Here is a 72,089-nt window from a genome sequence, read left to right on the forward strand (position 1 = left end):
CAAGGTACCTGCTGTTTTATTACGCTGACAAGCATAATAAAAATTGTTGTAGATGAAGACAACAAAAGGCATTGTGCACTTTTTAATTACTGCAAAAATGATTATTACTGCTGTGCACAGAACATACGATTCATACGATTTCACTGATTCATCGCGTGTGACAACTAAACTTATATTTCAACAAAAGCGCAGGAAAGTAATTTTTTTTTACCTGGCATTGAAGTGCTGTCAGTTGAAGAGTCTTCAGTAGCTATGCATTTTCAGTGGTTACCAGGACCGTTCCACTCTACAAAATGGTTCAAATGGCTCTGAGCGCTATCGGACTTAGCATCTGAGGTCATCAGTCCCCTAGAACTTAGAGCCACTTAAACCTAACTAACCTAAGGACATCACACACATCCATGCCCGAGGCAGGATTCGAATCTACGACCGTAGCGGTCGCGCGGTTCCAGACTGAAGCGCCTAGAACCGCTCGGCCACAACGTCTGGCTCTACTCAACATTTCAGTGCTGTATTACAAAAACTCTCTCAAATTTAATATAGATTTATTCTGTACTAATGAAAGTAACTTTTGCTGCGGCAAGGAAAGTAATACATGTGTATTTTCCATATTGTCCATATGAAGTGTATGTCGCTATTTAAGAGTAGTTATGACTTATAGTGTATGCCCTCCTCCAACTTGTTTGCTTGTCAAGTTACTATACCGGTTCCAATTATTCAAAATTAAAGATTGTGTTATAAGAGCACAGCTCTGCAGTGCTTAGAGCTATTAGTGAAATCAACACTGAGGTCTTACTGCATGCGTGTGTCCGCCCATTATGAGTCCGATCACCAACCACGCTCATTTATAGCCACAAACTGATCCATAGAAGGATTGAACTGGGTGGGGCTTCGTACTGTGAAAAATTATGACAGGATTGACACGTATGTGGAGTAAATCCTCTGCTTAGTTGTCAATAAACGGAAAAAAAACATGACTTTAGTGTCTAGAGAAAAGTCTCGGTGGGCATTAGGTTAGGACTGAGCGTCCAATGTAAACCTAATTGAATGGTAGTATGCATGCGTATTGTCCAGCAGGTCTTATAACGCTTTGGCTACTTCTAAAATGGTTGTCAGCTCCGATATATCCTTGTAAACAGCGATTATTTCACTCTGGGTCGAGTTCTGAAGTTCTTCATATTGTTATACAAACTCAGTAGCGACACTTCGTATTTGTCTGGTAACGGCCAAAGCGTTATCTACAATGTGCGTGAGTCGTATTTTCAAGCGTACAATGGTCCCATGATTTAGAGCAGCAATGGTCGGTACCCGATTGGGGGCTACTTTCCATTGATAGGCGTCGGTCTGATTGGAGTACTAAACATCGTTTCTCGTACAGTTCCGCCCGCGCTGAACGGTGCTCGCCTGACGTGATGGAGCTGCACTGCATTCGAAATACTTTGCAATTGTTCCTGGGTGATGACCAGCACCAGATTTACGTCCTGTACGGAACGGAGCGTTCTGCTCTGACCATATCTCTTTAATAAGGGTTTCCCTTGTTATTAGGCGGATGGTGATCAGCTAGGAAGCTCTCTTCTTTTAGAGCAGTTATGTCCGTGTCAGCTATTATTACTATTCAATGGGGGATGCACAATGCTAAGGCGCTGCAGTCATGGACTGTGCGGCTGGTCCCGGCGGAGGTTCGAGTCCTACCTCGGGCATGGGTGTGTGAGTTTCTCCTCAGGATAATTTAGGTTAAGTAGTGTGTAAGCTTAGGAACTGATGACTTTAGCAGTTAAGTCCCATAAGATTTCAAATACATTTGAACACTTGAACATTTGATGCACAACGAATTATCTAACTTTCGAACATTGTACCCTACAACAACGGGTGGTGCTGGCAGTGTGGAGCACCTGTCACTCCAAAAGGCAAAGCAAACACAATACAGCACGTCAGCATAAACACAGGTGATGGAAGGTGAAGTTAAAAATAGCTCATGGCGTCTCTGCAAATGTAATTTTCACCAATTCACAATGTTCTAGTGGTGGCGTTGGCTAGCGCAAGTTTGATTACTTAAAAATTAATAAAGTACTCCGTCTTCAGGTCACGAGTGGCCTACCGGGACCATCCGACCGCCATGTCATCCTCAGTGGAGGATGCGGATAAGAGGGGCGTGGGGTCAGTACACCGCTCTCCCAGCAGTTATGATGGTATTCTTGACCGGAGCCGCTACTATTTCGTCGAGTAGCTTCTCAATTGGCATCACGAGGCTGAGTGCACCCCGAAAAATGGCAACAGCGCATGACGGCCTGGATGGTCATCCATCCAATTACCGGCCACGCCCGACATTGCTTAACTTCGCTGATCTCACGAGAACCGGTGTATCCACTGCGGGAAGGCCGTTGCCACCTGAAAATTAATAGCATAACATGTTTCAATGATACAGACAAATCCTATCACCTCTTCCATGCTCAATGGTTAATAGAATGTGGTGAATGTACGTTCCACACTAGAAAACTGGCATCGAAAATTAGTGTGACGTGGAAAGGACGGAGGCAGCGCCTTTGTGTTCGCGAGTTGTATCACGTTCATGGGTATAGCGATCGTAAGCTGTGTCAGTCCGAAAATAATAGGGGCAGGAGACGCTGTATCGCCACAAATACTTGCTGGAATACACGTGGACACGTCATAACATAGCGTCAGCGTTAGAAGCGATATGTTTGACAATCGAGGTGCCGGCCGGGGTGGCCGTGCGGTTCTAGGCGCTACAGTCTGGAACCGCGTGACCGCTACGGTCGCAGGTTCGAATCCTGTCTCGGGCATGGATGTGTGTGATGTCCTTAGGTTAGTTAGGTTTAAGTAGTTCTAAGTTCTAGGGGACTGATGAACTTAGAAATTAAGTCCCATAGTGCTCAGAGCCATTTGAACCATTTGAACCATCGAGGTCATCAGTCCGCGAAATCGAGCGGAAATTAATCAAGCACAAATCGAAAAAACATGTGTGTGTTTTGATATTGTGGCGTATCTTTATCCAAGCCAGCATCGAATAATAGCATCGTAAGTCTCACGGGGCAAAATGGTGGAACGTGCAGTAATAAAAAGCATCTTCTCAGGCAATCGTCAAACTGCCTCATAATGTCAGAGAACAAAGAAAATAATCAGAAATGCAAATATATGTGTGAGGGTTAGAGTAAGGTACGCTACATTATATCGTGTAAATAATTACTTTCAGGCTATTAATGTTCTATAACGTAGGACCTTACTTTTGTTACAGTATACATAGTTGGTGAAACTTTGATGTAATGCGGTCACATTTCCTGATGGTGACATGGTATTGTTCTGGGTGTCCAGTAAGCATTCATAGAGTATTTTTTTACGATTAATGTGTATTTTCGTCAGAAATGATGACACAGTGTTCTGCACATTACCCAGTCTCGTTCTAACATTACGTCACAGCATTGAACTTTTTTAAAGGTATGTATGTCATGACACAGTTAGGGAACATTTCACGTTAACCAATTCGAGTTCTTTCGAAAGAATGCATTAAACGTACTTCAGAATTCCACAAATCGAAGTGATAGATTTTGTAAGTGAATATCAGAAAGTGGAGCGCTTCAGTTGATTGGAGTAGGTTCAGTGAAAGGGGATCGAGAACTCAATGATACGAGGCTAGAGGAACGTGCTGTAGTCCTCGTTACTAGGGTGTGCTGAATCTGACAATCGCTACGTAATAGGAAGGGGTCGTAAAGTTGCGTTATTTGAGAGGAATCTGACGAAAACGTGGCTACACTTTTGTGACATTCCTAGTATGTTTTCGTAATAGTGAGTGATGCATGAATACGTGACGTAGATGGGCAGCTGAGTGATGCTCCGCGCATTCTTGCTCTGATACGGAACGCGGTGCGCTGTGGCTCCTGCGCTAGTACACTACTCGTCTGCTTCATTCTTGCTTCTACAAAGAGCAAATTAACAGACTGACACGCTGAAAAGATACGCTACTGAAGGGATGATTAACCACTTAGGACTTACGATTTTTAAACATAGCAGTGATAGAAATGGCATGCATGATGACAGAATCACACGATAATCAAATAACATAGGAGATGTACAGTGGTATTCCGGTGCGTGGAAGAAATCGTGGTTATCTAGAATGAATTTTCAAGATCATCATCTTGGGCTCGCAACGCTTTAAGCAAACCGTAACGTTGCTGAGCTCGTTGACTGACGTGCTATGCGGCACATCAGATTGAGGGGCTCACAACTACGCATAATGTATAAAGAGCAGCTGGTAGGGCACGAAAGTATAGTCAGTTCGGCAATTATAAAACGATGTCGTTATACAATGCACGTGTATTGTAATTAGCGGAGAAGGTAACCGAAGCGTTAGAGGCAAACAAGGCATTAACCTCCAGAAACCTGGGATGCAAGCAGAAAAACTTAACGTAGCATGTCCAGGACTTCGGGCTCGACTTATGATCGCTCGTTAACAAGTCATTATATTGCTGTCATGGTAAACCGAACAGAGTTTCCACAGTTATATCCAACCTTCATTCAAAAGACTGCTCGACCGGATATGGGTAATGGCAACTACTGCCAGTTATGGGAACAGAGTGTTTCTAACATTTCCTATTCACATGACTGTCCTACGGTCGCAATTATTGTTAAGAGAGTAGTGGGCCATTTACGTGGTACAGTGTAGGTATCTTTCGGGACCAGCGTTACACCAGATCGCAAAGTAAACCACTTTGTCATGCATTAGGTGCACTTCATGAAAGTGGGGGATTAGTTATCACTAAATTATTCGCAGGAATTGAAGTACACCCAATCAGGACGAACATGATGTACTATACAGAAGTGGAAAGACATGTGAATATAACTGAATCACATCTCGTCCACTGGATTGCAGTTATAAACTGGGTTCCGTCATTAACTACCCTCATGTGTTGTTGCCTTTTGAACATGTCTCCGTTCACGTTCAGCATCTTAACATGAAATTTGGGCCACCCAGGTATTCCGGTGTCGGGGGAGCAATCTTCCTACGTGACAGGGACGTTAGCTGACAATCGCCTGGTGTCTGTCCCTCTCACAAGAATAAGCTTCTAGTAATTTTCACCGCTATAGCTGCGTGGTTTGGGGCTTGCCGATACAAACAACAGTTGGCCCTATATAAGGGAAGAGTGTCGAATGGTGTAACGGAAGCCGTAACGGACTTCATGCTGAATGATGTATTGATTTGTTAAAGCCATTATGGATTCACGAATTTTTTCGTCAAAACAGGGCACAATGTAAATTGCTACCTAGGTGTAGGCATATCAGAGAGAAATGTGACAACGATCATCCACTAAACTGTGCAAAGCAGCGTTAATGACTAACGTTTTAAGTCCGTTATGTGCTGACTCTGCAGCATTGCTTAGTTTAGAGCCCGTGGTCCAGGCGTCGTGATGTGCAGTTTCTTCAGAGCTACGTAACGTGCTCGTGAAAGCTGGCTACAGTGGCAACTCGTTTGTGCTCCTTTTCTGGACCATAAGAATAACTATGATTCATACGGGTTCACTTAAATACACGAGAATAGAGCAATGAACCCTGCAGCACAATTGTGCATAACGGTATTAAATCAGAATTCAATAAATTATAAAAATAATAACTAATGGTAGTTGTAGCATCATCAATGTGGTATACAGAGTTTTTCGTCCTGTTGTTCAGTGCTCATTGTGGTCATCAGGATCTTGAATGTGGGAATCACAGACCTTCAACAGTTAAATAGGAATTACCGAATGATATCCAATAACAAATGAAGTAAATATTGACTAAATTTGGATGTTATCATATCTGTTTATTAAGAAATTTAGGGAGCGTCGACAATTTCACGCAAGGTCCGTAAATTTGTTTTCCTTCCCACTTAACAGGTCAGGCAACGGAAATGCATACAGTAGCGGTGCCTTGCGGACATATGCACCTCGGTTATACAATGAAGAGCCAAAGAAACTGGTATACCTGCCTAATATCGTACAGGTCAGCGGCGAGCATGCAGACGTACACCAATACGACGTGGCATGGACTCGACTAATGTCTGAAGTACTGCTGCAAGGAACTGAAACCATGAATCCTGCAAGGCTGTCCATGAATCCGTTGGAATACAAGGGGGTGGAGATCTCGTCTGAACAGCCGGTTGTATGACATCCAAGACAGACTCAATAACATTCATATCTGGGGAGTTTGGTGGCCACCAGAAGCGTTTAAGTTCAGAAGTGTGTTTCTAGAGCCACTCTGTAACCATTCTGGACGTGTGAGGTGTCGCATTGTCCTGCTGGAATTGCCCAAGTACGTCGGAAAGCACAATGGACATGAATGGTTGTAAGTGATCAGACAGTATGCTTACTTACCTGTCACCTGTCGGAATCGTATCTAGACCTATTACGGGTCCTATATCACTCCAACTGCATACGCCCCACACCAATACAGAGCTTCCACCAGCTTGATATGTTCCCTGCTGACATGCAGGGTCCATGGTTTCATGAGGTTTTCTCCACACCCTTACACGTCCATCTTCTCGATGCAATTTAAAACGAGACTCTTCCGACCAGGCAACCTGTTTCCAGTTATCAACAGTCTAATGTCGGCTTAACGATCTCAGGCGAGGCGTAAAGCTTTGTTTCGTGCAGCCGTCGAGGGTACACGAGTGGGCCTTCGGCTCCGGAAGCCCTAATCGATGATTTTTCGTTGAATGATTCGCACTCTGACACTTGTTAATGGCTCAGCATAGAAATCTGCAGCAATTTGCGGAAGGGTTGCACTTCTATCACGTCGATCGATTCTCCTCAGTCTTCGTTGGTCACGTTCTTGCAGGATCTTTTTCTGGCCGCAGCGATGTCGGAGATTTGATGTTTTGCTGGATTCCTGATATTCCCGGTACACTCGTGAAACGATCGCACGGGAAAATCCCCACTTCATCGCTACATCGTAGATGCTGTGTCCCTTGCTCGAGCGCTGACTATAAAACCACGTTCGAACTCACTTAAATCTTGATAACCTGCCATTGTAGCAGCAGTAAGCGATCTAACAACTGCGACAGACACTTACTGTCTTATATAGGCGTTTTCGACTGCATTCTGCCTGTTTACATATCTCTGTATTTCAATACGCATGCCTATACGAGTTTCTTTGACGCTTCAGTGTATATTCCTATTATGAGTGATCAAGGAGGCAACAAAGTGTCCTAGGACCCTGATGAATTTGTCAGTGTTGCCACAAGAGTGTACAGGACCATACGCCATATAATCCAAAGTAAGAGAGCGGAACTGTAGCTAATCATTGACTGAGGTTGTATCTTATACCTATTCGAAATTATACTACTGCCAGAGTGTTACAGTGTAAATTATTCATTACACGTAGAATTATGGGGTGGTTGTGTTGATTCTTTGCAACTCATGTTTCATACTTTACTTCCTAATTAGTTCAAATAAATGGTATCGTTGTGTGCATGGTTTGGTCTCCGCAACGGAACAGCAAGTAATTGTTTTACTATTCTCTGGCTGCCTCCAATAAATGTGTTTACTCACCAATGAAACAAACAGCCCACTTAGTATGGTTTTATCTCTTCAACATCATAGTCTCATTGTGAGATATCTACAGTTAACCAGATATGAGCTTTCAGTAAGCGAATACTAAGCTTGTTTAACATTGCTTCCATTACGTGAACAATATGAAAATTTACTCTTCGATTACTCTGAGGCAACTGTGTATTCAACCCGTAATTCATAGTAGCTTTCCTCCTTGGTTATGAAATTGGAAAAAAAATTAACTTTGGTCAAGTCTTTCACAAGAGTACGTGTGTATGTTTACGCAAAAACTGCGAAGAACTTGTCTATCTCAAAATTACTTTCTGTATCGCTCAGTGGTCAACCAATAATTAAACTCAGTTGGTATTAAGGCAAATGGGTCTCTGTAAACCAATCTTCCACGATATACAAACTTTTCTCAGTACAAGTCGGCTTATTCATATTCGTTCCTGGTGCTCATTATACCAAAACTAGCAAAATATCACAGTTATACTTGCTGGCTTGTGTAAATACAGTCTGGTGGTACCTTGATGCCTGTCCTTAATCGAATAATATCAGTGTAATGTAACTAAAACAACTTCTAATCGTCCACAGTTTCCTCACTTAAACAGTTTCCATTACTCCACATCTAAAACAATACATTGTCAGTTACCACTGCTCTAGTTACTAATTCTTAAAGTTACAACTTACAGTATAGCATGGCTCACTTACAAACAATGGGACAGTGCAAGCAGCTTTCCTGACCTCATAGCCGAAAAATAATGAGCATCACTAATGACTTAGTCCACCTGCTACAGCCTCTTTTCATCCATAAAATACTAAATACAAAGTGCCGGCTGAAATACAGTTTGGTAACTTACACACTTCTACCTACGCATCGTGTCTAGAACTGAGACATTTCCAGAATCTTTACAGCTTTGTCAAAGTAAATGTCTTCCGTATGCCTAACGAAATCATTCTCTATATCTGAGGATATATGGGTGCCTATTTCTTAAGGCATACCGTGGACATGCTGGCGATGGCTCGACTTTCATCTTTTCTACTTTCTTTACAGTAACAACCATTATTTGCACTGGAACAATGGAAGGCGAACTTGGTTTCACAGCAACAGATGGCACAGCTGAAGCATGGTACAGTTTTAACCGATCAAAGTTTACTGATACAGTGCGTTCGGACAGTGGAATCTCTGCATTCACAGGAGAAGTCACCCGTAAGATAAGGTAGGGGTCCTCATATGGAGGTGTGAATTTCTTAGTTATCCTTTTCCGAATGAAGGGTTCCTAAGCAAAACAAGATCTCTAGGCCTGTACTGGTGAAGTGCAGTCACCTTGTTGCAATGCTGCAACTATTTGTGAGTGCCTTTAGCATTCTTCCCTTTTACTTGCTTCCATATTGCTTTAATGTTGTTGGCTACCCGTTTTACTTCACTTACATAAACACCGGAATGCAACTTGTCGAGTTCAGATGGAGAATTCGTGGGTCTTCCATAAACCCATAGGGTGCGTACCAAGTTGATTTTTGTACACGACTGTTGTACGTGGAATCTACACAAGTAGCGTATCTATCTCAATCTAAATGTGATTTGCTGATGTAGTATGACAGCATCTGAACAACTGTTTTATGGGCACGTTCGAGGCGACCATTAGCTTGGATGTGAAAAAGGGTTGTATGCAATTTTTTTATTTGCAGTAACTTCCACTCATATGTGAATAGGGTAGACGTAAAATTGCGAATTACAAAGGTTCGAGCAACAATTTCGAGGACATGACCATATGTGGTGCTAGGAGTAGGTACCTAGAATAGTGATCGATAGTGGATAAGATGTACTCATTATTCTTGGTACTTAGTGGAAAGGAGCCAACAAAATGTAAGGCGACATTTTGATAAGATTTTCTAGCTTCTGGGAGAATTCGTAAAGGAATAAAGGTTCTCGCTGGAGTCACCCTACACAAGAGAGAAAATTCTGCACATACTTCCAAAACGCAGTCTGCCTGCATCTCCACAACAATAGGGAGGCTATACTGCAATTGCCGGCCGGAGTGGCCGAGCGGTTCTAGGTGCTATAGTATGGAACCGCGCGACCTCTACCGCCGCAGCTTCGAATCCTGCCTCGGGCGTAGATGTATGTGATGTCCTTAGGCTAGTTAGGTTTAAGTAGTTCTAAGTTCTACGGGACTGATGACCTCAGAAGTTACATCCCATAGTGCTCAGAGCCATTTATTTATCCTACCATTTGCGGCTCATCGCCCTTAATACTAGGCATGCAAACTGACATGACATTACACCTTAATCCACTGCTGCAGTTCTTCATTGCACAGTGTTTTTTACGGTAAACGATACCTTCTTCTGTAGTAAAATCCGGGTAGGAGGCTTACCAGTGGTATTCTACATCTCTTTTCTGTGGTTCTTTTAGTTCCTCTATTGAAACATCATCTGTCTGAACAACCACGACTTCGTGGATTTCTCCATCAGCATTCTGATGAAGACGACTTTTTTTGTGGCATACATCATTATCGCAAAACGGTGATTCCAATGCCCACCAGATTAAACGACTACTGGGGTCCTTTAGGCACAGCATCCTCACAAGGGCAGCATGATCGATAGTCACAGTGAATTTTCGTCCATACAAATATCTGTACAGGATGGGCAGTTGGGCGTTATGGAATGAATAGGATAACATTTAGTAAAATGCCATATTATTGGCGAAAGCGTATTAAAAAGGGGTCACATAGCCTATGGAGGTGAGGGTGAGCCAGAGCATAGAGTTCGTCGAAACATAGTTTGCGAAGCTAACGAAAGTTGTTGTCTGCCTAAACTAGGTCCACAGTGCCGCAGCACCGGAGAAGCGAGAAGATCTACAATGTTACAGGGCGCGCGTCTGACTCGAGGGTGAGCAAGAATACAAGAGTACAAGAGAGCGGGCCCAGTGATGGGCGGCCGGATGTATTCGACGCACCACGTAGCTTCCTCCGCCCAGATTGGTCGGGACCGAGAAACCCGCGCGGGTGGCATGGAATTTTCCAGAGCTTCGCCTGCTAAGCGACGCCTGGGGCAACGTTATCTCGTCAGCACATGAGGGAGGCGCGTGAACAAGGTGCCCTTCCTCGGTGCTGACTTCCTGTTGCTAAACCGTGGGACGAAAGAATTTACAGGCAGCCGACACTGCCGGCTGTGGCTTGGCCGCAATGGAAAAATGAAGTTACCGTTTGGAAGCTCATATAATAAAGTAAAATCCCCTACTGTCTGGCTCATCCTTTACATACCATTCAAAATAATTTACTCTTAAAAAAAGGCTAACAACTCTTTCTCACTAGTGCTGTAATTAATCTCTGCTGAGTTAATTTCCTAGAGGTACAGCCTGTAGGTAGTGACAGTATGGGTTGTTTGAGAAAGTGCATGTGGTGTGCACGACGAAATAAAATACAGTCCCTCTCATCAGCTCGCCAAAAGTCAAAGTTCTAAACTGTTTACAAGTTATATCAGCTCTGAGCCCTCACATGGTAATGCGTGAAAAGGTTTATTCGCACATTATGCAGCACAAACACCTCAATGGTTCCCTGTAAATGTGGTTGGAGTTACATGTTTGACTATGTTCCATCTACGGGGCGCCAACTCACATTGGTCGCAATGCACCTGATGTCCCACAGAATTATTTTGTGTAAATGCAGACAGAATTTGCTAAGCAAAAATCCCGTACGCACTCACGTATTGTCTAAAGTTTCATAAATTCGAGTTTATTTCCAATAAGAACACAGAAAAAAACCAAAGTCCCACTTCACAATAAACTGATTTCAGAGCCTGACCGATTTCCTTAGGATCTTGGAGGCCGCTGAAAAAACCACAATTAAATGAGTTAAAATTCCACACTATATCAAACTATAAATTCCACAATGGCTACACACTGAAACCATATAAGAGCGGCTTGTATCACACGCTACCCGAAAAGTAACAAGTTTATCAGATGTCGAAAATATCTATTTCCGGAAATAGGTACTCTAAATAATTCACACACGTGAACAAGCGGCTATTTCATCGCTCCTCATATAAAACTTTCGCCTAACACAGTCTGGCCGCTTCCAACGGCGTCCTAAAAGACTCCACTCCAAATTGCCGCTGTTCATCCAGGAAACATCGGTCAAGCACCACTAAAGTCAGTTAAACTACTGAACACGAAAATTGAGGAAGTTCTTAATTTTAACCTTTTATACACACATGATACACCAAATCACACGCACGTTCCCCGAAAAATATTGTTCTATTATCAGTTTTCTTTTATCTGCCATAGTTTATTTATAAAAAAAATGTTTATTGTTTTCCTACGTTCTTGGATTTATAAGTGTAAATATTTACAAACTATTTAATTCGTACGTTAAATAATTTCCTATATATCTAAATTTTACAGTACTGCCGTTACGTTTATTGTTTCTGTATTTATATGGTAAGAAAAGCTGTTTTTAGTTGCGCGAATTCCACCTTTCGGCTTCGCGTTTAAATATGTGAGTAATTTCAGTAAATCAACTATCACAGTCCATACAGTACTATGAGTTGTATCCGTAGACACCTCGTTTGTTGCAATCACATAATGCGTGCTGACTTTTACAGTTCATAAATTATTTATCACATTTAACTAATGGGTTTATCGAAGGCGCATCCGTCCTTTCCACCTCAAATGAGCGTACTGGCTCTTCAGCGACACATACGGTTCAATATTTATTAATTTTGGGAAAAGTATAATTTTGCACTGGACTCGAAAAGCGGCCATGAGAAACGAGCAGCTATTGTGCTGCCCAGCGGAAGATTTTTCCCGGTCACTCTGTCAACTTAGCGGCCGGTGGAAGTCCAGAAATTGGAAATCTGTGGTAAGGCCTTATGGGATCAAACTGCTGAGGTCATCGGTCCCTAAGCTTACACACTACTTAATCTAACTTAAACTAAGTTATGAAGGACGACATACATACCCATGCCCGAAGGAGGACTCCAACCCCCGAGGCCGGAAGCCGCACGGACTGTGAAAAACTCCCTGGACCGCGCGGCTACCCCGCGCGCCGGGAGTCCAAAGAAAACCCCGTATATGGAGCATTTAGTGAAACTTGCCCTCCACTTGCTCCTGTCAAGCTGATTTCAGCTGTTAAAACAAATAAGACCTCATATCAATATCAGCCGCCTCCTGTGCTTCCACAGGCTCGTGTCTGTGATCGAATGAAGTGACTCCCCTCCAGACTGAAGCGGCTAGAACCGCTCGGCCAATCCGGCAGGCTCTCCCCTTTACAATAGGCTGTCGTGTTACAAGGTCTTTTCTCACCAGTGATTTCCCACTAGGTACAGCTCCAATATCATAATCTGAATTTTCTGTTGATTGAACAAAAGGGTTTTCGAAGCCTAGGTAAACCACAAAATGTAAAATTGCCATATAACAACATTCTTCAGCAATTTTGTCAGTCGTTTATCTACCGTGGCATTATCTTTCACGAGCTGTCAGTAATAATTTACTAAACCAAAAAACGTCTGCAACTTGGTAACATTTCTAGGAATTGGAAAGTTGTCAACTGCTTCCGTTAGTTTAGAATCTCTATTGACCCCATCTGCATCGATCATTTGTTCCGGGTACTAAACCTGTGACTTTGAAAAGAACACTTCTCCACCTTCAAACAAAAACTTGCGCTTTGCAACCTCAGCAATACACTTCTTAATCTCACTGCATGCACTTCATTTGTTCTTTAAACGACTACGATATCATCTAAATATACGAAACATGGAGTAGGTGTCAAACATCTCAACGTTTAGCCATCGAAGTATGGAAAGCTCGAGGCTCTTTCTTTAGACCAATGGGCATCCGAAGAAACCCACACAATCCGGATGAACCTACAAAAGTGGTCTTTGGCAAATATTGTCACGCAACTGGAACTTGGTGGTGTCCAGAGCGCATGTGAAGGATAGTAAAATCCTTACAACTCCCTAATATATACAATATTTCGTTTATACAGGTTAAATGTTAAGTGTTAGCTGTCGTGACTTGACTTATCACTCTCATTCTGACACATCGACGATAGGTTTCTTCAGCATATATGGATGTCTTAGGGACCATGACGATCGGAAACGATCAGAGGCTAACAGAGGGTTGAATTATCCCTGCAGAGAGGTGCCATTGAATACTTTCCTCAGCCGGCCGTTGTGGCCTAGCGGTTCTCGGCGCTTCAGTCTCGGGCATGGATGTGTGTGTGATGTCCTTAGGTTAGTTAGGTTTAAGTAGTTCTAAGTTTAGGGGACGGATGACCTCAGATGTTAAGTCCCATAGTGCTCAGAGCCATTTGAACCATTTGAATACTTTCTTCAACAACATATTTTAAGTGAAATGGTAGTCTCCCACTGAAGTTTCGTTCTGAACGAGGTACGATGCTGGCAAATATTGTCGTTCCTCAAATAACAAAGCATATATTTCCAAACCCGGTTACAAAAGGTTCTATTCTGACTCAGACAAATGTGTCAACCCCTCCCATAACTGATGCCTTAACAAACGCGCAGTTTGGCAAACCTTCCTCAACGGCAGCCGCTTCTTTCCCTTATGTATCAACTGTTTCTCGCATTGAACTTCTATTTGCATTACTTCCTTACTCTTCGCCAATATAGTTCCCTGTGGAATCTCTATAATCCTCTGGTCAAAATTATCAGCATATGCTGGTACTCGAAACTTCTTTCTGAATACCTCTAGTTTACATAAGCATGGTCAGACATGAATCAGCAACCGGTCGAAAATGTCGTTCTGGCTGAGTTGATCAACCAGAAAGGTCGATCTCGGCGGTATATAAGCTTTGACTTCACTCCGGAGAACTTTTCCCGTTCCTCCTTTGATGTTGGCAGGGATTGTAGCTTGTAATGCTCACGTCCGTGGTTTTGTCAGAGGCCTCACACTATAAGGTCCTCGTGACTGCGACATATGATTACCCTTGTTATATCCTGCCTACTCGTGAAATATGAGATGCCTAGGAAACCTGCTTTCTGAGCTCGGTAGACAATGATTGAAACAAATCGCATTAATGAATTCTATTACGAAAGAAAATGATTACAATACTCAACTTTCTGTTGAACAGATGTGTCGCGAGCGAAGGGCGACAGAAAATGAAATAAATCTCTTTAGTATAGAAAATGCTATATAGTAGAAGCGAAATAGCTGGTCTTGATGATATTCTTTATATCACTGCTGTAGAAGTGGCAAGAGGGTTAGCAAAACTGCGCCTTTGTTAAAGAATCAGTTAAGGGAGGAGCTGACACATTTGTCTGAGTCAGAACACAATCTTTTGTACCCAGGTTTGGAAGAATCCTAAGGAAATGCAATCCGAAAACAAAGGTAGTAGGTTGCAGTACGCTTGTTCGCCCACTGCTTGAATGCTGCTCGGCAATGTGGGATCCGTACCAGACTGGGTTCATAGAAGAGATAGAGAAGATCCAACGGAGAGCAGAGCTCTTCGTAACAGCGTCATTTAGTAATCGCGAAAGCGTTACGGAGATGATGGATAAACTCCAGTGGAAGACTCTGCAGGAGAGACGCTCAGTAGCTCGGTACGGGCTTTTGTTGAAGTTTCGAGAATATACCTCGACCGAGGAGTCAAGCAGTATATTGCTCCCTCCTATGAATATCTCGCGAGTAAACCATGAGGATAAAATCAAAGAGATTAGAGCCCACACAGAGGCATACCGACAATCCTTCTTTCCACGAACAATACGAGACTGGAATAGCAGGGAGAACCGATAGAGGTACTCAAGGTACCCTCCGCCACACACCGTCAGGTGGCTTGCAGAGTATGGATGTAGATGTAGGCTGGCCAGTCTTCAACTGGGCCGCGGTCCGGCGGCACGGCGCCTATGTTCTCTTCGTGTCGAGGGCGCTGCCATCGGGTTGTCGGCCTAGAGAGGCGTCGGCCCTCGTGCAATTGGATGATGTCTTCTTCACTGCCCTCTCTGTCCTTTTGTGAAACAAATGAAATACTACTCTGAGCTTCTGTATCTACGAATATTTTAACAGTTCTTCCTCTGAGAATGCTTCCTAAATCTAAGTTCGCCTCCTCACTAATTTCTCCCTTTTTTACTATATTTATTGTCCTGGTTGTGGGCGAGGGCGGCGGCAGGGGCAGCCCCACGCTCGTTTCCCCAGGGTGCATTTTCCCGTTGGGTCCACTTATTTATCCTGTTATCCTGCGAACCGTTCCTACGTAGAAAGTTTGCCCTCTGACAAGGGGAAGCCACGACGTTTGGAACGCGGATTTACTGCAAACTTCGTACAATCGTAGTACCCCATGAGGACAACGAAATGTGTAAGCAGTAGCGCGTACTTCTAAAGCGTTATTGAGAAAATCGCAAGATAATTTCGGTCGTCGAATATATATGGCCACGCGCATATATATATTATATATATATATTATATATATATATTATATATATATATATATATGCGCGTGACCATTTTAACCATGTAGCGGCTGCAGCCGAGTGGTGCCGGCATGGTAGATTAGAGCGTTAGTTACCCTTTACAATAAAAAAAAACTGAGGGAACAGATAATCGACAAACTGAACGTTTGCCATTGGACGTCCGCCATTGATCAAATTCAACGAACAATATAGAAGAATTTTTTTTTTTTAGTGTTTGGCGTTCAAGCCGCTGGATCAAGTTGCGTTCGTCAGTTTTTTTTTTCATTTTCAACAGTAATTTTCTCTATTATTTATATTACAACTGATATAATGGGGAAAGCACGTGTAATCGGATGAAATTTTATTAAATTTACAATATTATTTGGTAGTCTACTAATTTTTACTATCACAAATAATGTAATATTCATAACTATCGACTAGTAAACGACCAAATGCATAAAGTAATACTGAAAATGTATGCTTGTCCGTGATTTGCGAAGTCCCTTATACCTGGAAGGAGCCCGAAACGACTTGTTACCTCCACGTTTTGACCGGCACAGACTGCTTTCGAAAGATGTACAATTAATCGTCGCTTTTGACATTACAAGTTGCAGGATGGTATTTTTCGTAGAAACATGGAAAACACAAAATTTAAACGGCACCAGCTCCACTGAATAAATGCTATGTTTCCGTATACGCAAGGTCTTTTGACGTTTTCTGTGGAAAAACAAACTATGTTAGCATTTATCAAAAACCTTTCTTTCAGACGTTAGTTTGGAAGCAAACCATCATAATGCAGTATTTCCTTAAAAATCGGAAGTATCGAGTGCGTTTTAATAGCGTCTTAAAAAAAATTATATTACATTGTTCGTTGAAGTTGTTCAGGGCGGACGTCCAATGACACCCGTTCAGTTTGTTCGTTCATCTGTTGGCTCAGTTTTTATTATTATTATTATTATTATTATTAGAAAGGGAAACTCACGCTCTGACCGAACACGCTGAGCTACCGTGCCGTCACCACTCGACTGCACTCGCTCCATGGTTAAAATGGCCACACACAGATATACAGGGTGTTACAAAAACGTACGGCCAATCTTTCAGGAAACATTCCTTAGCCACAAATAAAGAAATGTGTTACGTGGACATGTGTCCGGTAACGTTTAATTTCCATGTTAGAGCTCATTTAAGTTTCGTCAGTATGTACTGTACTTCCTCGATTAACCGCCAGTTGGCCCAACTGACGGAAGGTAATGTTGATTTCGGTGCTTGTGTTGACATGCGACTCATTGCTCTACAGTACTGGGATCAAGCACATCAGTACGTAGCATCAAAAGGTTAGTGTTCATCACGAACGTGGTTTTGCAGTCAGTGCATTGTTTACAATTGCGCAGTTGGCAGATGCCCATTAGGGAACACGGAACATTCCAGCCTATGACTCGCGACTGGGGAAGACCTAGAACGACGAGGACACCTGCAATGGACGAGGCAATTCTTCGTGCAGTTGACGATAACCCTAATGTCAGCGTCAGAGAAGTTGCTGCTGTACAAGGTAACGTTGACCACGTCACTGTATGGAGAGTGCTACGGGAGAACCTGTTGTTTTCGTACCATGTGCAGTGTGTGCAGGTACTATCAGCAGCTGATTAGCCTCCACGGGTACACTTCTGCGAATGGTTCATCCAACAATGTGTCAGTCTTCATATCAGTGCAATTTTTCTCTTTACGGATGAGGCTTCATTCCAACGTGTTCAAATTGTAAATTTTCACAAACAACATGTGTGGGCTGACGAGAATCCGCACGCAATTGTGCAGTCACGTCATCAACACAGATTTTCTGTGAACTTTTGGGCAGGGATTGTTGGTGACGTCTTGATTGGGCCCCATGTTCCTCCACCTACGCTCAATGGAGCACGTTATGATTTCATACGGGATATTCTACCCGTGCTGTTAGAATATGTGCCTTTACAAGTACGACACAACATGTGGGCCTGCGGCCGTGGTCTCGCGGTTCTAGGCGCGCAGTCCGGAACCGTGCGACTCCTACGGTAGCAGGTTCGAATCCTGCCTCGGGCATGGATGTGTGTGATGTCCTTAGGTTAGTTAGGTTTAAGTAGTTCCAATTTTTAAGGGACTAATGACCACAGCAGTTGAGTCCCATAGTGCTCAGAGCCATTTGAACCATTTTTGAACCACAACATGTGGTTCATGGACGATGGAGCTCCTGCACATTTCAGTCGAAGTGTTCGTACGCTTCTTAACAACAGATTCGGTGACCGATGGATTGGTAGAGGCGGACCAATCCCATGGCCTCCACACTCTCCTGAACTTAACCCTCTTGACTTTCATTAATGGCGGCATTTGAAAGCTCTTGTCTACGCAACCCCGGTACCAAATGTAGAGACTCTTCGTGCTCGTATTGTGGACGGCTGTGATACAATACGCCATTCTCCAGGGCTGCATCAGCGCATCAGGGATTTCATGCGACGGAGGGTGGATACATATATCCTCGCCAACGGAGGACCTTTTGAACATTTCCTGTAACAAAGTGTTTGAAGTCACGCTGGTACGTTCTGTTGCTGTGTGTTTCCATTCCATGATTAATGTGATTAGAAGATAAGTAATAAAATGAGCTCTAACATGGAAAGTAAGCGTTCCGGACACATGTCCACATAACATATTTTCTTTCTTTACGTGTGAGGTATGTTTCCAGAAAGTTTGGCCGTACCTTTTTGTAACACCCAGTATATTCGACGACCGAAATTATCTCGCGATTTTCTCAGTAACGCTTCAGAAGTACGCGCTATTGCTTACACATTTTGTTGTCCTCATGGAATACTACGAGTGTACGAAGTTTACAGTAAATCCGTGTTCCAAACGTCGTGGCCTTTGTGTGTCCTATTGTGTGGCATTTCGTACCACAAGGAGCATGACAGCATTCGGCCGTGTGGTTCGCTTTCCTACACCTCTGATAATAACTGTAATTCATGAAAAGTCGTCACGGCTCATTGTTGCGCTCAGGGACTGATACAAACCGTCGTGCTTCTACAAGCACCAGGGCAAGTCTTAACTGCCTCATGGAAGGAGGCGGTGGAGGCTACTTCAACTTCACTTCCGATCCGAGGGTTGATCTTACCTATGACTACATCAGTCTCCCATGCCTCAGGTACCTCATTTCCGATATTATCTCTTCCCAGGTTGTAAGTGCGATAGGATGCTGTAACACGTATGTCACAGAGCGAGGTGGCGCAGTGATTAGACACTGGACTCACATTCGGGAGGACGACAGTTCAATCCCGCGTCCGGCCATCCTGATTTGGTTTTCCGTGATTTCCCAAATCGCTCCGGGGCATTGCCGGGATGGTTCCTTTCAAAGAGCACGGCCGACTTCTTTCCCTAATCCGATGAGACCGACGACCTCGCTGTCTGGTCTCCTTTCCCAAACAACCCAACACTTATATCGATTAGAAGTTGGTTCATATTATGTTACTGTGTAGCTGCTATTTATGAGGTGTGTATTCTGTGTTGTTTAAACTCCTTGACCTATGGCAAAATCATTAGCGTTTTGTAATGAATACATGAAAAAAACAAAAGTATATTTTGAAATGGTAAATTATTATAATATGAATATGTTTATAAAAAGAAAATGTTTGTAACGCTGGTTCATGCTTAGGGCACTTGGATTTGTGAAATGTAAACGTTGTAGCGAAGTCCCTCCTCAACGAAAGTGGCATGGCCCGATATAAAGGTGGGTTTGGCGGTCGAACTGAGCGGCTCTTTTGTGTGAACGACACGCAGTATGTGGTTAGCCTTAGCACGGTACACTTTGACCTTGCTAAGAGAGGCAAATTGGAAGCTGCATTATAAGGGACTTGCCTCGGAGGTGGGTCTGTGTACTGTTTGGTATTCACGGCATAATGGAATGGCTCGAATGTGTTGAAAATCCGACGTCAAGAACAGATTTTATGGAGCATTCGTACATCAAGAGCCTTGAGTACAGTTAGCCGCCATGTCACCTGCCACCAGTCTTCGCCAGTGCTTCACAAACTTCATACATTCAGTTAAGTAATGTATATGGGTACGGACCAGTTAATTTGTGTATTGTTTCTATTATACTCATATAAAACATAAATTCGTGTCCGGGATCATACCTTCAATCCTGATCATGAACCTACGAGGGTCCTCACGGAAGTGCTACTTAAACCGAGTATCCTGATGAAATGAACAACTCTTGCATTCACGAGTTTAAAAGCGATTTTTTGTCTAAAGCAAAAGAAGTAGCAGATGTTAAAGCTAACACCACAAAAGTGAAGTTGGATAAGCTTTTGCAAAAGTACCCTTAGTTTATTATAGAATATAGTTTTGTAGGATTACAGTGGAAGATTGTGTAAATATTATTGCAAAGAATACCTACTTTCAGGTAATTAAAATTCAAGTAGATATAAACGTTTAATGAACACATTTACGATAGTATTGTTAGAAGAAAAACCACGCAAAATTTTAAAGAAGGTGTGTTTTTGTTACCCATCATGAAAGGTTCCTCTTTTGAAGTTAATTGAGCCCAGTGTTGCATTTTATTTGTCTTCCATAGTAGTTTATGAATTACTCCAAGTGACGTGAAGTGAATGAATGGCTTCTAGAGTTAGTCTTTACTGTTGTAATAATCAAAGAGCTCTGACTAGTGCAACTGTACTACTTCATGCAATGACATTTCAGTATTTGATTAATTAACACCCTTAAGTGTGACTGTCATTAGCATGAGCTTGGTGCAAAGTTGCTCCCCATAATTTATTGGTGTGTGTGTTATTGGTAACTGTGGCTACACACAGGACAGAGTGCACTGTGTCAGTTTGTATCGTGTTTGCTGTTCAGACGGAAATCTCAAGAAAATCAACTTCAATAACTAATATTCAATTTTTTTAGATATACATTACCAAATTAATGTGCATAACTGGGCTGGCGACCGTTTAATTTTTCCATTAATTTATGATTTTAGCACTTTCGTTAACTCCCAAGGTTAAAAACCCATCTGGATTTTCGCTTAATTTCACAAAATTCGAAATTATAGCCAGATACCCTTCTTCATTAGACGCACGTGCGGTCAAACTTCGAAATCCTCTCGGAGGGTACCAGTAGCATGTTTCACGGCCCGTTAGTCTCTCATGTGGTATTTGCAAAAACTTGGAAATCTTCCCAATTTTTGTGGAATAGAGCCAACAACTGATCACGGTTATAAATGACTCCCTACTTACTGGAGACGCGATCTGCTAAGCCCTTTGTCTAAATGACAAATGTAGTAGCATGACATAGCACATCTATGATTTCTACGTACGTGCAGCCTCCAGAGAGTTTAAATACGATCACATTTGATAGGAAACTGCCTGCCTATGAACACGCACATCCAATGTCTCTGACAGCTTGCAAGAATATAGTTACTTTGTCACCTGGTTTTTCGGGGAAAATAGGCTAAAAAGAGCCAGTCGGTATGATCCCTGAAACATCTGGCATGTATTTACCATATGTACTGCGACAGCCCTCGAAGTGCTTGCAGCTGTCTGACTGAACGCATGTCTAATGGCGCGATCACGTTCACGCATAACAGTACTGAACTGTCAAAAAATGGTTCAAATGGCTCTGAGCACTATGGGACTTAACAGCTATGGTCACCAGTCCCCTAGAACTTAGAACTACTTAAACCTAACTAACCTAAGGACATCACACAACACCCAGTCATCACGAGGCAGAGAAAATCCCTGACACCGCCGGGAATCGAACCCGGGAACCCGGGCACGGGAAGCAGAGAACGCTACCGCACGACCACGATCTGCGGACGCTAAACTGTCCATGTAACTCTGGTTTCTCTAGAAATAGTGTATTACTTTATTTTTTGCAGTAGAGCTGGACTGTCTGACTTAACGTTTTCAGTAGCAGCAGCGTCAGGCGCCGTTTCCGACCGTTCTGGTACCGAACGAGAACGCAAATCAGGCATGCGTAGAACTTTAGAACCACAAGTTGCAGAGATAAATGACTTTAGAGAGGACAGGTGGTGTGACTAATGCATAGAAAACACTAGAAACATCCGCGATAGATTCCCGCGGCGGTAGCTCGCGGAAAGGAAGAATATGACGACTTATATTTGTTGCCAGCATCTCTTGAAGCGGGGCGACGGTGGTGATGACGAATCACCGACGTGGGATGGAGCGTCTCCATTACGATAGTGGTGGCGTTGAGGGTGGTGGAGTAGACGGCGGCAGAGGCGACAGCATGGAGCATCAGCGGCATGAGCGGCAGCATGTGCAAAAAATGTTCAAATGTGTGTGAAATCTTATAGGACTTAACTACTAAGGCCATCAGTCCCTAAGCTTACACACTACTGAACCTAAATTATCCTAAGGGCAAACACACACACCCATGCCAGAGGGAGGACTCGAAGCTCCGCCGGGACCAGCCGCACACAGCATATGCGCAGACTGGCACGCGCTCAGCTTGCAGGCAGCTCAGCAGCGTGGCGGTCAAGGGAGGGCACCCACGCTTCTACGGGGCCGTCCGTGGCCTAACTCGGCAACGATAGACCTGCGCGCTTTTGCGCGTGGCGAAATGTGCGGCGAGCGCATCCGAGGGCAAAGAGGAAAATTGTGTTTTCATGTAGCACAGCCCACTGTAATTAAACTGCGGGCTTACAGCGAACTACCAGCTCTCACTCAACAGGATACGTGCTACGACTATCTGCAAAACAAAGTCATACCTGTTACCAGATCCAAAATTAATTCTTATTGGCTTCAAACCTATATTCTATGGGGCACACATGTGTTGCATTCTGCGGCGACAGCGTATGTATTCCCCAAAAGAAGGATCCGGGAAACACGTCCGGTCAGGAGGAGCGGTGGCAGGAAAGAGGCCTTCCCAGTCGTGCAGTAGGCTCTCGTCAGCCCGCTCCGCGTCCCCACGTGGCCTTTTCCAGCCTTCGTATTCGTAACTGCGAATGTGGACAACCATCACCTATATAATGGAATGTCGACAGTGAAAATTGGTGTCTGGCCCTGACTCGAACCCAGATTTCTTGCTTATCGCAAGCACTCACCTTACCATTCGACCTAGCACGACACGACATGACACGCATGCATGTGCAAAGGAACATTGTATCATAATTTTTATTAACAGAGGAACTGCAATATCATATTGTTCTGCGACACTGGGCAAGCAACTTTCAGGTAAAATTTCCTCCCTGTACGGAAATAAACAAACGGATGTGCGAGTATCGGTTGTTTACACATGGCTGACCACATATATAAGTTTGAGTCCGACTGAAAGTCATGTTCAGATAGCTTATTGGTATGGCTATGGATCGCGGTAAGTGGGAGATCTGCATTCGAGTACCGAGCCGACACAAATTTTCATTGTCGTCATTCAGTTATACAGTTGATCGCTGACCATATTCGCAACTGCGAAAACATTTCATGTATTTCATAACTGCTGTAGTCGCCATAGTGCCTGTTCCTTTTGAAACCATTCATATCCTAAGCAACTTTGCACCATAATTCGGAGTACCATAGGGACTGCAATGTCGTACTTCCATTGGCTGGTCGAGTGGCAATAAGCATGTCACTCGGTCAACAATGCCTTTGGAACAACTTTCTCTCTCAGCAGTACCCGCTGTCAGAACGCTACTCACGGGAACTGAGCGTGGGTAGGTGCGCATCGAGTTGCATACGTACTGCACCAGCCTAGAACCAGCCACTGTCTCATCACAAGATCAAGTTCTAGTTAGTGAAATATAACAAAAGAATTTATCCCTCGATCCTTCCATTAACCCTCAGTCTAATTGCCCACCAACCACACAATACATGCAACACTAACGGATACACTCGGGTTTATGAGGGCAATTAATTGAGAAGTTGCATCCTGTTGAATCCTGCCTAGTCGTCGAATATGAGGTGACTAGGGAACCTGCTTTCTCGGATCGCTAGACAACAATTCAAGGAAATCGTATCAATGAGTTTCTTTTTACAAAAGGAAAAAATATAATACTTAGCTTCGTGTTAAACAGATGTGTCGCAAGCAAAGAACGACAAACAAGTTTGAGCTACATAGAACGTACGAGCAAAGTAATGGGCTTTGGCGCTTTTATGCAGGTCGCTGGTCTTGAAGCTTCTCAATGAACTGGGCCGCGGCCAGTCGGGCGACGTGCTTATGTTCTCTTCGCATGGAGGCTCTGCAGTCTCCTGGAACTTAGAACTACTTAAACCTAACTAACCTAAGGACACCACACAAATCCATGCCCGAGGTAGGATTGGAACCTGCGACTGTAGTGGTCTCTCGGTTCCAGACTGTAGCACCTAGAACCGCTCGGCCAATCCGGCCGGCTTCGCATAGAGGCCACTGCTGTCGCGTTGTCATCTTGAAAAGGGGTCGGTCAGCATGCAACTGGCTGACGCCTTCCTCACAGCCTTCTCTCCTCTGTAGTTACCGACTGGCGTGCCTGCGCTTGACCTTACGCCGTAAGACATCCCATCACCGTTGGAAGTCTCGAAGTAGGTACCCTAGACCCAACCGACATCGACAATGGTCTGCGCGTATCACCAGCAGCCATATATCCCACTCTATTGTGGATAACAGCCTCATTGGACTACTTTGTGGTTGTTGGTGCTTTCGAGGACAGGATCTTACAAGCACGCATCCACGACATTAGGCTAGGCGCAAATTGAGAAGCGTATAGCACGTGCGACGTGACACGACACTACAGCGCGACACGCACGTGCTGCACGGGTCGCGCGGGTGCAGCGCATATTGCGACGCGTACCCCATACTTCGCACGCGCCGACTGGCGACGCTCTGCGCTGACTGAACCGAAGCGCGCGCAACCTCTTATCTTTCTCAAACGATTTTACAGAAACTGTTCTCTGAAAATATATAATTTTTGCCTTACTTGTAGCGTTATATGTCAGCTTCGTGCCCATCACCTCGCTAATGACCATTCTTCTTGTGATGTACACATTTTAGTAAGACACGACGCAAAACTCAAAAAGTTTGCTACGAAAATTAGGGGGCGCTATGATATTGCGTTTGGTGCGTAGTACACCGTATGTTGCTGCGTATGAAATTTAGCTAGCATGCTGAATTTTTGTTTAGACTTGGGAGGAGATCTCTACCTCCGATCTCGAGAAAATGGATCCCATGTAGCGCACTCACTTCGATCTCACGCCCGCGAGAATGAAATACTCGCAACATCTCTCGTATCTCCTAAACCGCTCGAGACATCGAAAAGAAAGTTTGGCGAATTATAGCACACAAGGAGGAGAGTGTTTTGCCAATTATTAAACACACGTAACTTTCTTCTCTATGGCGATATATCACTACTTATACTTCTTTCTTTATTTATTTCACTTCAGTGACTGTAATTTTTTAAGAGTTATCGACAGCTAGCGAAACAAGAGCCTCCTAGTATGAAAATAAACATGAAATTTCTTCTTTTATGTTACTGCAAACCGATACTATGAGGTTTATCGTAAGCTATTCAACTCTGTGATTTCCAATTACTTGTTTAATGAAGCCCTCCGTTTCGGAATTGTCTCAATAGCTTCTGTGAGATGAGTTGGGCAAATTACATTGTGACAAAGGAAGTACAATTAAACCAGTCACCAAGAGAAATGGGGCCTTTACTCATAAACGCTTTACTCATAATGCTTCTTCGAATGAGAAAAGGTTAACAACTCACACAAAAACAGATCGGCAATTCTGTTGGAATTTTGGTGGAATCCCCGTAACCCATCGTATTTTTAACACTGAGCGACTGGAATGGAAATTTACCAAATGATTTTAGTCCCTCTCTTGATCTGAGCAGTATTAAAATAATGACGATCGTTCCTTCAGGCGGAATGATAGGCACATGGCAGATACTGTTTACTCACCTAGGGCTTTCCAAACTGACAATGCGTGATCGCGAATAAAATAGTTGTTATTGAGAAAAACAATTGGTCTGTCGCACGACACTATGGTCAGTCTATTGTCAGCAAGATAATGCACGTGACCGGAATGCACAAACTAGCCATGTGTGCCTTGTGAAATGGAGTTCTAAAAACATTGTCATGAAAGTAGATCTGCCTTTGTGAGCAGCACATTTCAACAAATTAAATATATCTAATCATAACACTCTTTTACGATATTCCTACTTTCGTAATAATACCGACCATTTTCATTTGTGTAGCCTGTTGTTGTATAAGTAATTTATTAATGCTGATAATGTCCATGCAACAATTGAAATGCTTTTTCTCATCAAGACAAACCAATTAAAACATCGTTATTTGTGACTGCTTTTCGACTGTTTCTAGCTTGCAGTGGAAATATGTTGTTCACATGCATGTAGTACAGTGTGTCGTATTACATTATTACATCCATATCAGATTAATCACAGTGAAACTTCTATACCACAAGCACAAAGGGATCACACCTCTGGAGATTATCCCTTTCTAAGATTTTGTAACAGATCGTACAGATACGCTAGCTTACTAGGCAGCAGGAACATAACCTTGCCTTACTTCCCTGCCTTGATTCTTAACCACATGATTTTATAACATTCCTTGCTTCCTTATTAACTACCCTCTGTCCGTTCTTGCGATCTGAAAACATCGCGGAGACATATGGTGCAATTCCAGCGGCCAATGGCGCATCTGTTACTGAAGTATACATTTTTCTTGAAAGAAGAAAAACAAAACAAAACTATGCAGATATAAATAACAGAAAAGTATAACGTGCTAACGAAGAAAGCTGGAGCGTTTAAATGGCGAATAACGAATCACTACCCAAAGGCAATAAAATTCAGTACACAGTAAGGCAAAATTGATCGTATTGGCAATACTAGCACTCCTGATATGGCCGTTCCGATGTGAGCATATGGCCGGGCTACTTTTCCGCTCCCCGCCTCAAATTTCCCACGGTGCTAGCGAGGCAAGCGCGACGTGCGGCGCGAGAAACTGTGCCTCAACCACAACGCCGCGCGACCTGGCGTGGGCGCGTGTCGCGTCCCAGTCGCGTCGCGTCGCGTCGCGTCGCGTCGCGTCGCGTCGCAACTTGCGCGGTCCCATTTGAACCTGTGATGTTACAAAAACACGCGCTGCGCTGCGTCACGCCACACGCGCTATACGCGTCTCAGTTTGCGCCTAACCTTAAGACGGGCTACCAAGGTCCTGCCTACTTCCCCGATACCTGTGAAACCGTTTTGGAAATGGAGCTCCCTGAAACCGTCAACGACTCGCAATACTCCTCCCTCCCCCCCCCCTCCCCCCCCCGATAAAATAAGGCAGTGATGAGGAAAACAGCATTGTGGGGAAAGTAGCATGATATCGCAGGACGAATTATTTGCGGAGTGGTTCGGAACATCTAACAAGAGTGTCATGCTGACTCATTTTTCCGAAATGCAGATGAAAGGGTCTGGTAACGCATTCAGCTCTGTACTCCACCTCCATGCATTCTCACATATTTTTGCCCCAGTAAACTGCATTAACTGCAGGTAGAGTTTACTCACACTTCGAGAAGGAATTGCTGCAAAAAGCATGTATTGATGCCAGAAACTTGTCGCAGGGTATGAATATCGTTTGCACGGTCGCATCTGGCTTGCAATAGAAATTACCCGAAACATATGTATTGCACAGATACATATGGGACACCTAAGTTCGGCAGAAATTATAACCTTGATAATCTCATTCTCCTAAAACTCAAGGCTGTACCAAAATTTGAGAGGCAGCACCATGGTTATTCAATACATGTAGGTGGTCTGGAGGTAGATAACAGGAAGCCAGAAGAAGAATATGACGAAGAGCACACTGGGCGGAAAGAAGTAATGCACGAAGCAGTTGAACCCATCTGCTTTTCCACAGGAACCAGTCAGTGCCCCAAACACATTGATTTGTTGCTTTTCTCCAAGAGCGAGAGGCACTGCTATTTTGGAATCAGAAGTATGTGACACCTATATTACATTCAGTTATCAAGACAGCATAGCACATGACGCTTCCATCGTAGATGACGTATCTCTCTTACTAAGACTAAGTATTTAGAAAGGCATGTCACTGATTGCTCGAGCAAGAAACTGGTGTGTGTGAAACTGCCTACCGAGAATAAAAATGTCTGAAACTTTAAGAAGGCCCAGCAGTAGGAGCGCTGAACATTTGTCACATATGCTGACTTCGACTGCTACCGAGCTCCTGTGGTGTATTGTGAACGTGATCCCATTGCCTTCATACCACTATGGCACTTACCACGTGTGGAAGTGCTCATATAGCTCCAATGAAAATCTATTTTAATCATACCTTGGGAATACCCCTTCAAATTGGTTGCTCTGTGATCTGCAAAAACTAGCATGGCATACTGATAACATTTATAACAAAAAATTCCAATGACCAGATCACAGGAGAATGATAGCTTTTATGAGCAGGACGTTGACGGTCATATTTGTGAGCCGCTGTTGGACAAGAAAAGGGAAACTCCATCTAGAGACTACTGTCATCTAACAGGGAAGTTCCGTGTTGCTACTTACCACACATGAAACTTGAAATACCTGTCACGGCTTATACCCGTTTTATTTTATAAATTGAGCAGGTATGATGCTCTTTTTGTTGTTGAGCACTTGGAAGGTATCGGCCTGAAAGATTATAAAGTCGGTGTAAAACCTGACAATTTAGAAAAATATATTTAATTTTCCAAGTGAATCATGTCGAGAATAATGTTCTGCTTCCTGGATTCATTAAGTTTCATCAAAGTACCTCTTTCTGAAACAATGCGTCAAGACGATACTCAAATCACAACAGCTGCATATTCCAATGATCCAAAGTTTCAGCTTGAGTTGAAGATGTCATTCTTTATAAACACCTGGATCCGAAGGAGACACTCAACGAAACCACATCGCCCAACATAACAGCATTGACCAGTAAACTCACACGCACTGCTGCAACGGATGGGAACTATGACCATTCAGTGAAGATTTAACAGGAGTTTACTATCTGTGATGTAGAGGAATATGCTAGATTGTACATGGACACTGGCATACGCCTGCTCGCTCACAGTTTCAAGAGTTTATGCTTTGAAACATATATTATGGATCCTGCCTTCTGTTACACTCGGAGGGTTCCATACAAACGTAATACTCTATATGGACAGTTCATCCATACCGGGAATCGAGAACCTCAACGTTTTTAGGCTGTTATCTACATGATACCGGCTAGATATCGCCCCTGGAAATTCGAAAGTTTTCGAGATTGTTTTAAGTTTGAAATAAGATAACAAAATAAAATTCAAATTTTTCTGTGAGACTTTATTACAAATTAACAGTTTTCCGATTTTTTGCTTTACTTGTGATGTCAAACCTTGCTTCCTGCCAAGTTTCATAATTCTAGGTCAACGAGAACTACACTATAGGCTGTGACGAGTGGGTATGCATGTATCAAAATATGTGGCATAAATGCTCCTATCTTTTCATTTCATTGAGTTAGAAGTTCAACGTTTTTGCATCACTAAGGATCTATAGATCTTAGTATGTGATGAAATTTCACTTTTATAGCTCTCCCATTCCTGTAATAAGTCGTCTGAACAGACCTACCGACAGACAGACAGTCAGACAAGAAATGGCAGAAGAAATATTTGTTCGTTTCATCTAGACCTTTTCGGTTTATTTCCCTTACTTTCGCTGTTAAACCTTGCTCAACGCCAAATTTCATGATTCTGGTCATCGGAAAGTACCCTACTGGGTGTAATGAGTGAGTTTTCGATTATCAAAATCTGTGACATAAGATGCCGTATCTATTGATTGCACTGACTTAGAAGCTTAGAGTTTTTACACTACCAGGGGACCATATACCTTAATATGTGACATAAACTTCAACTTGATGCGTCTAACCGTTCGTGAGAAAAACGGGTCTTAACTGATTGTCGGACCACAAACGACAAAAAATATTTAGTGTGATAGAATTACAAATTAACGGTATTCGAATTTTTTCCTTTACTTTTACTGTGGAACCTAGCTGCTTGGCTAATTTAAAAATTCTACATTAATGGGAAGTACTCCATAGATTTGGATGAGTGAGCTATCGAGTATCAAAATCTGTCACATAAATGGCTGTATCTTTCGATTGCATTTACTTAGATGCTTCAATGTTTTTACGTCACCAAGGGACCGTAGACTTTAGTACGTGGCATAAATTGCAGTTTGTTACGTCTACCCGTTCCTGAGGAAAACGGGTCTTAACATACGGTAGAACAGACAGACACTCGGATAACAAACAGTAAAGAAATTTTAGAGTATGATACAATTCTAGGTCAACGGGAAATACCATGCAGATTTCGAAGAGTGAGTTTTCGAGTATCAAAATCTGTGACATAAATGGATGTAACTTTTGATTCCGTTGGCCTAAAGGCTTCAACTTTTTTACTCCACCAATGGAACTAGATCTTATTATGTGGCACAGATTTCCGCTTGTTACTTCTACCTGTTCCTAACAAGAAGTGGTTTGAACAGTCAGACAGACAGGCAGTCGGACAACGAAGTGATTCTATAAAGGTTCCGTTTTTACCGACTGAGGTATGAAACCATAAAAATACAGATGTCAACAATGAACTGATGGCCAATGTTGACATGATGCTCTTTTGCCAACGCGAAATTCCCGGGTGACTAGGCCAGTAGTTACACACGGATAGACCGAGTCAAATAACCCGTGAATGGGTGAGGAGAAGTACAGGACATCTCACGATTTGAGTTACATCCTTTACTTGGATGTACTGCAAAAACTTCTATATGCGTTCCATGTAGCAGTCTATGCCATTTGGGTTTTCTGATGGCTGTCTATAAAGGAAATCGTCACTTTTCACAAAATGAACCAACATGTGACTGCAGCCTCCTGTCAAGGATAAGTCTTGGTGACAGACTTTGCATATCCTATGCAATTGCATGTAATGCACAGGAACTTGCCACTGTGTTCGGAGCCCCTGGTCGTGTACAAATGGTTCCATCTCACTCTGATGACTAAGCTGGGAAATAAGCGGAGTTTCATTATGCACCACTGAAACCTCAGCAATGTCTTAGTCTTGGGATGGAACTTACTAGAATAACCCACATCTCCTTCAAGCAGCGTCCAGACTTGTACATTAACGTAAATACCGAAAAGAGGGCTCTCGCAACATCTGATTTTGAAAAGCATTTTTAAAAATCAGTGAATAATCCTATTTATGGCAAAACTTTGGGGAACATTAGGAACCACCGAGAAATTCATTTAGTTTATTTGGGAGACACATTATGGCCAAAACGATTACATCGACAAGTCAAATTTAAGGTGGGGCACAATATTTAATGAAGGACTGGTGGCCGTGGAGATGACTAAGGTTCGGGGCACTTGACAAAGCCTGTCTATGTCAGTATGTGTATTCCGACCTGGCCCAGTACCACATGTATCAATTTTGCTATGAGTTTATGCAGCCGAACATCGCTGATCCGAAGTTACGTTTAATGTACACAGGCAGTTACATCTACTGGGAGAAAGGCTGCAATCTGTATGCATTCGAGATCTCTGGATTAGCAGCCGATAATAGTTACAGTGAAGCATCTCAGAACAACAAGGTTATCGGCCTGATAAAAGACGAGACAAATGCATCGCAGATTGCGGTGTTTGTAGGGCTCAGAACTGTGTACTGTATAGATGCAGCTGCACCCAAAGGCGGGCTAAGCATGTTCATCGTGCAGCCTCACAGGCTATGACGATCGATGATTATAAGAAATGTCTGATCGACGGCGTTGGCAGCGCTCTGCGTAAGGTTCCCCAAGTGGTTTTGCGATCACTACGCCATGAAGTACATACTGCATTGTAACTGAAAGTCGGTCAGACACTTCTTGATGACAAATGGTTCATCTGTGCAGAAAGGATTCGAACCTTCCGCTTTCCACACGATTTACGTAACTGATTGAGTGGCTGGATGCGTAATATCCGTAAATAGCAGTTGTGAGCATCACTTTATGTGGAATGGGTATATGAACCATTTGTCACGTCTATGTGTTTGCATATGTGTGAATGATAGCACACTGTGTGTACATACAATGGTGTACTATATACATGACTGTAAATTATGTGTGCATGTATACATGTACGAGCATGTGGTTTTCCGTTACCTGCTGCTGCTGCTACGACTAGCAATTTGCCATGCATTTAAATATTACATACAAACTTCATATTTCGAAGCGAAGAAATTTGAATTGTATAATGATTCATTGTGAAAAATAGTGTAAATGGAATCTTCACTAGTCTTAGTGTAAGTTGTGACTCTGTAACTGAAAGTATTACTTTAAAAATAAATATGTATTTTCATCTCTTTTTGCTGTCACAAAAAGGATTCTCTTTCTCTCATCTTTTGAAGTACAAAAAAGGGATTGCTGAAAAATATTGTTAAATATCAACGAGGCTTGCCCAGGAAGTACTGCACCGCATTTTTTTTCTTCAATTCTTTATTGAACATAATGAGAATTTCACACACGAAAGACTTGTGTAATCTCCATCCCGTCCTATGGCCTTCCTCCAGCGTGAAAACAGAGCTTGTATGCCCTATGGGAATCAGCCCTTATCCTGCTGGCGGAGCCAGTGCTTCACTGTGTGGATCACCTCCTCATCGTCCTCAAAATGTTTTCCACGAATGGCATTTTTTAATGGCCCAGACTAATGGAAGTCTGAGGTGGCTAGTTCAGGGTTGGAGAGTGGATGGAGTATCTTTGTCAAACCCTGTTTTGCGATGTGTTCAGTAGTCCACAGACTTATGTGGGGCCGAATGCTATTGCGTTGCTGTGGCGCGGAACTCGTTGGAAGCGCGTCTTGAGTTTTGTTAATGTGTTGACATAGGCTTCTGAATTAATGGTATCGTGTCTTGGCATCACATCAGTGAGAATCACACATTCACAGTCCCAGAACATGGTGATAATGACCTTACCGGCGGAAGCAGGTGCTTTGAATATTTTTTCTGTGGGAGTGGGAATGGCGCCATTCCATTGACTGTCGCTTTGTTTCGGGCTCAAAATGGTGAACCGACGTTTCACCACCTGTCACAATCCAGGAAAAGAGGGTCTCCCCTCAGCTTCAAAACGTTGCAACAAATCAAGACAAGCTTTTTTACTGTTTAATTTGTGATCCACCGTTAGACACCGAGGAACCCATCTTGCACATACTTTTGAATATCCAGGAGTGCGGATAACTGCATCCACATTTCCTTTGCTGATTGACAGATGCAGCGCCAACTGCCGAGTCGTAAAGCGTCTGTCCTCTCGAATGACAACATCAGCTCGCTGCAACATGTTAGGTGTGAAATCGGTGGATTGTCTCCCTTACCGGTGCAAATCGTGGAGCTCCGCCGAACCATCTACTGATGGCTTCACCCTCCGTGCCCAGCGACTAACTGTACTTCTGTTGACAGCAGGTGCTCCGTAGACTTTCAAGCGTTTGTTAATATTCTCCACAGTTTCTTTATCTGCAGTAAGAAATTCGATTATGGCACGTTGCTTGTAACCTACATCACTTACAGACGCCATTTTGGAACTGTCCTGCTGCTACGCTATCTGTTAGAAGTAACGGAAACTCTGCACGCTCACTCAGGAGACTTCAAATAATACATTCGTAAAGTTTCGCATTCGTAACATTGTTTACGCCTGAGAAAAAAGATAAGGTGCATTACCTTCTGGGTAACACTTATATATATATATATATATATATATATATATATATATATATATATATATGTGTGTGTGTGTGTGTGTGTGTGTGTGTGTGTGTGTGTGTGTAAGACGTGTTTTAAAATAGAAAGAAAAACGTTGAGAATGATTCCTCATAACATACTTTATTGTTAATAAGTCATTAGTATTCCCGGCGGGGTTAGGGATTTTCTCTGCCTCATGATGACTGGGTGTTGTGTGATGTCCTTAGGTTAGTTAGGTTTAAGTAGTTCTAAGTTCTAGGGGACTGATGACGATAGATGTTAAGTTCCATAGTGCTCAGAGCCATTTGAACCAAACCATTAGTTATTTTCTTACATCATTGTCACCATTGCCAAAAGAACCTGATCCCTTCATTACAGAGTACAAATGATTAGACTCATGCAATAACTCAAAATGAAGAAGCTGCAATTAATTTATTATGAGAAATTGTAAGTGTAGAAAAAATGAAACCTACAATAGATATTTGGAAGCTAATTATTTTCAATTTGCAGTTACATCTGCGTTGCATTAGTCTCTTTCTACACGAATGGATGCATTTACATAGTATTCAGATGCTCATCGGAATAAAGTGCTTCAGACGCCATGCTAAGTGCGTGCGACGACCGTGTGAAGTGCGTGCAACGTACATGTGGCATGAGATGCTGATCTATAATCCATTCGCTACATCATCATCTTCTATAATAATGGACACATTTACACATTAGGCAGGCAAATTTTCATTTTGACCTATCCTATCGATTTAATGTTCAATTCCGTTCAACTGCTCTTCCAAGTCCATTGCAGTCTCTGACAGAATTACAATGTCATCGGCGAACCTCAAAGTTTTTACTTCGTCTCCATGAATTTTAATACCTACTCCAAATTTAGCATTGGAGGGCAGCGTGGAGGGTAAAAATCGTAGAGGGAGACCGAGAGATGAGTACACTAAGCAGATTCAGAAGGATGTAGGTTGCAGTAGGTACTGGGAGATGAAGCAGCTTGCACAGGATAGAGTAGCATGGAGAGCTGCATCAAACCAGTCTCAGGACTGAAGACAACAACCACAACAACAACATCAACAACAACGATTTAAGTGTTCTACCAATTTTTATGACCAATACACTAAATTTATTATCGTCCTCTGACTACAGAGGACAGAGCTAGAGTGGAGAGCAAATTGTCTGGAAGTAGTGCAGTAGCCCGGCGATTGGCTGAGATCATGATGGTGTTGACGGAGAGGGGAGGAGAGTGGAGGGGAGAGGAAAAGAGAGGTGGTCAGTGACCTCTGATATCACATAAACGACTGCCTGGGCATAACAGACGTGCAGTTCCTGGAATCCTGAAACTTGAATGTGCTTATATTAGTGCAATTCCTGCAACGATGACACCAAAAAGCGTTGAAATCGTCTATTTATGCAAGAATGCCCATTCTTTTACTACTTACTTTAATACAGACGTCAGAAAATTATTCAAGGAATCCCAGAGCTATCACTCTGCCAACCTAGTCCCAGTTCTTGACATGGTTTGTTGCTCTCTAGTCTGGAAAAAGAGGCTGATTGCAAGACTATTTGTGGATTATTTAGTGTCGCTTCAGTACAGTAAGACTATCATTAAATATAATTTTGATGTCGTGGATGTTTTCACCTAGTTTGTGAGGCTTGTCTCACAGTGGAATATGACTAGGCGTATGATAAGTCAGCATTCTTGTAAAATATCTTCTTACTTTGGTCCCTCCAAGTTATTACTCAGTGATTTAGCGACTGTTTTCACTTCTAAAAAATTTAGGAAATTCTGTTTCTGTAGCGCCATATCACATATCACCACCGTCGCATTGTATCCTTAACCATAATTTGCTGAGCGCTTTATTCGGAACCTTAGGTCAGCGTTAGTTATTTATCACACCTTGTCTCAGAATAACTAGGATGAATCTAACAATTGGCCTAATTTTGATTTCGATTCGGCTTTGTATGAGGCGCATAAGTCCACCGCTGCAAAATTAATTTTTGTGTATCCGTTTAACTCCCCGGCATCCAACCTTTCTTCCATCAATGACATCCTCCCCGAGGAATCTTATTTTGACGCAATTAAAATAAATGGGAGCAAGGCGATAAATATCATGCACACAGGCAGGAGACCCGGATGTATAACGACTTTAGGTGACCTACATCGTTAAGGATTGGTAATCTCGTTTTCGTTGAAATACCTTGGGACTCGAACAAGGGGCCACAGAAAGTTTATACGATGCTATTGACACATTTTGTTGGATCGTGACAGATATTAAAGTAGGTTTCATATACACTCCTGGAAATGGAAAAAAGAACACATTGACACCGGTGTGTCAGACCCACCATACTTGCTCCGGACACTGCGAGAGGGCTGTACAAGCAATGATCACACGCACGGCACAGCGGACACACCAGGAACCGCGATGTTGGCCGTCGAATGGCGCTAGCTGCGCAGCATTTGTGCACCGCCGCCGTCAGTGTCAGCCAGTTTGCCGTGGCATACGGAGCTCCATCGCAGTCTTTAACACTGGTAGCATGCCGCGACAGCGTGGACGTGAACCGTATGTGCAGTTGACGGACTTTGAGCGAGGGCGTACAGTGGGCATGCGGGAGGCCGGGTGGACGTACCGCCGAATTGCTCAACACGTGGGGCGTGAGGTCTCCACAGTACATCGATGTTGTCGCCAGTGGTCGGCGGAAGGTGCACGTGCCCGTCGACCTGGGACCGGACCGCAGCGACGCACGGATGCACGCCAAGACCGTAGGATCCTACGCAGTGCCGTAGGGGTCCGCACCGCCACTTCCCAGCAAATTAGCGACACTGTTGCTCCTGGGGTATCGGCAAGGACCATTCGCAACCGTCTCCATGAAGCTGGGCTACGGTCCCGCACACCGTTAGGCCGTCTTCCGCTCACGCCCCAACATCGTGCAGCCCGCCTCCAGTGGTGTCGCGACAGGCATGAATGGAGGGACGAATGGAGACGTGTCGTCTTCAGCGATGAGAGTCGCTTCTGCCTTGGTGCCAATGATGGTCGTATGCGTGTTTGGCGCCGTGCAGGTGAGCGCCACAATCAGGACTGCATACGACCGAGGCACACAGGGCCAACACCTGGCATCATGGTGTGGGGAGCGATCTCCTGCACTGGCCGTACACCTCTGGTGATCGTCGAGGGGACACTGAATAGTGCACGGTACATCCAAACCGTCCTCGAACCCATCGTTCTACCATTCCATACCGGCAAGGGAACTTGCTGTTCCAACAGGACAATGCACGTCCGCATGTATCCCGTGCCACCCAACGTGCTCTAGAAGGTGTAAGTCAACTACCCTGGCCAGCAAGATCTCCGGATCTGTCCCCCATTGAGCATGTTTGGGACTGGATGAAGCGTTGTCTCACGCGGTCTGCACGTCCAGCACGAACGCTGCTCCAACTGAGGCGGCAGGTGGAAATGGCATGGCAAGCCGTTCCACAGGACTACATCCAGCATCTCTACGATCGTCTCCATGGGATAATAGCAGCCTGCATTGCTGCGAAAGGTGGATATACACTGTACTAGTGCCGACATTGTGCTTGCTCTGTTGCCTGTGTGTATGTGCCTGTGGTTCTGTCAGTGTGATCATGGGATGTATCTGACCCCAGGAATGTGTCAATAAAGTCTCCCCTTCCTGGGACAATGAATTCACGGTGTTCTTATTTCAATTTGCAGGAGTGTAGTTATCTTAGTCAGGTCAAGGATTCTGAGATTATGCAGCTGGCAAAGCTTAGTTACAGAAGAGGGGGGGGGGGGAGAGGGAGGAAAGCTCATAGGGTGATTATTCCCCCATCTTACCCAAGTTTGACTTTTAGCGGAGGAAGCTTGACCGTGCAGTGCTCCGATATGAACTCCAAAGCAGGGTATGGTTTCGTTGTCTGTGTAGTTAAGCAACTGCTTAATTCGCGTCCTGCCATAGGGTATGCGCACTCTAAACGTGTCCTCTGTGGTATGTTAATGGCATTGCGTATGAGCTCTCTGTGGGTCCTTTACCACAGGTAATGGCAGAATAGCCATTCAAGGGGAAGTGCTAACAGCTGTGTGGCACATGCAGATTATGAGCATTTGCGGAAGTTGACTATGACTTTTGCAAGGTGTATGATTCTTTATTCTACTAACTTAACGCTCGTAAGCCACACCGATTGCATTTGGTGAAGACAGTCTTGTAAATGTGTTTGCTATTTGTGAATACAGAATTCACGGGGAAAGTGAGATTAGTGACCCGTAGCCAACATCGTTTGTTCGACTTGCTTTTGGAGCACATTGTTGTGTAGACCGATGAATAGTTATGCAGACAATTACGTTGTAGAGTTCTTTAAAGTGTTATATTGTATTAGGCTTGAATAAATCCCAATTATATTTAACGGATTTTCTGGTTTAAGATTGACTAGCTTACATTGCCAAAATTGATTACGTCGCAGAAATTCAGAGCAATTATTCCACTTTCTGTCTATCGGCATTGAACCCTACTGCTTTAGTTTAAGCCGTGTGGGATCTGTGGTTCCAATTTTATTTACAAGCTGTTTTATAGAAACAGCCTGAGTTATCATTACTTAGATCCCTGCTATAAACGTTGTTAAACCTCTTTTGGTTGGCTTTGTTTGGCATTTTGTTATCCATCTCTAACAATTTAAGGAGGCAACCACTACCTATTCACGAGGGTTCAAATTGATTTTATTGTTGCTCATTGACTTGTGATGCTGTGTGTTTATAGGATTTTCTATGCCTCGTGATGACTGGGTGTTGTATGACGTCCTTAGGTTAGTTAAATTTTAATAGTTCTAATTTATAGGGGACTGATGACCATAGATGTTAAGGCCCATAGTGCTCAGAGCCATTTGAACAATTTGTGTTTATAGGTGTTAACTGACGCATTAATAAAATGTATATTCATGATTCACGTATTATTCAGGAACACTTGATAATGAAATGTTTCTGCGTCTGTTCTAATAGTACCTTAATTCATACTGTGCTTTGTTGAATTCATTTTCAGGTAGAGCTACCTGAGTCAAATGGAGCTCTACGAAAGGCAACGATCTGAAACCTCATACTAACATTCGTCAGATATGAAACACCAATTTTTTATTATTGTAAATTATTCCATTCATCTGAGTTTGTCAAATTCCTTCGTATTAAAAATTTGTAACAACAGTTTGCAGACTTCCGTAAGTAAAATTCATTTATTTATTCTGGCCGACGTGTTATATTCTTTGATGGCCTCGCACCTTACTACCGCCAGCTCCTCCCTTGTTAACTTCTTCAAACCTGTTGTGTATTATTCAAGATAACTGTGGTACCAGTTACTGGCTTGTTAACGTCTTCAAACTTCTTGACTATAATTCGCGGTAACTAAGGTGATAATAAGCTCTAGGTTTCACTGTGAACGCTAGTGACGTTTCATGCTGTCGAACTTTTAATATGTTGTTTGGTGGTTCCTTGTGACTTAATGCGCAACTTCATGCACGTATTCCGCACTCGTTACAGTTTTTTTACGTCGTTATCAACTTCATGCCAATCTGGCCTCCGATAAATGGTACTTTCCTTCGGCGTATTGTGAGATCCAAGAACTGTAATGGTGTATTAGAATCGTTCGCAGATGTTCTCAATAGAAAATGAACTTAGAGCATACGATGTGTAATAAATCTGCAAATTAACAGAAAAATTGAGGAACTATAAGAACTATGATGTTTTCAAACGAAATGTAACTAAAATAATACGTAAATTTAGGTTGTTTGTCACACCAGAGACATTCCAGCTTGCACGAACAAGTCAGTTATCGACTTGGTTTATGCAATAGATTTACAATTCATAAATAGCAGAAGAAAAATGCAATTATAGCACAGTATCTATAAGAAACCTTGCCTGATGTGGTGTGTATCTGCTTTTGGCGAGTACTGTTCACATCGTTTTTATCTGTGACGATTGTTGCCTTCTCTCTTGTGCATTGCCGCCGAAGACTATGTCTTTGATGTTCTTAGGATTGTCGGAATTCGGAAATGGTTGCATGCTTCGGCCGTACACACACACACACACACACACACACACACACACACACACACACACACACACACAAAATTAAGGTCGGAACACATCTAGCAGATATCAGCGCACTATGAACTGCATGCTAATTAATCCCTAAAGGAGAATCGAGAGTGACCTAGTCTTCACTTGGATACCGCAAATGATAACACATGTTCATGAGAAGTAACTAAGGATCGTTTTAAGAAAACTCAACAAACGCCAATTTTTCAAAATGCCTTTTTTGAACAGTTTTTGGCACTTTAATGTAAACCTCACACAATGGCTAAAAGAAAATAAGACAAAACTGAACATTTACTATTATAAAAGTCCCCGAATATAGTAAATTTTCTCAGAACTCTACATCTCCATTTTCCAAGATTCCACAGAACCCATCAAACCCTTCTTTTATACGGCGTGGTTGAAACATGGAACGTAAAATTTTGAAGTTAGTTTAGAAGCGTGTGTACTTACATGTGTTTAGTGTTGAGCAATCAAACAACATACTACAAGATAAACTAAAAGTTTTCCGAGCGTAATTCTCTTTCACGTCCAGCCACCGTTTCACTATAATATTAGTAGCTGCTATAGAACGTTCCTGTCGTTACAGCATTATTAAGATGTAAGGAGATTCAGAATAACATGAAACAGTCCAGGAGGTGAAAAGTGGAAGGCAAAGTCAAAAGAGTGAAAAGTGTACAGTTGTGCCCTCAGATGAAGATATGGATACAGACTGTAACATTATTAAAACAAGAAAGTAAACGACATCGAAAGCAGAATTTTTTTGTTGCAATGATATTATTCATGTTTGAGATAGCCTGCATATGAATAACACAAAATTTGAACAGGATTATTTCTAACTACGATTCATGTGAGTGATCTTGCCTAAAAGTCTCAGAGGGAAGGAAGATACTAAAGTTATACGAAGATCCATGTCAGTCTCATACTGTATACGAGAAGAACAAGGCCAAGAGGTTGCCGTATGTGTCTCAGCATACATTCATAAAAGTGCCAGGTAAGTCTGATTTTACTTATAACGTAAAGACAAAGTTTGTAGAATGAAAATAACTGTCTGAGCAGGCTATATTTAATCCATATGATTTTTTCCAGAAGTCTGGAGGCAGACTGTAGTGTATTCCCAGAAGACATAAGCAGGAGGGTGTGCTACCTAAGGAGAATCGGGGTGGAAAAGCTCGCAGGCTGGAGGAAAGGGACAAAGAGCAGTTGCAGATCATTAATAAAGATGTTGTTGTTGTTGTCTTCAGTCCTGAGACTGGTTTGATGCAGCTCTCCATGCTACTCTATCCTGTGCAAGCTGCTTCATCTCCCAGTACCTACTGCAACCTACATCCTTCTGAATCTGCTTAGTGTACTCATCTCTCGGTCTCCCTCTACGATTTTTACCCTCCACGCTGCCCTCCAATGCTAAATTTGTGATCCCTTGATGCCTCAAAACATGTCCTACCAACCGATCCCTTCTTCTAGTCAAGTTGTGCCACAAACTTCTCTTCTCCCCAATCCTATTCAATACCTCCTCATTAGTTACGTGATCTATCCACCTTATCTTCAGTATTCTTCTGTAGCACCACATTTCGAAAGCTTCTATTCTCTTCTTGTCCAAACTAGTTATCGTCCATGTTTCACTTCCATACATGGCTACACTCCAAACAAATACTTTCAGAAACGACTTCCTGATACATAAATCTATATTCGATGTTAACAAATTTCTCTTCTTCAGAAACGCTTTCCTTGCCATTGCCAGTCTACATTTTATATCCTCTCTACTTCGACCATCATCAGTTATTTTACTTCCTAAATAGCAAAACTCCTTTACTACTTTAAGTGTCTCATTTCCTAATCTAATTCCCTCAGCATCACCCGATTTAATTTGACTACATTCCATTATCCTCGTTTTGCTTTTGTTAATGTTCATCTTATATCCTCCTTTCAAGACACTGTCCATTCCGTTCAACTGCTCTTCCAAGTCCTTTGCCGTCTCTGACAGAATTACAATGTCATCGGCGAACCTCAAAGTTTTTACTTCGTCTCCATGAATTTTAATACCTACTCCAAATTTTTCTTTTGTTTCCTTTACTGCTTGCTCAATATACAGATTGAATAACATCGGGGAGAGGCTACAACCCTGTCTCACTCCTTTCCCAACCACTGCTTCCCTTTCATGCCCCTCGACTCTTATTACTGCCATCTGGTTTCTGTACAAATTATAAATAGCCTTTCGCTCCCTGTATTTTACCCCTGCCACCTTTAGAATTTGAAAAAGAGTATTCCAGTCAACATTGTCAAAAGCTTTCTCTAAGTCTACAAATGCTAGAAACGTAGGTTTGCCTTTTCTTAATCTTTCTTCTAAGATAAGTCGTAAGGTCAGTATTGCCTCACGTGTTCCAACATTTCGACGGAATCCAAACTGATCCTCCCCGAGGTCTGCATCTACCAGTTTTTCCATTCGTCTGTAAAGAATTCGCGTTAGTATTTTGCAGCCGTGGCTTATTAAACTGATAGTTCGGTAATTTTCACATCTGTCAGCACCTGCTTTCTTTGGGATTGGAATTATTATATTCTTCTTGAAGTCTGAGGGTATTTCGCCTGTCTCATACATCTTGCTCACCAGCTGGTAGAGTTTTGTCATGACTGGCTCTCCCAAGGCCGTCAGTAGTTCTAATGGAATGTTGTCTACTCCGGGGGCCTTGTTTCGACTCAGGTCTTTCAGTGCTCTGTCAAACTCTTCACGCAGTATCGTATCTCCCATTTCGTCTTCATCTACATCCTCTTCTATTTCCATAATATTGTCCTCAAGTACATCGCCCTTGTATAAGCCTTCTATATACTCCTTCCACCTTTCTGCCTTCCCTTCTTTGCTTAGAACTGGGCTGCCATCTGAGCTCTTGATATTCATACACGTGGTTCTCTTCTCTCCAAAGGTCTCTTTAATTTTCCTGTAGGCAGTATCTATCTTACCCCTAGTGAGATAAGCTTCTACATCCTTACATTTGTCCTCTAGCCATCCCTGTTTAGCCATTTTGCTCTTCCTGTCGATCTCATTTTTGAGACGTTTGTATTCCTTTTTGCCTGCTTCATTTACTGCATTTTTATATTTTCTCCTTTCATCAATTAAATTCAATATTTCTTCTGTTACCCAAGGATTTCTAGCAGCCCTCGTCTTTGTACCTACTTTATCCTCTGCTGCCTTCACTACTACATCCCTCAGAGCTACCCATTCTTCTTCTACTGTATTTCTTTCCCCTATTCCTGTCAATTGTTCCCTTATGCTCTCTCTGAAACTCTGTACAACCTCTGGTTCTTTCAGTTTATCCAGGTCCCATCTCCTTAATTTCTCACATTTTTGCAGTTTCTTCAGTTTTAATCTACAGGTCATAACCAATAGATTGTGGTCAGAGTCCACATCTGCCCCTGGAAATGTCTTACAACTTAAAACCTGGTTCCTAAATCTCTGTCTTACCATTATATAATCTATCTGATACCTTTTAGTATCTCCAGGGTTCTTCCACGTATACAACCTTCTTTCATGATTCTTAAACCAAGTGTTAGCTATGATTAAGTTGTGCTTAATAAAGATATGCTTAATTATAAATACGAATCTACTCATTTTTCTAGAAATAAAGTTAAGCGGTCATATATTCCACCAGAGTTAAACCTTTAAAAACTGCATGACTGTTACAATCCTTCTAGAGTCAGGCAAGAATTGTTGGAACGCTTAGAAAGTATAAAACGGTGATCTACAAATTTTTCAAGCTGGGCTTTGGAAATCCTTATACTGATAGTTGCTCAACTTATGCGCACTTTGTTGCAGAGTTAAAGTCAGCTCAATATTCGGAATTACAAAATAATATACAATAGATTATAGACTGCACAAAATAAGGGCAAACAGATCTTTCACTATTTTAAAGAAAGTAAAAAAAAAACAGTACCGTGACAGATTGTTTTCATTACCGGCAGAATCAACCCTTACCCTTACTATCTACTGGGGAAGCATTTTACTCGAAACAGGTCTTGTTGAGCAACTACATGATCTTAAAATATTCATAAAAGAAAGCACACTATGTATTTAACTACACATATCTGATTTGGTTCAAATGGTTCAAATGGCTCTGAGCACTATGGGACTCAACTGCTGTGGTTATCAGTCCCCTAGAACTTAGAACTACTTAAACCTAACTAACCTAAGGACATCACACACATCCATGCCCGAGGCAGGATTTGAACCTGCGACCGTAGCAGTCGCACGGTTCCGCACTGCGCGCCTAGAACCGCGAGACCACCGCGGCCAGCATATCTGATTTGGGAACGGGAGCAAATGACATTGCATCTACTGTGAGAAACTATTTAAATTTTTAGAGCAAGATCTAATGGAAGAAGTTGCATAAAATTTTGGTCTCAAATTATTTTCTGTTTCTTGTGGCTTCCAAAACAATATTTACGCAATGGTGGCAATGCTTGTGAGTAATACTAAGTGCTCAAAGGTATTTAAAGGAACTCAATATTATTTCTCAGTACGTGGGTTTTTGGTTCGCTTTCTGATTCCTAACAGGGCTTTTCGCATTACTGTAAAACAACTAAGAAAACAAGAAACAATCACTATCCTCAAAATATTATAATATGTTGGGAAAGTCTGGGGTACAGACTGATATAATTACAATGTCACATCAGTCTCCAAAATTGTAATGAAAACCAAATTGCCTTTTATGATATCCGAGGAAGGATTACTGCATTACATAAGACGACCTAAAAACATGGAATCACCAAAAGACGTTGAAGTGGTGAAAACTGAAAAGAGAAGTGCTTCAGTAATGTTTGGAGCACCTCATCTCCCATCAGTGAACCACGTAAACAAAAATGAAGCTGATGATGTGAAGAATTTGATGTCTTGTTTTGAACACGAGTCACAGGAAAGTAAACAGTTTTATTGAAAACTTGTAGAAGGGAATGTTAAAGCGACAGAAGACAAGCGCTAATAGAAAGCACAGAAGCTGATATCGTTATAGGTACAGAAAGCTGGGTAAAGCCTGAAATAAGTTCTGCAGAAATTTTTACGAAGTCTCAGACGGTGTTCGGGAAAGATAGATTAGGCAGAATTGGTGGTGGAGTGTTGGTGTCTGTCAGTAGTGGTTTATCTTGTAGTGAAGTCGAAGTAGATACTCCGTGCGAATTGGTGTGGGTGGAGGTTATACTTAACAGCCGAATTAAGTTAATAATTGGCTCCTTCTACCGACCCCCAGACTCCGATGATACAGTTGCGGAACAGTTCAGAGAAAGTTTGAGTCTCGTAACAAATAAATACCCCACTCATACGGTTATAGTTGGTGGGGACTTCAACCTACCCTCGGTATGTTGGCAAAAATACTTGTTCAAAACCGGTGGTAGGCAGAAAACGTCTTCCGAGATTGTCCTAAATGCATTCTCCGAAAATTATTTCGAGCAGTTAGTCCACGAACCCACGCGAATTGTAAATGGTTGCGAAAACACACTTGACCTCTTGGCCACAAACAATCCAGAGCTGATAGAGAGCATCATGACTGATACAGGGATTAGTGATCACAAGGTCATTGTAGCTAGGCTCAATACCATTTCTTCCAAATCCATCAGAAACAAACGCAAAATAATTTTATTTAAAAAAGCGGATAAAGTGCCACTAGAAGCCTTCCTAAAAGACAATTTCCATTCCTTCCGAACTGACTATGCGAATGTAGACGAGATGTGGCTCAAATTCAAAGGTATAGTAGCAACAGCAATTGAGATATTCAAACCTCATAAATTGGTAAGAGATGGAACGGATCCCCCGTGGTACACGAAAAAGGTCCGAACGCTGTTGCAGAGGCAACGGAAAAAGCATGCGAAGTTCAGAAGAATGCGAAATCCTGAAGATGGGCTAAAATTTACAGACGCGCGAAATTTGGCACGTACTTCGATGCGAGATGCCTTTAATAGGTTCCACAACGAAACATTGTCTCGAAATTTGGTAGAAAATCCGAAGAAATTCTGGTCGTATGTAAAGTACACAAGCGGCAAGACGCAGTCAATACCTACGCTGCGCAGTGCCGATGGTACTGTTATCGACTACTGTGCCGCTAAAGCGGAGTTATTGAACGCAGTTTTCCGAAATTCCTTCACCAGGGAAGACGAATGGAATATTCCAGAATTTGAAACACGAACATCTGCTAGCATGAGTTTCTTAGAAGTAGATACCTTAGGGGTTGCGAAGCAACTCAAATCGCTTAATATGGGCAAGTCTTCAGGTCCAGATTGTATACCGATTAGGTTCCTTTCAGATTACGCTGATACTATAGCTCCCTACTTAGCACTCATATACAACCGCTCGCTCACCGATAGATCTGTACCTACAGATTGGAAAATTGCGCAGGTCGCACCAGTGTTCAAGAAGGGTAGTAGGAGTAATCCATTTAACTACAGACCTATATCATTGACGTCGGTTTGCAGTAGGGTTTTGGAGCATATATTGTATTCAAACATTATGAATCACCTCGAAGAGAACGATCTATTGACACGTAATCAGCATCGCTTCAGAAAACATCGCTCTTGTGCAACGCAGCTAGCTCTTTATTCGCACGAAGTAATGGCCGCTATCGACAGGGGATCTCAAGTTGATTCCGTATTTCTAGATTTCCGGAAAGCTTTTGACACCGTTCCTCACAAGTTACTTCTAATCAAGCTGCGGAGCTATGGGGTATCGTCTCAGTTGTGCGACTGGATTCGTGATTTCCTGTCAGGAAGGTCGCAGTTCGTAGTAATAGACGGCAAATCATCGAGTAAAACTGAAGTGATATCAGGTGTTCCCCAGGGAAGCGTCCTGGGACCTCTACTGTTCCTGATCTATATAAATGACCTGGGTGACAATCTGAGCAGTTCTCTTAGGTTGTTCGCAGATGATGCTGTAATTTACCGTCTAGTAAGGTCATCCGAAGACCAGTATCAGCTGCAAAGCGATTTATAAAAGATTGCTGTATGGTGTGTCAGGTGGCAGTTGACGCTAAATAACGAAAAGTGTGAGATGATCCACATGAGTTCCAAAAGAACTCCGTTGGAATTCGATTACTCGATAAATAGTACAATTCTCAAGGCTGTCAATTCAACTAAGTACCTGGGTGTTAAAATTACGAACAACTTCAGTTGGAAGGACCACATAGATAATATTGTCGGGAAGGCGAGCCAAAGGTTGCGTTTCATTGGCAGGACACTTAGAAGATGCAACAAGTCCACTAAAGAGACAGCTTACACTACACTCGTTCGTCCTCTGTTACAATATTGCTGCGCGGTGTGGGATCCTTACCAGGTGGGATTGACGGAGGACATCGAGAGGGTGCAAAGAAGGGCAGCTCGTTTTGTATTATCGCGTTATAGAGGAGAGAGTGTGGCAGATATGATACACGAGTTGGGATGGAAGTCATTACAGCATAGACGTTTTTCGTCGCGGCGAGAGCTTTTTACGAAATTTCAGTCACCAACTTTCTCTTCCGAATGCGAAAATATTTTGTTGAGCCCAACCTACATAGGTAGGAATGATCATCAAAATAAAATAAGAGAAATCAGAGCTCGAACAGAAAGGTTTAGGTGTTCGTTTTTCCCGCTCGCTGTTCGGGAGTGGAATAGTAGAGAGATAGTATGATTGTGGTTCGATGAACCCTCTGCCAAGCACTTAAATGTGAATTGCAGAGTAGTCATGTAGATGTAGATGTAGAAGACAAACTTCTGTATTATGAAGAACCTTGCACTTCACACAGCATTAAATTTAAACATTGTATTGAAATATGTACTACTGATTTACGTGTTCTTTAAATGTATCACTGTGAGTTTCATTACTGGTTTAGAACATGAGAAACAGATTTTATTAGTATGGAAACTTCTGTTCATGTGTTAACTTACAAGCCAAATGTAAATTTACTAAGCGGTGTTAACGTCTTATTCTGATATTATCTACAAATGCAAGAGCCCATAGAATTTAAGTGCTTAGAGTATATATTTTCAACTTCTATGTTAATAGTGATTTCCCTTTATGAACGACATACTGATTTCTGTTTGCTAACAAGTCTTCATTCGTGCAGCCGATTGGACATTCGGTAGGTAGGAATTCTGTTTTGTAGGTGACACTAACAGCCTCAGCCTTTCTATCTGTTATTTTCTAAATCTCCGAACGAATGGAGTCAGTTGCGTGGCATAATAGATGCTTGAGGAAACAACCCATATTCCTCAAGTGTAATTATTAGGACTCCAGAAATAGCTTTACATGCGAGTCAATGTACGATCTTTACAATTCACGATTGCATGTTATACAATGACTAATTGGAAAAGTGAGCACAGAACATGGTCAACAATAAATACGCATTATTTTATATTAGTACAAGCCAGAAACACATTTACATCCAGACCGAAATCTCCCAAAATCGCTAAACACCCTTGTGCAGCAGAAAAAGTAGCATTATTAAATTTTTTTCGAAATTAGAGATTCCTACGTACAGACTGTAAATCCGTGAAAACGATTTGATGTCACTGGTAACACTCTTTTTGCGTTTTTAGAGCACCCGACTTATCTTAGACTGCACTTGCTTGACCGAACATAAACTCCAGTTTGACATGTGCCAAATAATATTGCAGCGGTTGTTTTATAACATCTTTGGCGATCTACCAGCATCCTAATTCCATGTCTCATTGTCTGTTCTTCTTGTATGGGCTATAAAGTTTTTGCAGTCCAGTTTATCCTGATTCTATCCGATTTCCATCTTCCCAGAGGGTCCCATGGCCAAACTTTCTGAGGTACTTTGTAAATGACTATACCATTCTAGTAGCTTCTTGATTATGCACTGTGCCAATGTCGTATCTGTTATTAACATTGGCTTGATATGTTCATTCTTCAGTCTCTATATTATTGTGGTTCTGAAACACGTTGTTTACCACACCACATCCAGTGTGTTTCGTCTTTTGATTTTTTTTTTTGCCACCTTCTGCACTTTTACCACAAACGAAAGAGTGCTTCCCACGGAACACTTGAGCACTCATTTCATATACTTGAGTTACTCTCATTCATTAACATTGTATTTACATAATATACACTATATAAATACTCCACAAGCCACGGTACGGTGCATGGTGGAGGGCACCTTTTATCCCTACAGGTCATTTATTTTTCTGTTGTACCAGCACATAGAGCGAGAGAAATGACTATCTATATGCCTCTGTACGAGCCCTAACTTCCGTTACATGATCTCCGTTGATCTTACGGGAATGTATATAGGCGACAGTAGCATTGTTCTGCGGTCAGCTTCAAATTTCAGTTCTCAAAAAATTTTTCAGTCAACGGCCTTGCCGCAGTGGTAACACCAGTTCCCGTTAGATCACCGAATTTAAGCGCTGTCGGACTGGGCTAGCTCTTGGATGGGTGACCATCCGGTCTGTCGAGCGCTGTTGGCAAGCAGGCTGCACTCAGCCCATGTGAAGCAAACTGAGGAGATACTTGATTGAGAAGTAGCGGCTCCGGTCTCGGAAACTGACCTGACCACGCGCCCCCTCCGTATCTTCATCCAGTGAGGCTTATGGGCTAAGGATGACACGGCGGCCGGTCGGTACCGTTGGACCTTCATAGCCTGTTCGGGAGGAGTTTAGTTTTCAAATTTACGCAATTCAGTTTCGCGAGAAGAAAATCATCTTCCCTCCAGGTATTACCATTTGATTCCACAAAGCATCTCCGTAACATTCGCATGTTAGCTGAACCTACTGGTGACAAATCTAGTAGCACACCTATTAACTGCTTCGAAATCTTCTGTCAATCCGGCGTATTGGAGATACCAAATACTGGATCTGTACTCGAGAATGGATCGCTCTCATGTTCTGTATGCAGACTCCTTTATAAAGAAGCTACACTTTTAGAAATTCTCCCAATTTTCCGTCGTAGATCATCCGCCTACCCTACTACCATCCTTATGTAACCGTTCCATTCTATATTACCCTGCAATGTTACATCTAGATATTCAATCGCCGTGGTTGTCCCAAGCAGCAAACTACTAATGCTGTATTCGAACATTACTTGATTGTTTTGCCTATTCATCTGCATTAACTCTCATTTTTCCACATTTAAAGCAAGCTGCCATTCATCACACCAACTAGTAATATTGCCTAAATCATCTTATACCCTCCTACAGACATTCAACGATGACATCATCCCGTACACCACAGCGTCATCACTGAACAGCCGTAAACTTCTATACACCCTGTCCGTCAGATCATTTACGTATGTAGACTATAACAGCGTGCTATCATATATCCCTAGGGCATTCCTGACGGCACCCTTGTCGCTGATGAACACTCGCCGTCGACAACAATGCACTTTGTTCTTTTACTTAACAAGTCTTCGAGCCACTCATATATCTGGGAACTGATTCCGTATGGTTGGAACTTCGTTACCAGTCTGCAGTGGGGCACCTTGTCAAAGCCTTTCCGTAAATCTAGGAATATGGAGCCTCCCTGTTCCCCTTCATCCATGGTTCGGAGACTGTCATGTGAGGAAAAGGCAAGAAAATAGTCGTATGGGCGGTGCTTTCTGTATCCGTGCTGGTTCAAATGGCTCTGAGCACTATGGGATTTAACTTCTGAGGTCATCAGTCCCCTAGAACTAAGAACTACTTAAACCTAACTAACCTAAGGACGTGTGAATATTGGGCTCCGTGTGGATCCCGAGTTGTGCAGCGACCGTAAAACATACATCCCCTAATTTACTTCTGTAGATTCGCATCATCTCTTCCATCTCTTGCAAGTGTGACCGCGAAGTAAAATCAATGGAAGAAAACTTAGTCACACCCCACCAACCGATTGTAGCGTTGATAATCGTTTCAGTTCAGCAAATATGGGATTTTACATGTTTCTCCAGATCTGCCATATCCAGGATAACAGACCCATGTATGATTAGACCCCGTAGAGCTAGTAGATATACCGGGTGAGTGAAGTAAGACGTAACACCCCTTTTATTTCGTGAACCGCGGTTTTCGACAAATGTAGATGGGCACAGCACGTATTTCTTGTTTGGTTAATGTTTTTAGCACTGATATCAACTGAGGCATTGAACTAAGTATGTTTCTTTACCCGGTGACGTGTATTTTTGTGCCGGTTCAAATGGCTCTGAGCACTATGGGACTTAACTTCTATGGTCATCAGTCCCCTAGAACTTAGAACTACTTAAATCTAACTAACCTAAGGACAGCACACAACACCCAGCCATCACGAGGCAGTGAAAATCCATGACCCCGCCGGGAATAGAACCCGGGAACCCGGGCGTGGGAAGCGAGAACGCTACCGCATGACCACGAGATGCGGGCTTTTTGCCGGTATTCGATAGCTCTTGAAAAGACAGGTACAGTGACGTAGCATTCGTTAATGTAGAAGTTGAAACCAGTCATTAAAAAAATCGAGAAACGTCCTAGAATGTGTGAGCTTGGTGGACAGAAACGGCGTTTGCGGTGGAAACATTGCCCAGCAGGCGTCTCGGACCAGGCTGCATAGTTGTATACCGTAGGTTAAGCCTACGCTAAGAGGATAAAGTTTTATTTCCCCTTGAACCAACTTAAGACCTAGATGCAGGATCACCTACGAATACTGGGTATGGAAATACGACATAGGTTAGAATGTAGCTTATCACAAATAGGTTAGGAAAACTGTCTCACATTTGTACATCGTCCCAGATTTACGTGAGCCGAAACATAGAAGTCAACTGTTCATTCTTCAAAAATAAAGAGGTCTTATACGCTGCAAAAAGCAACTACTGTATTAAATATGTAAATGTTAGGAGGAATATTTGACCTATCCTTTCCTGTACGTGGATGTGTGTTTCTTAGAGGTAAAACACACGCTATCGGATCACTGTCTCTACCTACAAATGGTTCAAATGGCTCTAAGCACTACGGGACTTAACATCTAAGGTCGTCAGTCCCCTAGGCTTAGAACTATTTAAATCTAACTAACCTTAGGACATCATACACATCCATGCCCTAGGCAGGATTCGAACCTGCGACCGTAGCAACAGCGTGGTTCCGGACAGAAGCCCTCGAACCGCTCAGCCACGGTGGACGGATCTCTACCTACACTGCTCTAAATTATGTCATATGGGATACATTCGGTGAACTACACATTTTATAAAAAATACTTTGGTGACCACCTGTCGCCTCAAAATAAATACCCTTCCTAACGAAACGACGTTTCATGTTGAAATTAAGCGGGTGATGACCGTGTTACCAGGTAGGTGTAATACACGCTGTAGACTTATTTGATGCTGCAATGTGATTTTGTACACACTCAAACGAAATAAACGATTTACTAACAATGATTCGGTAACCACTCAAATCACATAACATAAATTTTGTCTTCCAAAAATATTACTTTATCCGTTATTTAAGTATGTGTTCAAACTGTTGACCATAGACTGAAAGGAACATTTGCAATTGGCTTCGAAAGAACGATTGAAACATGAATTTACAGGGGATGATTTGGTAGAGCATGCTCTGGCCTTTCGACGACACATACCGTCTGATGGAGTTGGAGCTTCGTCATAGATTACATCTTTGAGTGATCTCCAAAGAGTGGAATCAAGAGGAGTCACAATGGGGCACCTCGCAGGCCATTTAACAACAATATTTCGTTCTATACAACGTCCAGGAAAGTTCTCATTCAGTACATGCATTGCAACACGGGACGAGTGAGCTGGATATTGTCGTGTTTCGGCCACATACACTGTCGAATATCCAGTGCGTGATGGAACTGACAAATAGACCTCATTTTGTTATATTATGCACTAATTAAAGTTTTGTTAAAAAGCATTTGCTTAATATGATATTGGGATAGGTGTTACGACCAATAATCGATATTGAAACTCTGTTCTTTTTCGCTTTGACTGTGATCTTTGGTGAACAAAGGGTTTTATGCCACTTGAGTTTTGGGCGTGGTCGAGTGTAGCCGTTTTCAAGTTTTGGCAATAAATATGTATTTTTTTAAACAAACCGTGGAATCCTAAGTCATGATTTGGTTAGTCCAGTGATAAAATCCCACACCTTTTCTGGCACCCAGAGCAGCAAAGGAATCATCGCCAGGACAAAGAGAAGCCACATGGCCAAAGCAGACTCAGCAGTATCATCAAAGAAGACATCATACCCAGCTCTACAAAGCAAATTACAGCCATTAGCCAGACCGTAGCGCTCTCCTTGTGGACATAAATTTTGCAGCGTAGTGAAAATTGGGGACTCGTTGTCGGGATTAAGACATTTATATGTACAAGGACTGACGAAATCTATTTGTTGCAGAAGCCTAAAAAAATACGATTTTCTTGTGTCTAATAACCACGTGGTGCAATGAAGTGCAATACATGAAAGTCAAGGATGTCGAAACGCAACGGTAAAGTGGACTGACCACACGAGTGAAGACCCACTGAAAAGATAAGAACATTTGTGTAGTGGTTTTTATTCCTTTTATTACTTTTGTGAAATTTTACGAAAAGGGCCGTTATAAAAGAGGAGAGTGATAATGAATCCGAGCAGGATTCTGAACATTTGTTACTCTCTGTGGACTTAGACATTCCGATAAAAACGGAAGACGAGTCATTCAAAAGAGCGGATCATAGCCTTAATTCATCAGAGAGGGAGATGTCGGACATAAATTCAATGTTACAAATGGTGGAACAATCGTAAGCTTTAAATTAAACAGTCACAGCACGCTTACAAGTTAATGACGAACTGTTACAAAACATGAATCAGACGGTCGCGGACAGTTTTCGGGTCATACATTAGAAAGTATCGCATCTAGAGGGAGTGATGAGCAAAAAAATTTACAATGTCTTACTTTAAGGTAATAAACTTCTCAACAACATATCCAAGACAGACAAGAAACTTAGCAGGACAGAAACAAAGACTTTGGTCGTAGAATCTAAAGTGGGAGAAGTAAAATCTAGTATGAGTTACAAAATTCAGTCTGTATAAAATGAACTGGCCACTGTTAAAATACAAATAGATACAGTTTGTGTAAATGCAAAAGCTACTGCTGTATGTCTTGAAAGTAGAGTAGATTCGAAACTAATTGTTGTGAATGATAAAGTTGAAACAGTCAATAACACTGAAAAATCCACGAGGTTGAAACCAAGACAAAAATTAGTGAACTAAAAAGTAAAATATCAGAGCTAAACCATAAGTTCGAAATGCTTAGCAATGATGTGGTTAGCACATGTACCATATTGAATAATATTTCAGTTAAAAACTTTTCTACTGAGTGTAGTTTGCATCCTGTCGACTTTCTGCAGAATTGTAGAGACGAATTTTTGCCTAAGATGAATGAAAGTTTCAAAATTAAATTTGTGAAAAAATTTTGGAGGGGGAATCTTGGTCATTGGCCAATCAAAATTTTCTCCGATCATAAAGTCTTAAGTTATGTACGGGAACGCAAGCTCTATCATGATAGACTTAGAAGGTGGGCATTGTATTTAGAACAATACAACTCTGAAATTAAGTATATTAAAGGCACTCCCAACATAGTTGCAGATGCTCTAACAATGCTACCAGTAGGAGGGGAAACAGAAATTTCTGATCAGAATGAAGGAAAACAGTTTAAAATGAGGTGTATTAAAGGCGTCACAGGTGATATGGTTGTTGGATCAATGTCTGATAAGACCAGAAGAAGCCAGAACTGTGACACAAATTGGAAATTAATAAAGAGCTGTTTAGGGAGAAGAACTGTGAAAAATCAGAGTAGTACTAGTAGGTGTGTAAGGATACTCTATTTCGGAGAACTGACGAAGACTCGGACAATTGGCAACTATGCTGGCCTGAAGATGAAGCTGAGAGGTTAATTAGGTATACACACATGGTCATTGTGACATTCAGAAATGTATGCAGAAATTACAAGGATATATATACTTACACAATATGACCAAGAAAGAAAAGAATTGCCACCTTATAATAATTACCAACGAGTCAAAGTAAGTAACTGAAAATGTCATGGTGAAATGCAAAATATGACTCCTGTACAACCTCTAGACTTAGTCACGGCTGATGTCTATTGGCCTCTTCCAAAGAGTAGGAGTGGCCACTGCTACATTTTTGTCATGGTGGATGTATATTCTACACTAATCAAGTTGTATCCTGTCAGAAAAGCCACAGGTAAAGAGAGAGTTACAAAAGTAGAAAAAGACAATTTCTTAAACGTCGACAAACCAAAAGCAATCTTGTAGGATAACGGATCGCAGTTTTCGTCAAAAGTTTAGTAAGCATTTGTTGATAAATCGGGAATCTAACATGTTTAAATACCTTTATATAATCTGTCGTCAAACCCAACTGAGAGGTATATGCGCATAATTGGTAGCTTATGTGGTACATATAGCAGGCATAAACATCCTACATGGTACAACTATGTACTAGACTTTGAAGATGTCAGGAACAGCTTGCAACATACTTCCACAGGATTTTCACCTAATGAAATTAACTTTCATCTAAATCCACACAACATAAACACTGAACTGGTAGGATTTCCGTCATGCACAATGATGACTATGCGTGAACGTGAAGCCTTAGTCAATGAAACCATGATAAAACAGGGGGAAATTAGAAAACGACAACATGATAGCAAGATCAAAGCAACCAAGTCGAAAGCTGGAGATTATATTTTAGTAAAACCACATGAGAAATCAAAAATGTTAACTTCTGAAATAAAGAAATCCTTTGATATCTACAAGGGCCCATTGGAGATTGTGGAGAATCCGTACCCTAACGACCTATTGCATACCGGTAGGTGTATTCTAAAACCAGGAAAGTTCTCGGGCTAAGTAATATTCTTTCGCTGAAATTGTATAAACAAAAGGGGAAGACTATTCAGAGAAAGATAAACGGTGACTCTACGAAAGTTTTTCACTTGAAATTATGAAATGAAATGTGTAGAAACATTGATTAATTTTGATACAGTTTTGTGTCCTCGAAAGTGTTTATTATTTTTTTAAAATGGATTTGCTGTATGAAGTGTTTGCAATGAATTTTCTTGTGTAAAATGCTCATCACGTTAGTTCTTGCTATTTCTATATAATTATGTAATTTGATTGATATTTTATAATGTGTGTAATTTTAGCTTGTGTAACATTCTCACAACACACTCGTTGAGACATCATTTGAAATGTAAACCACTAATGAGCGCTAAATCTATCTGGCAACGATTACCAGCTTTTTAAATTTTTTAAATCTTAAATTCAGAGTGTTAATTACTACACATCTAAGTTGTTGAAATGTCCAACTAAATTAGAGGGAGAATCGTTTTAAATAAACGAAATGAATTACTGTATATTTGTTTCTCAACCACAGCAAAGCATAGGCAGTAATATTTTTCTAATTCTGATATGAACATATCATCCTAAAACTTTCAAACAACCTTGATTCTACCCTTGCCCTTTTACTGTGAATATGAACCCTTGTAACAGACTGACTGTAACTTCTGAAAATAATTTAATTTTTGTTTATCATTGGTGTAAGTGTTAGAATCTCGATAAGACATTTTACACCCAATGTTAATGCATTTGTATTGCAAGTTTTATTGTTAGTTAAAGGATCCTTTTCGGACCAGTCCACACCTGTGTAGTATCAAATGGCTCTGAGCACTATAGGACCTAACATCTGAGGTCATCAGTCCCTTATAACTTAGAACTACTTAAACCTAACTAACCTAAAGACACCGAGACAGGATTCGAACCTGCGACAATAGCTGCCGCGCAGTTCCAGGCTGAAGCGCCTAGAACCGCTTGTCCACAGCGGCCGGCTGTGTAGTATCACTCAGACAGATCCTGTAAACTTCTCCCACTAGACAAACATTACCAGGAGGATAAATGTGAATCCTAAACATGTACTTACATATAAATGTTATGTAAACATAAGGTGACCTCTGTATTTGATTTTTAGATAACCTGGCATTATAATTAATGAAGCAATACAAACAACTAAGCTGTGGAAATGGATCTGCTGCAGTAAAAGCAAAAATCAGACCTATTAAGGGAGCTCAGGTAAGTGCAGATGGACAATGTGGTACATTACTCTGAGTAGCGAGTAAAGTGGTCAACAAAAGAAGGTAAAACATACCAATAGTCAAACGTTACAACCCTTCAACGATCTAATATTAAGTGATACGACGTTATGGACTCATCTAAGTGAAATTTTATATCTTCCTTTGTATTTCATTTACCTTAAAATTAACAATTGTCTGTTTTCCTTTACTTTTCATAACAATTTCAGTGTTAAATCTAATGTCATGCCCATTGCTATGGGCGGAAATGTAGCAAAATTCAAAGAAACCAGTACTATAAAAATTTTAATTTATTTTAAATCATATTCTCGACATTTCCATTATTCTGGTGTCAGAATTTTGTTGCCATGTTCAAAGTTAAACAATCCTTGGGAAGCTGTTGTAATGGAATTGACAAATAGAACTCATTTTGTTATATTATACACTAAATAATGTTTTTGCGTCATATGATATTACAATCAATAATCGATATTGAAATTGTATGTTCTTTGTCGCTTTGACTTTGATCTTTGGTGAGCAATGGGTTTCCGGCCACTTGAGTTTTGGGTGAAATTCAATGTAGTCGTTTTCAGGTTCTGGCAATAAACATGTATTTTTTAAACAAACCGTGGAATCCTGCGTCATGATTTGGTTAGTACAGTAATAATCAAAAACCCGCACATTTTCTTGCACCCAGAGCAGCGAAGGAATCATCGCCTAGGCAACGAGAATCCACATGACCAAAGCAGACTCAGCAGTATCAACAAAGGAGACACTATGGCCAGCCCTACAAAGTAAATTACAGCAATTAGCCGCACCGTAACCGTGTCCGTATGGAGATAAAAATGGCTCTGAGCACTATGCGACTAAATTTCTGAAGTCATCAGTCGCCTAGAACTTAGAACTAATTGAACCTAAATAACCTAAGGACAACACACACATCCATGCCCGAGGCAGGATTCGAACCTGCGACCGTAGAGGTCGCTCGGTTAAAGACTGTAGCGCCTAGAACCGCACGGCCACTTCGGCCGGCTATGGAGATAACTTCTGCAGCCTAGTAAAGAGGGTTCATGATTAATGGTACCTCTTCTAGAAAAAACGGCAGAAAGTACGTCATATAGGGTGGGTGCAAATGTACATGTAGAATGCCTGAGATGAGGTAAGGTCCCACAATGTAAAACCTATGATGCCGCGCCATACGTTTGTGATCCACGGCCGTCGATGTTGCATCCGGAGAAGTCAGTGGGGATTTTCGCCTGCCCAGTAGTGCGTGTCATGCAAATATACCTTAGCGTGGTTAGAAAATGTTGCCTCGTCGGTAATCAGCACAGTTTCGAAACCTGTAGGTTCGTCTCTCAGTTGTTGAAGGGCAAACAGATAAAATTTTCTACGACATTCAAAATTACGCTAGTCGAGTGCCTGATGTAGTGACAGATGACAGGGATGGACATTCTGTCGAAGCAGGAGGTGAATGACACTTGTCTGGCTGAGTCCACACTCCTTGGCAATGTGTATCGTTCCACTATGCGGATTCATTAGCGTCGTAGTCATGACAGCTTCTTCGTGTTCTCTGTCAGTTTCAGTCTTCTTTCGTGTTCTCTTTTCTACATTCAAGCAGCCTGTCCGCAATAGTGTCTTCATAATTTGTGCAGTTGCCTGACGCGTCGGATATTGGAGATCCGGATAGATAACCCTCAACCGCTGTATTGCTTTTACGGCATTTCTTTTGTATTCACCATATAAAAGTCGTCTATCCAACTTGTCCCCATTAGTGTACATATCTGCACGCAACGAATGTTGAAGCAGAAGTGAGTGGAAGCAAGTAAACAGGTAAATGTGTTGACATTCTGACACAGCGTTGCACGAGAGCTTTTCTTGGCGGTGTTTGTACCACTGATGTTTATTCCGGCTACCGTGCTCTCAAATTCTAGGATATTTCTCGGATTTTTTTTACGAAAGATTTGAAAGTCAGCATTAATAATCGCTATATCACTGTAATTGTCTTCTCAAGAGCTATCGAATATAGTTATAAAAGTGTACGGTTTCATTTTTGAAAAATGTCCTTACTTCAGTATCTCTTTTGATACAAGCGCTAAAAACATTTACTTCACAAAAAACAAGAAGCCCCGCGACGCTCTAACAATTGCTGAAAACCGCGCTTTGATTTGTGAAATCGTTCCCGAAATAGAAGGGATGTTACGTCTTATGTGACTGACCCAGTATAAAACCAAATCAACCTCTACGTTTCGGCTGAAGTTCGACGTACTCCCAGACATTATTTATCGATTAAGAGTGTGTGGTATTCGGGGTCATTCGAACTGCTAGGAAGGAAGGAGAGTCCACAAGATTTCTTCAGTTCTTTATTCCCTGAAGTTCGCTTTCCTAATCACCACAACTGACCGTTACAGATAAAATTACATCTGTTGTGCGAATCCTTATGATAACCTGGCTTTTATGTTCTGAATACTGGACAAAGTTTACAGCGCCTGTTCCATACGTTTTCGTTATTTCAATATATATTGACTAATTTTACAGTTATCTCAATCACCTACTATTGTTACTGCAATATAAACTACTACAAAACCAACAACACAGTTGTTACATATATAACTGACCCTATTACTTCTACCACTAACTTTTTCCTCCACAGGTACAACAACTGAAGCTGTTGTTACAAATACTAATACTTCTAGTACTATTATTTATGACACTAGTAGTGGCAATGGCCCTCAGAGAACAGTAAAGTGGTACATTGATTTGTGTAGCTTCACTTTTGCTATTGCCTGTGGTCGGAGAGGGACATACACATTTTGCTATTGTCGGAATGCATCAGTTATCTCTGAATGCTCCTCACAGATCGGTCACGCTTTGGGGTCCAACAGTATATTTCTGCCCCCAGACCATATGGTAATGGATTAACCTATCTGTCAATGTTTTTTATTCTCACGCACGCTTCTAGCCACTTCCCCACATTCTTCCAGAATTGGGCCAAGTGAAGTGCAGTTAAAAGCCTCCATTCCCTTGGTTCAATCTACAAGCTTTAACTGGTTCTTATACGGTATCTATTATTGGTTCAGAGTGAACAATGAATACTTATCACAAAGATGTAGAGAGGACAGCACTTAGCCAACGAGAAAGTTGAAATAAACATTCTACTTTATTTTAGCGTTATGTGAACACAGGTTATGACAAGACAGACACTGCCAAAACATCACGGAACCACATTCGGTCTGGTCTACAACCCCCGCATAGGAATTCAATGCCTCACTGGGTCGTCGGTATACTGTACGCCTTGCAAAGCGCCAGAATCTGAACTTGTCAGATCACATCTCCCGCCTACAAAAGTTATTGCCCGTTTCTTTGTCGTTCGAACAATGAAGACGCTTGGCCTTATGTGGTGTTGTTAGTAATAGGGCTTTGTGAGACGCCTGACTACAATTGTCCAGTGGGTTCAATTCCCATCGCCGTACTAACTCGCAAAGTGGGTGAGATATACCTGTATTTATTGTTAGCAACAGTTCTTGTTGGGTTTTAAACTGAATATTACTGACAAGGGGTGTCATTTCTTTCCGTTTCCTTCCAGTTAGTATCTTTTTAAAACTGTACTAAGGTCATTCCACTTGGGAGTAAAATTCAAAGAGTGACTTACAAGAGGCCTTCTAGTGCAAAACGCCCAAGTGTAGAGGAGTCTCAAAGAACTCGCCGTGTCTTCTGCGCAGCTGCCTGGGGGTAGTGGTAGAGGTCTGCATCTGATATTTATGCCCTCTGGAATATTTCGGTAAAAGCAGTCCCGTGTTAGTCAGGCAGATGTCAATAGAGCCGCTTTAGATGCGGAGAGCAGTAGCACTCGACTTCCTAGACGCCCGTTCGACCATTCCATGCTCAAACTGCCCGACCGCCTGGTATACTTACCCGCGTGCCTCTGTCACCCACTGTAGGATCATGGTGTGTGAACATGAGACGAAGTGTGAAATCGAAACTTGATTTCAAATAATATTCAAATGGCTCTGAGCACTATGGGACTCAACATCTTAGGTCATAAGTTCCCTAGAACTTACAACTACTTAAACATAACTAACCTAAGGACATCACACACACCCATGCCCGAGGCAGGATTCGAACCTGCGACCGTAGCAATCCCGCGGTTCCGGACTGCAGCGCCAGAACCGCACGGCCACCTCGGCCGGCTCAAATAATATATCCTGAGTTATAAAGACAGTGGTGGTAGCAGTGTTTGGGAGAGGTTTCATTATTGACTAATAATGATGGCGGCTACATGTTCTCTGGAAAGTGCTCCGCTCCCTCGTCTTACAGATCCACCACCACACACCTGAAGGCACATCTCTGCAAAACACGAAAAAGTGTAAGCTGTGAAGCATTACCAGTTTCTATGAAAGCTGCGGTAATTAAAGAGGAGCATAATAATGTTAGCCAGAAATCTTCCTTCACATACGCTAATATTAGGTGTAGGATTTCACGCTTTATGCCAGGAGCTTGCAAACATCAGTTCAAATCTGGGACATGTAGACGTCTTCAACATTTTTTCTCATCGTACGACAGTAGCATGAAAAACAGAAAGGCAAGTCAATGAAATACAGGCGAGTATGATGGCCAGCCTTGCGCTGCTCATACGGTGATGGATGCGGATGTACAGCGGATGTATGGATAGATACATACCATGAAATGTGTTACCCATTTATTGATGTGCACTTTTGTTTATCGAGATTAGGAGCTGCGAAATATTCTGAAAAGTCAAACATCTAGGACATTTATCAAGAACTACATCAACAAACATTAGTTAAATTGTTGAAATGGTTCTGAGCACTATGGGACTTAACATCTGTGGTCACCAGTCTCCTAGAACTTAGAACTACTTACATCTAACTAACCTAAGGACATCACACACATCCATGCCCGAGGCAGGATTCGAACCTGCGACCGGAGCAGTCACGCGGTTCCAGACTGAAGCGCCTAGACCGCACGGCCACACCGGCCGGCAGTTAACTAACTGACGGTATATCAGAGGATTTTAATAAGATCCTTTCAGAATTGTGCGTGTATTACACACGTTTTGAACACAGTTTTGAAACACGTTTCGATAACAGTTATTTGATAAATGAGTTTGTAGAGGTTTATCCCACGACTGATGCTGCCAAAGATACTGTCCGTTTCATGAAGAAACTCAATACGTGAACTCGGTACAGAAAAGTTTTGACGCAATAAACGGAGACTAGGTGAAACAACTTTCTAGGAATAGTATAGTATGTAGATAGGTAGAACGACAAAAATCACGGAAATGCTTGGACAACACAGAAAAGAACCCGTGACATTTTTAGAGTCATTCAAAGACGCAATGGAAGTGGTGGAAGATGAAAAGCTTCCTGCAATTTATATTCTTTTGCCATGGGTGCACAAACTGAAAAGTCATTCCAAAAGGGTCCACGAGATACATAGATACGTTTAAATTACTATAGACCCCGTTTTCTGCACTTAGCTGCCATCGGTGTTTTGATGGTGCAGTACAACTCTCACCGTCTATTAAATGTAGAAATTACGAGCGTTGAAAGAACGCTGTCTCCGTCTCACAGAGGAGAAAACCGAAATTCGGATGTTGCACATAATAGTCCCACTTCTATGGTCGCCCTTCCGATTTCTGTCTCTGACCGAGATAGGACCTTACGTACGGTGCGTCAAGTGTGTGATAAACTATCAGTTTCTGACAAGCTATAACAAAATTACAATGTGCCAGTAACATTGTCTGTATTTTTGTACTACCTGTAAATAATATTTAGGGTCGTTGAGAGAACGTTAGCCGCGGCCAGCAGCCGAAAAAGGAAATCTCTGTGTTCTGAGTGACTAGACTGTGGGCCGTGTCATACAATGATGATCCACTTGTGAAGTAAGAGGGTAACAATAGTCTCTTTCCCAGACTATCTAATTTAGCGAGACTGATATTTTGTGTTCTAGCCTCAAATGTGACTAGTGAAAGAAATTTCAGCGCAGCAGAGAACATTATCTCGGATGGATGAAGCAGAGAAGAGAGGAGGCGATTAATTGTAATTACGCTAACAAGGAGTAATTTTGAGACAATTTTGCTCCCGATAGATTTTGAATTCCTTAGGATGTCTAGCAGCAATGGCTAGAGGACAAATGTAAGGATGTAGAGGCTTATCCCACTAGGGGTAAAATAGATACTGCCTGCAGGAAAATTAAAGATAACTTTGGAGAAAAGAGAACCACTTGTACGAATATCAAGAGCTCCGATGGAAACCCAGTCCTAAGCAATGAAGGGAAACCAAAATGGTGGAAGGAGTATATAGAGGGTCTATACAGGGGCGATGTACTTGAGGACAATATTATGGAAATGGCAGAGGATGTTGATGAAGATGAAATGGAAGATACGATACTGCGTGAAGAGTTAGCCAGAGCACTGGAAGACCTGAGTCAAAACAAGGCCCCGGGAGTAGACAACATTCCATTAGAACTACTGACGGCCTTGGGAGAGCCAGTCGTGACAGAACTCTACGATCTGGTGACCAAGATGTGTGAGACAGGCGAAATACCCACAGACTTCAAAAAGAATATAATAATTATAATCCCAAAGAAAGCAAGAGTTGACAGATGTGAAAATTACCGAAGTATTAGTTTAATAAGTCACAGCTGCAAAATACTAACACGAATTCTTTACAGACGAATGCAAAAACTGGTAGAAGCAGACCTCTGGGAAAATAATTTTAGATTCCGTAGAAATATTGGAATACGTGAGGCAATACTGACCCTACGACTAGTCTTAGAAGAAAGATTAAGGAAAGGCAAACCTACGTGTATAGCATTTGTACACTTGGAGAAAGCTTTCGCAATGTTGACTGGAATACTCTCATTGAAATTCTGAAGGTGGCAGGGGTAAAATACTGGGAGCGAAAGGCTATTTATAATGTGTGCAGAAACCAAATGGCAGTTATAAGAGTCGAGGGACGTGAAAAGGAAGCAGTGGTTAGGAAGGGAGTGAAACAGATTTGTAGACTCTCCCCGATGTTATTCAATCTGTATATTGAGCAAGCAGTAAAGGGAACAAAAGAAAAGTTCGGAGTAGGTATTAAAATCCATGGAGAAGAAATAAAAACTTTGAAGTTCGCCGATGACATTGTAATCCTGTCAGAGACAGAAAAGGACTTCGAACAGCACTTGAACGGAATGGACAGTGCCTTGAAAGGAAGATGTAACGTGAACATCAACAAAAGCAAAACGAGGATAATGGAATGTAGTCGAATTAAGTCGGGTTATGCTGAGGGAATTAGATTAGGAAATGAGACAAAGTAGTAAAGGAGTTTTGCTATATGGGGAGAAAAAAATGATAGTCGAAGTAGAGAGGATATCAAATGTACATTGACAATGCAAGGGAAGCGTTTATGAAGAAGAGAAATTTGTCATCGGGTATAGATTTAAGTGTCAGGAAGTCGTTTCTGAAAGTATTTGTATGGAGTGTAGTTATGTATGGAAGTGAAACGTGGACGATAAATAGTTTGGACAAGAAGAGAATAGAAGCTTTCGAAATATGGTGCTACAGAAGAATGCTGAAGATTAGATGGGTAGATCACATAACTAATGAGGTGGTATTGAATAGAATTGGGGAGAAGAGGAGTTTGTGGCTCAACTTGTCCAGAATAAGGGATCGGTAGGTAGGGCAAGTTGTGAGGCATCAAGGGACCACCAATTTAGTATTGGAGGGCAGCGTGGAGGGTAAAAATCGTAGAGGGAGACCAAAGAGATGAATACACTAAGCAGATTCAGAAGGATGTAGGTTGCAGCAGGTACTGGGATATGAAGAAGCTTGCACAGGATGGAGTAGCATGTAGAGTTTCACCAAACCAGTTTCAGGACTGATGACACAACAACAAGAACAGGTTGTCTAGTTCCCGTTATGAACATTTGGATCAATGTACCACAGGGTGTTATAAGAAACAATAATGTCATTCTACATTAAGAGACCAGCAATTGTTGAAAAAGTGGTTAGTTACATAGTTGTCATGTGAAACTTTAAACTGTACCTCATTTCGTTTACAGCACGAAAGTAGTTACTTTCTCCTGTGGATCACAATGACGTGGCCAGTAGGTACACCTGTACAACCAAGGAATATACATCTACACCGTAACTAAACTGAACTTGTAAGGTGTCAGGCAAATCAAACACCTTCCATGGAAACCCTGACATGATAAGCAAATCCAGTAGTATGTCACATAGCTCCGAATAAATCGTGACATTAAATTAACCAAAGTAATACGAGTAACGAGTGTGCAAATGGAATACCACAGACTAACACAAGAATGTGATTCTTGAGTTTCTCCCGGCGTATTTGATAATCAAAATATCCACGGGTGTACTGCCGGTCTATAGTGTCCAACGGGCACAATATTTCGGCGATCAAACATGTCGCCATCATCAGGTGAACTGACGGACTGAGCTCTTGTGAACGTGCCGGCACGGAGATCCGTACGCTATGGCTGCTCAGGGGGAACTGGGTTCGGTCGCGGCGGCGGCCGATTTAAATACCCTCCGCCCGCGGCGCGCTCCCTCCGCCATCCGCGCCCCGCGCCACGGTAGCGTGGTGGAACAGATTGCAACGGCGTCTGAGATGACGTCGGTGTGATGGCTCTGTCTGCCGTGGTCGTCACAACTATGCGTTTGCTCGATTTACTCTTGATTAACCCAATCGCTGGTTCCCAAGCCTTGCTAAGATTATAGCTACAGTCACGGTTTATGAGGTCGTCATTGGTGCGAATTTCGATGGCCTCTCTAACAACGCTGTCCCAGTATCTCGACGTCTGTACCAGAATCCTCGTGCGGTCATACTCCATAGCGTGATTTTCCGACAAGCAATGTTCAGCGACCGCCGACTTGCTCGGATACATCAGTCGAGTGTGCCTCTGGTGTTCACGGCATCGATCCTCGACGGTGCGCATCGTCTGACCAATATACGACTTGCCACATTGACACGGAATCTGGTACACGCCGGCCTTCATCAAAGCGAGGTCATCTTTGGCGCTCCCCACTAGTGCATGAGTTTTATTCGGAGGACAAAACACAGTTCCGACCCGGTGTTTCTTCAGAATGCGGGCGATTTTCCCCGAGAGTGCGCCTGTGTATGGAATAAATGCAGTGCCTACCTCCTCCCTCGTGACTTCATCCATCTCAACAGGTTGTGATGCAGTGGTTGGGCAGAGAGCACGTTGGATCTGCCACTCTGAGTACCCATTTTTTTGAAACACAGTTCTCAGATGTTCCAATTCCTGGGGTAGACTCTCTGTGTCAGAGATAGTGCGCGCCCTACGTACTAGAGTTTTAAGTACCCCATTCCTCTGTGAAGGGTGGTGGCAGCTGTCTGCGTGCAAATACAGATCAGTGCGTGTTGTCTTTCGATACATCCCATGACCTAGGGTGCCGTCAGCCCTTCTCCTGACCAAGACGTCAAGGAAAGGTAATTTACCCTCCGTTTCAGTCTCCATAGTGAATTTGATGTTGGGGGTGTATGGAGTTTAGATGTGTAAGGAAGTCAAGGAGTTTATCCGTACCATGTGGCCAGATGACGAACGTGTCGTCCACGTAACGGAAAAAGCAAGGAGGTTTCCATTCGGATGACGACAGGGCTTCCTCTTCGAAGTTCTCCATGTACAAATTCGCTACCACCGGTGAGAGTGGGCTACCCATGGCGACTCCCTCCGTTTGTTCGTAGTATTCTCCATTAAAAAGAAAATACGTGGAAGTCAAGACATGCCTAAAAATTTCAGTGGTATTCTCGTCAAACCTTTGACCAATCAACTCTAGCGACTCTCGCAGGGGTACCCTCGTAAACAAGGAAACAACATTCTCGGAACGACATCTCTATCCTCAAACCGAGGTCATCCTTGGCGCTCCCCACCAGTGCACGAGTTTTATTCGGAGGACAAAACACAGTTCCGACCCGGTGTTTCTTCAGAATGCGGGCGATGTCGTTTGCTAAGTATTCTTGCCTTTCTAAAGAGAATGTTGTTCCAAATTTTGCTAAGGTTATGCATCACATCGATTCTGCAGCAGCTAGGAGAATCAAGAAACGAGCCAGCCTCGCATTGGTACGTGAGAGAGTGCAATTTACCCGCCGGAGCCTTGAGTTTATCTCACAGGAATTACTCAAATTACATTTGCAACTGGCTACTAAGTTCACTTCTTTTTACTGGGATTGGATTGATGGTGTCACCTGGGTGTCAGCTGATTCCGCCCATAAGAAGGCTACGGGACATCAAACAGCTAAGTTCTCACGTCTCCTTGACAAACCATCTCTGCAGGTTCCGTGCAAGACTGTCATCAATTTGAGTGGCATGGTGTTGAGTGATGATGCGGTCTCGGTTTTGCAGAAAGGTCTCAACTTCGCTCCCACCCCCAAGTTCACTCCGGTCGCAGAAATTGTTTGTGCTGTTGAACAGGTTGCAGCTCGACTTCCACCAGAATCATGTTTGATCGCCGAAATATTGTGCCCGTTGGACACTATAGACCGCAAGTACACCCGTGGATATTTTGATTAACACAAGAATGCCTAAATGCATGTCATACCTTCACAGCGTGAGACAGACGCAGTTACGAGGGGAGAAACGAGAACAGAAGCCGAGAGCAGAACCGTGTTAAGCTGAAGGCCCTACGATAAGGGACAGACACCCACGTCGCAATCTAACCGCTAGGTCCACCCCCAGCCCATGTTAAATGCTAGATCCCTCCAGAAAAATAGTATAGTTCTTACAGTAACACAAAAAAGGCCACCCCCCCCCCCCTTCCAGCCACAAGTTGTAGCTTGAGACTTTTTCGCGTCTGTTACGTCGCAAACTTTACAAACATTGCCCCACCACGAAAAGTATAACGTTTCTCATTGGATAGACAGAATTTTTGTAGGCGGAGCTTAAGGTTGACAATGAGACCCTGACTAGTCACATGAAAACACTGCCAGATAGTTTTTTTTAAACCAACTTCGGTAAATTGTAGTAAGGAGAAGATGGAGAGAGTTGCTTCCGAGACAGCGAGGTGACCAGAGCAGAGCTGCCCGCCGCCCCCTGAAGAACACCGACAAGGTAATGAACGCACGCGATGCCACATAACAGCGCATAAAGCTTCACTCAGAACTGCAGAAATCTCATCTGTTAGACCCCCTTTTTGCGTAATACTAGTGTCGATCATCAATTAAAGCTCATGGTGTTCGCATTTGCCACTTGAAGTAAAAATCTGAAACGCGGTGATTTTTCTGTTACGTAGTTATTGAGAAGCCATATCAGCCACTGTTTTTTACTACAAGTTAGATAAGTAATTAAAGATAATTGAGGGTCTCTGTAGACCATTTTGATAGTTTTCTCTTTTGTGAAACTTAATTTAAACCTAGATTATACATGTGATATGGCATAGGTCATCCTTCGATCCATTGTAGAACTTGGAAACCCATTCAGGGAATATTCGTTCACATTTTTGTTGAACGCAGTTGGTTTTTACCATCCTGTATTAGAACATTTCCTTTTATCAATAGTGCAATTTATAAACGTTGTTTTGTGAGTAGAATAAAATTTCCAATGGTAAACTTAACTGCTTTTCTGACTATTTTACCATGTAACTAAAAATAGGAAAGCCTTGAACCCCTTCCACTAAATGTAGTTAGTATTATGATTCTTTTACAGGGAGTGCAGTGGGGCTGACGCTGAAATCATTAAGTATTTGGTTATATCATCGCTAGTCTCACTGAACTCTTCTGAATTCTACATGTCATGTGTGGTCAGGCGTCTCCTTACCAGCAACAGGTCCCAGGTTCAAACTAGACAATTCCCTAAAAAACACGCTCAGAGCATCGTTGCGCAAAAGTGGTAGCGAGACACGATATAGATCAAACAGACACCATGCAGAGAGTAAGAAATTGGAGACCCTGCCAGGATGGTAAAATAACAAGATTGAAGGTCGACCACATGCCTAACTAGGTCAGAAAAATATCCTGTTGAAAATTTTTTGTAATAAAAAAATATTTTTTGAACGTTATTAATAGTCGAAAGCAGTTGCTTGCAGCTATAGATAGTAATAAAGTATTCAATAGATAGACAGTCTGGCAGAGACAATAGCATAATTAAGTTTTGAATTTTAATAATGTTAGAATTAAGTTTTCTCTCCAATGAAAGCGCACAGGTGGCGGATACATCGTTGACACGTTGGTTCTGACCCAACAAGTAAGTGAATTGATTGTCAAGTCGTGTGAACATAAGTTAATGAAATGCGTGAGATCGTATGAGCGCATGTTGAAGTAGAGCGCGTGAATTGCTTTTAAAACAGAAAATAAGCGATTCGGAAAGATTAGCAATGGCAGATCGAGACCTTGACCGAATTGAGGTAGAAGCCCAGCATAAAAATGGACAGAGAATAGAGGACAATACAACGGACGATGCTGTATCGCGAGAAATAGGACATATATCGCACCATGACGGGGATGATGTACGTCAAGGCATAGAAAACGTAAGTCAGCATACGACAGAGGAGCAGGAAAGTAGAGGAACAGTCGATGAGGATTCTAACTTGCTTCTTGAATACGCAGAACCCATAGTACAAGTAATCAGAGCTCCTTCACCACAGCGTACAAGGAATGCGAGCAGAAACTTGTCATAGCACTGTTCAATGCAATCGGTTGCGAACCAACACTTGGGCGAAAACACAGAGCGGAGGACGTCGGAAGAAAACGCGATAGGACCCACCAATCTGGCAGAATTATTACAATTAATGACGGAAACCTTGACAAGACAAAATAAAGAAATTTTTAACCAAATTAAAATTTAGAATGCAGAAATGACGAAACAAAATGCAGAAACCACGGGACAAATGCGTGCGATTAAGGAACAAAACAAAAAAATTCAGTTACACCTGAGTCATATTGTTGTTGTTGTTGTTGTTGGGATGTTTAAGGGGGACTAAACAGCTAAGGTCATCAGTCCCCCATTCCAAAAAAACCGGCGAAACAAAATTTACGGAACAGGTAAAACCCCAAGGGGGGAGGAGACGCCCCTCCCCCCAGTCACTGAAAGAACACCAAAGTGTCAGCGAACACTAGAGACAAGAAGAGTACAGACGAACACTGGACAGAAAGAAACGGAAGAAAAGAAGAGGGCCGGAGACTGGTTGACTGACCATGGGAACAAAAATTGGGAAAGAGTCAACCATCCGAATACACACATTAAAATCATGAGACACTCGAGGACAAGATACACAGAAAGGGAAAGGGACAGGTCCCCCCTAAATGGAACCATAAAAAGGACTACCACGGATAAAATTTAAAACGTCGTCAGCCATGGAGGCATCGTCGCATAAAACCAAAGGCAACGTGCCCGGGAGATTAAAAGTCTGCCGGAGGATGCGCAGGCGGGGACACTCCAACAAAATGTGGGCGACCGTCAACCGGGACCCACACTGACACAGGGGGGGATCCTCCTGACGCAAAAGATGTCCGTGCTTCAGGTAGGTATGGCCGATGCGGAGCCGACACAGGATGACAGAGTCCCTGCGAGAAGCCCGCAGGGAGGACTGCCACACATCGGTCGTCTCGTTAACAGCCCGCAGTTTATTCGGAGAAGTCAGGCTACGCCACTCGTCACGCCACATCTGAAGCACCTTACGGCGCAACGCCAGCAGCAAATCACGAGCCGGGAGGCCGATCGCCAAAGTGGGGGCGTCGACCGCCCCTTTGGCCAGCCTGTCGACACGTTCATTCCCCGGGATGCCAACGTGACCTGGCGTCCAAACAAAGACAAAAAACAGACTCCTGAATAAAGGATACCAGAGGAGAAGAGGTATAGCAGCGGTCGATAGCCTGGAGGCTGCTCAGGGAGTCACTGCAGATGACGATGGACGTACCTGAGCAGGAACGCATATGCTCAAGAGCGCGCAATATGGCCACCAGCTCTGCAGTAAAAATACTGCAGCCAGCCGGCAAGGAGCGCTGTTCAACATGGGCAGCGTGAGCAAAAGCGTAGGCAGGACGACCATCCACCAGGGAACCATCAGTGTAGACAGGCTCACAGCCTGAAAATGAGACGACGAGCGCAAGAAAACGGTGACGGAGGGCCACATGCGGAACCGAGTCCTTGGGTTCCCGTGCCAAGTCCAGGCGGACGGACGGACGGGTCATACACCAGGGAGGCGTGGGTGCACAGGCCCGGAAGGGCGGCAGAAGAGGGAACGACCCCAGTTCCGACAGCAGGGACTGGACACGGACAGCAATGGAAAGCCCAGACCTAGGTCGCCGGTCGGGCAGAGGGAGGACCCTGGCAGGGAAAAGCAGGCGATGATTGGGATGGCCCGGTGAGCAATGCACGTGGACAGCATAGTCGGCGAGCAGTCGGTGGCGGCGAATCCGCAGCGGGGTAACCCCGGCCTCCACCAGCAGACTATCCACGGGGCTCGTACGGAAAGCACCAGTTGCAAGCCGAACCCCACAGTGGTGTATGGGGTCCAACAACGTCAACACTGAGGGCGATGCAGACCCATAGGCCAGGCTCCCATAATCAAGCCTGGACTGCACAAGGGCTCTGTACAATCGCAACAGCGTGCTGCGATCTGCACCCCAAGACGCATGGCTCAGGCAGCGGAGGGCGTTGAGGTGCTGCCAGCACTTTTGCTTCAGCTGAGTAATATGAGGAACCTATGTGAGCCGGGCATCAAAGACGAGTCCTAAGAAGCGGCTAGTGTCCACCACTTCAAGTAGGTGACCGTCGAGGTAAAGTTCCGGATGAGGGTGGACCGTCCGACGCCTGCAGAAGTGCATAACTCGAGTCTTGGCCGCAGAGAACTGAAATCCATGAGTCAGAGCCCATGATGCCGCCTTGCGAACGGCTGCTTGCAGCCTGCGTTCGGCGACTCCCGTAGTCGTTGAGCTAAATGAGATGCAGAAGTCGTCGGCATACAAAGAAGGAGACACCGACGACCCCACGGCTGCAGCCAGACCATTAATGGCCACTAGAAATAAGGAAACGCTCAACACCGAGCCCTGCGGGACCCCATTTTCCTGTATATAAGATGAACTAGAGGCGGCACCGACTTGCACCCGGAAAGAGCGGCGCAATAAAAAGTTTTGAAGAAAAGCTGGGAGCTGACCACGAAGACCCCACTCGCGCAACGTAGCAAGGATGTGATGCCTCCATGTTGTGTCATATGCCTTCCGCAGATCAAAAAATACAGCAACGAGATGCTGACGGCGGGAAAAGGCCGTACGGATAGCAGATTCCAGCCGCACCAAATTGTCCGCAGCAGACCGGCCCTGACGGAAGCCACCCTGGGATGGAGCGAGGA

This window comes from Schistocerca gregaria, chromosome X, assembly GCF_023897955.1.
Source record: "Schistocerca gregaria isolate iqSchGreg1 chromosome X, iqSchGreg1.2, whole genome shotgun sequence".
NCBI classification, from domain to species: domain Eukaryota; kingdom Metazoa; phylum Arthropoda; class Insecta; order Orthoptera; family Acrididae; genus Schistocerca; species Schistocerca gregaria.